Raw genomic sequence first — 62,818 nt, 5'->3', positions numbered from 1 at the left:
ATAAATGTCATCCCAACATATACTATTGTATGTTTTGATACAGTTAAACATGCTCCGTAACTGGTTGCACTATAAAGACTGATATTGAATATATCTCAATATATGTAGTGGGGTGTGTATGATTAAGATAGTATTTTTCCTTCCTACATAATAGAAATATATCACAGGCCACTTGATTGAGTGAAACTAGAAATACATGGCCATGCTCGAATAAGTTGATATGTGATATCACAAATTATTCATTAATTATGGTCTACTCTATATATCAAGAAACAATATATGGGCTATACAAGTGTGACTATTCTAAGACTTGTGCCTATTCTAGATATAAAGGACAAAATGATGTAATGCATAAAAGAATTAATCACGAAGATGATATGTCGAATCATAATTTCTTGTAACTTAGTTGACAATGATATATTGCTAGATATCACTCATTGTATGTAATATTAGAATTGTTCTAATAATTACTACTATCGTTACAAGAACCTACAGGGTCACACCCTAGGATTGAAATGAGAAAAGATGTACAATTTGTTGTATGTTACTAAAATACATCTAGAGTTAATATATGTATATTTGATATACATATGATTTTAATTATATCAAATATAGTAAGTAAACATTAAAATAATGTAATTTTGATTTCAACTCTTTTAATTGATATTTAATTTGGAATAATTAAATAATATTTTAAATAAACATTAAAGATTGTAATTCAAATTATAAGTCTTTAATGTATATTTAATTTGAATTAATTAAATAAGAAATTTATTAATTTGAAATAAATTAAAAACCCTAAGGGTTAGGGTAACTGATATATTTAAGTGAAGTAAGGTCTAGCAGCCGACTACTTCAGTCGTTTTTCTCAAAACCAATTTTGGGAAAAGAAAATTTTGCTCTCAATCGGGTGAAATAAGTAGAGGCCGAGACGTGTTTTTGTGGAGGCTTACGGTTCGAACCGTTCGTGATCGCCACTTCTCTCTGTTATCTTGGTTGTTTTTTAAAGAACCCATTGTAAGCATTCACATCATTTCCTCCCGATTTCGATTTTACGTACTAAGATCGCTGGTGAGACCATCGAGTTTTATTTCCGTTACGCCGTGGGGTGCACTGTTGGTCCCAATAGTGGTATCAGAGCCACTTTTACGATCCAAATTTTGGTTAAATTCTTGATTGATGTATGAGATGCATGTTCTCGTTTTATCATTTTCGGCAAATTTGAATTATATCATTATTCGAATCGATAACCAAAACTATTAATATGTTAATCTATTTTTAAATCTATTTGTTGCTGCAAGGATTTTACGAAATCCATTTGTCAATTGTTGACATGATGATATGTGGGAGTGCGATAGTAGATCGTGTTTGGTAGTGAAACAATGGTTGTTCCAATGCAGAAAACCTTCAGGATTAAAAATCCAAAAAGCGCGATTATGTTGATAAGTGTTATCAAATCATGATGTTTTTCTATATAAATAGAAGTACTATTTGTCAAAAAATCTCATATTAATATTTTAACAAAGGCGTAACAACGTGTATATTTATATATATATGATATGTTTGTTTTGCACGGTGTTTGACATGAATGGTTATAGCCCTTGTTCAAGTTACAATGGTTTAATTTGAAATACGGTCTGCGAGCCGTGCCTCTCTATATCTCAGTTGTATTATCTTCTCATCTTACTCCCTCGTATGTAAAACAAGTTTCTTTTAAAATTGTAATCCTATAAAGATTCACAAGGAGCAGAAGAATGGAGAGAAGATACCTAGAGAGTAGTATTAGGCTTTAGGGTTTTTTTGGTTCTCTCATTGGCTTGGGATGGACCACCTTAGTCATTGTTTTTGGGCGATACCCATTGTATCTTATTTATTGCTATATATGTTATGTATGCAATACATCAAATGATAAAATAAGAATAAATATTGATGAGATCAATAAGGGCCTAATATTGAAACAAACAATGATGATATAATTACGCAAATTCCTCTTTATAATCTAAGTTAACTTAACCGTCCAATAATTACCCTCATTAAGGCTTTGATCGATATTGTGTGGGCTTTACCAAAGCATTGGCACATAAATCTATCTTTTTTAAACGCAAAGAATAAGCAAGTGATATTCACCGGTTGAGATATTGATAATAACTTAGTTAGGTTATTCTAATAGGATTAGAAACCTAGAGGTTAAATATTTGGATAAGTCATAAGATGACTTGAACAAGAGTTGTTCACCAAAAGGAGGAGTTACATGAGATGTAACTAGTAAAGTGTTACTTACCTAAATAATCACTATCCTAAAAGAAAAATCAAAGCTAATTTAGGAAGATGATTTAGGAAATTGATGTATTATGGATCCTCACCCAGTAGAAAAATTTTCGTTGAATTTTTCCGAAATTAAAACATACAAAGTTTTTCAATTTTGAATAAAATATTGGGAGTAATTTGTAAATAAAGAGCTATTTATAAATTTGAATTCGATAAATTTACTTACCTTAATATTTCTATTATTATAGATTTAATGGCAAACAACATGACTGGTTTTGTAATTTGAGAATTGTTCTCAAACAGGAAATGAAGGAATATGTCATTGAAGAACCTGTTCCTGATGAACCGGTAGCTAATGCTTCAAGAGCTGACAAAGAAAAATTCAAGAAACATATGGATGATATGTTAGATGTTGGATGTCTAATGCTTGCCACCATGACTCATGAGCTTCAGAAGCAACGTGAGGACATGGTTGTAATGAGATGATTCAAAATCTCAAAGAAATATATAAACTGAAAGCACATCAAGAAAAAATATGAGACCTCTAAAGCTCTATTTCAATGCAAAATGGCAGAGGTAACTCCTGCAGGAGCTCATGTCACCAAGATGATGGGTTACATCCAAATATTGGAAAAGTTGAGATTTATTTCAACATGAATGAAATTAAAAGAATTTGCCACAGTTATTTCGTATGTTATGAACTGTTGAAAGTAACTTGAAAATGGTTGGACTTAAGCCCATTCTGATAGTCCACAAGGACAAAGGAAAGGGAAATAAAAAGGTAGCGGAAAAGTCTAAGGGCAATGGTAAGGCCCAACCGAAATAAAAAAATGCATTGAAACCCAAAGTGGGAATTAGCAAGGGAGGAAAATATTTCCATTGCGATAAGACTGAACACTGGAAGAGAAACTGCCATGTTTACCTTGAAGAGGTCACGAAGGCAAAAGAAAATAGAACGTTTGTTTCAAGCATTTATATTATTGATGTTAATTTGTCAACATCTACTTCTTGGGTATTAGATATCGGTTGTGGTTCTCATATTTGTACTTCTGTACAGGGGACTGCAAAAGAGAAGGAATATGGCTAAAAGAGACGTACAACTATAAGTGGGAAATGGAACAAGAGTTTCTTTATTAGCTATAGGGACATATGTTTTATCTTTTCCTAGTGAACTTGATTTAAATTTAGAGGATTGTTATTTTGTGCCTAGTTTGACTAAGAACATTATTTCTATTTCTTGTTTAGACAAGATTGGTTTTGAGATTATTATTAAGAATAATTGTTGTTCTTTTTATCTCGATAATGTTTTCATGGTTCAGTACAATTGGTTAATGGTCTCTATATTTTGGATAAAGAAAACACCATTTATAACATATATACTAAGAGATCAAAAACAAATGACTCGAATCAAACTTATCTTTGGCATTGTCGTTTAGGCCATATAAGTGAGAAACGCATATCAAAACTCCATAAAGATGGATTCTAAGATTCATTTGTTTTCAAACAATATGATGTATGCGAATCTTGCTTGTTGGAAAAAATTACTAAAGCTCCTTTTAATAGTTAAGGTGAGCGAGCAAGCGATTTATTGGGGTTAATGCATAGTGATGTATGTGGACTAATGAATACACGAGCCAAAGGTGGATTCCATTACTTCATTACTTTCACCAATTACTTCAGTCGGTATGGGTATATATTTAGCTTATGCGCCATAAATCTGAAGCCCTTGAAAAGTTTAAGGAATTTAAAGATGAAGTACTAAATCAATTAGGTAAGAGTATTAAGGCACTTCGATCAGATCAAGGTGGAGAATACATAAGCATAGAGTTTGATGAACTCCTGAAATAATGTGAGATTGTCTTACTGCTTACACCACCTGGTACAACACAGTGGAATGAAGTTTCTGAAAGAAGGAATCAAACACTGTTAAACATGGTTCGATCTATGATGAGTCATAGTGATCTTCCGACTTCTTTTTTAGGACATAAATTGAAACAACCACTTTCACACTAAATCGTGTTCTATCTAAATCGGTTCAAAATACACCATACGAGATATGGACTGGGAAGCATCATAGTATGTATTTTATGAAGATTTAGGGTTGTGAGGCTTATATAAAACATCAAATGACTACAAAGCTCGAACCTAAATCTCATAAGTATATATTTTTTGGATATCTTAAAGAAACTAAGGGATACTATTTCTTAAATCCTAACGAGAACAAAGTGTTTGTTGCTCTAACAGAAGTTTTTATCAAAAGAGTATTTCTTTCAAAGAAAGGGAAGGGTAGAAATATTGAACTTGGAGAAGTTCAAGAACAACAGATCAATGAACATGAATTTGAGCATGTTTCACAAGTTGTTGAGCAACATTCAACAAATTTAGAAACACAACCACTGCGCAGATCCACAAGAGAACGCCGTGCACCTGAGAGATTTAGATTTCTCGTTACTACATATGAAGATGTTCTTCTTATGGATCAAGATGAGCCCAGGACTTATCAAGAGGAAATGTCTAGCCCAGACTCTGAGAAATGGCTTGAAGCCATAAGATATGAGATGGATTCCATGTCAGTAAACCAAGTATGGACTTTGGTTGAACCACCTAAAGGGGTCAAACCTATAGGGTGTAAATGGGTTTTTAAGAAGAAAACTGACATGAATGGTAATGTACAAATATACAAAGGGCGATTAGTCGCTAAAGGTTTTTGACAAGTTCATGGTGTAGACTATGACGAAACATTCTTCCCTGTAGCTATGTTTAAATCCATCCAGATCTTGCTTGTAATAGTTGCATTTCATGATTATGAAATCAGGCAAATGGATTTTAAAGCCGCTTTTCTTAATGGAAAACACGAAGAGGATGTGTATATGACACAACCAGAAGGTTTTATCATTCCAGTAAATGCTTGAAAGGTTTGTAAGCTATAGAGGTCTATTTATGGACTAAATCAAGCTTCTCGAAGCTAGAATCTTCGTTTCAATGATGCAATCAAAAAGTTTGGTTTTATCAGAAATGAAGATGAGCATTATGTTTATAAGAAGGCTATTAAGAGCACTGTTTCTTTCCTAGTCTTGTGTGTAGACGACATACTCATCATAGGAAATGATGTACCTACTTTACAGTTTGTTAAGACTTGGTTAGGTAGTTGTTTTTCTATGAAATATTTGGGTGAGGCAGCGTATATCTTAGGAGTTAAAATCTATAGAGATAGATCAAAACGACTTCTAGGTATGAGTCAAAGTACATATATAGATAAAGTGCTGAAAAGGTTCAGTATGGAAGAATCCAAGAAAGTATTTTTTTCCTATGAGACATGGCTTTTCTCTTTCGAATGAAATGTTTCCTTCAACTCCACAAGAAAGAGAATGGATGAATAAGATTCCATATGCTTTGGCTATTGGTTTTATCATGTATGCCATGATATGTACTCGACCAAATGTATCGTATGCTTTAAGCATGACGAGTCAGTATTAAGAAAACCCTAGTGAAAATCACTAGCACTAAAAGAAAAATACCCTTTAATGACGCGTATTGCGCGTCATCTATGGGTTCGGATGACACACAAATGCCTGTCGTTCAAGCCACCGACATGAATTTTTTATGACTCGCAATTGTGTGTCATAAATCTATGACGCGTATTTATGACGCGCATGTATGACTTACATTGCGCGTCATTGAAGCCCCCGTCATAAATTAAGATGACACACATTTGTGCGACATAAATTTTGGACACACATGTATGATTTACATTGTCTGTCATTGAAGCCCCCGTCATAAAATAAGATGACACCCATTTGTGCATCATAAATTTATGACATGCATGTATGACTTACATTGCGCGTCATTGAAGCCCTCGTCATAAATCTACTTGACATACATTTGTGTGTCATAAATTTATGACACACATATATGACTTACATTGAGTGTCATAGAAGTACACATCATTTAAAAAGACGACAAACGTTCGTGTGTTGTAATTGTATTTCGGAAATTATATATATATATATATATAGGTATATATATATATAATATATATATATATATATATATATATATATATATATATATATATTGTAGATTGACAAATAATCAAACTAAATCACATTGAATGCCTCATAATACTAAATCTATGTACCATATTATATATAAGCAATCCATTTGCATACAATATATTCACATTAAGTTATCAAAAATATTGTATTAATCATATGTCGATACAAAATATCAAGGCATAATAAAGTTTGCCACATAAGATACCCATTCTTTGCGAATATCATCAATGTCATCATCCGTATATTCTTATTTCCCATCGCCAACCTAAGTAAAAAATATGAAATAAGTATATAATTTATACTTATTTAAAGTGAAGTATATAATGAACTATTAAAGAGTACTAAAATGACCAATTTTACATATGCATTCTTTTAAGCATAATAACATTATGCAAAGTCATAAAATCAATAGCATTATAAAAAATTCGAACTTTGTTCACAACAATATCATCACAAACAATAACCACAAGAGAGTCCCTGTTACGTCTATAGTACTTGACAAAATCAAATTTTGGATTTTAAGTGCTAGTACGTGTCAAATGCTTTCACAACTCCACCGAACATTTCAAATTGTTCCTTTAGACATTTATTCATATATCGACAAATAGAATCGATTGCCACATGCTTAAAACATGTAATTATATTCAAGAATTCACTCATTACTTACAACAGAATCTATCAATATATAGAAGCAAATAACAAGAAGTTTACCATTAATGTAGCTACCAAGTCAAGGCCCTTCTCCTTTGCAAATGTGCAAGCAGAATCCTTAGCTATGGTTTTAGAGACTACATAACATAGATGAATTAAAAAAAAAGACATTCAGAAATAATACCCTTTTATTATAAAAGAAACAGTTTGATATTCTAAAATATTAAGTTGTTGCATGAACAAATTGTATAGTGCACAAACAAGACAATAACTAGCCAGTTCATGCAACCAGCAAAAGAAGTTATGAAAAGTGTGATCAATATCCTTAATATGATAAAAGTGCATGATGGTCACTAATTAGCTGCTAAAATAAGATACCAAGAAAAATATCGGAACACTACCAGGAATGTGCTGAAGTCAGTCCATAATAAATAAGTTAATAGAAAGACCAATGTAAATTGACATTCATACATTTACGTCCCGATACATTTGGGTTTCTTTGACTGAACATGAGAAGGTTTCATCCTTCCTTTTTCATCAACTTTACCAGAGAAACTAATGGGGCAAATATCTTCTTCCTTAGAACTGGAATCTGTGCCAGTGGCCTCATTATTGTTATTTGGAATCCTTGTGTCAGTGTTCTTGTGACTTGAAACCGAACTATCTTTATCACTACATGAGCTATTACTATTCTGACTCTCGACCATATTTTTCCTATTACCACGACCACTGGTAACATGCTTATCCAAGCAGCAGTTCTTCGAAAGGAAGCTAAATGATGGACGATACTTATGAACATATGGCTGCAAATAAGGGTGCTTGAAAAGCTCTGATGCCTAATCAAGGTGAAAACTCAAAATGTTACATTGACGTCATGCATGTGGAGAATCCTTGGAATTGAGCAAAAAGAAACTTACACTTGGTCGATGCTCTGGATTCTTTCTTAGCATGCCCTTGATAACTGCCTTCCTGTTTGTGTAAAATTAAATAAATTAACAATAATGTAGCAAGGACTTGATTACTTGACAAAATATATAGCACTAATCATGCTTAGTGTTACTGCCAAAATACAGATCACCAAGTCCCTTGGGAATTTAAACGAAACTTCACTATTTTTGCCTTATTAAGCGAGAAGAAATAAATTTTCATGGAACCAATTTAAAAATTCCTACATTTATAAGAAATAATCTGATCAAGAAATCTGTACATTGTTGAAACCTAATACATAAAGGAATAATTAAAGCAAATGAGGAAACAAGGGTAGAAAAGCATAGTATGAGCATGAAAAATCATAGAGAATACTTGGTTATCATGAGAACATACAATAAGAGTGAGCTCTAAAGTTAATATTGAGACTTACAATGATGGAGAGTAGCAAGAAGGCAAAGGGCTCATAGAGGAACGATTTATATTGTTTATCAACCCTGCCATGTCCTAGAACAAGAAGTTTAACAAAAATTAATGGAATTAAATTTGTATAATTTACACAGATAGTGGAGGCATACAAATGGTAATTTATAGAAAACCTCTCAAAGGACAAGACATCACACTAGATGAGGACAACATTAACTACTTTGAAAGAATTATTTTAAAGAGTGGAGTGCAGAATTCATGGAAACTGTTATGAACCTAGCAAAGGTTGCTACATATTATTCTCAATTCAGATAACCAAAAGATAGAAAGTTCCATTATATTTGGCAATGGAATAAATTCCATAATGAGAAAAAAGGAAGGGAATAAAAAAGAATTTTAAATTCCCTTTTAATAAAACATCAAATGAAATTCGTCCTATTTGTCAGAAAGAGAAACTGTGTAAACTCATTACAGAATAAAAGAAGCAGATTCAACAAAAACATTTGTGAGAACTCTTACAAAAGCTTTAAAAGCAGGGCGACGAGAAGCCATCTCATACATACAACACCCTGTTCAACAAGAAGAAATTCAGCTGATATATATATACATGTATGTAAGTCAAACACTCGAGAAAAGACATACCCAGAGACCAGATATCAGACTTGAAACTATAAGGAATATCTGCAAGCAGTTCAGGACACATGTAATTGGGAGTTCCAACCACCTGAGGCACGTACAAAACCACTATTATCTAGCACTAGAACTAAAAATAATTAGCACATTCTAATATAAGAATAAATACAAAAATAGAACAATGATATCAAAAGGTAAATAAGTATTGTTCATTGTTAATATAAGGGATTGAGAATACCGAGTTTTAGACTAGTGGTTGTTCTCATACTCATTGCATTGGAGGCTCATGGTGCAGTTTCAACTCCCTCCTCCACACTTCCTTTGTCCAAAAGTGTTTATGTTATATACGCTATTTCTTTGGATATTTATGATCAATACAACATGAGTGACAGTTAATTTACAGCACTCCAGTATTTAATCCTTGCACAAATTCTGGGCCCTTTTATGATTAATTATTAATACATCTCTCCTATCACCCAATTTAACACACTTCGACTAACTACCCAGAAGTCGCATACATGCATATATTTTCAGTTCATAAGTAATGATGCCATACCAAAATATACTAAGGTAACAACAAATAATTCTTTTTTGCTTAGTTCTTTCCTTAAAAATGATTAAGTGATTATTTATGTTAATCTACTTGGTATTGTTATAAATTTTACTCGACAATTAGTTACAGTTTGGTCTCGGTCAATAAAATTAAAATTAGAACCAAGTTTAACTGTAAGCTTGGCACACACTAGGCGTGTTCATTTTAATAAATCATATTATTTTTCCAGAAAATGTAACTATGCTAGATTGTGACAGCCAATCTGGAAGACTAGAATATGTTATTAATTACAGAATGTGAGTAATATGCTACCATGCAAGAATTGTTGCAATAAAAGTAAAGGGAAATTGAGGCATCTGCCAACAGAACACAAAACTGCATTTCGAGTTTTACAGCATAAGCTACTAAGCTTATTATACCAAACTGTAGGAAGATAAGGAAAAGAAATGCTAAAAGAATGACCCAAAAAAATTATTTTCAATTTTAGATATTGTTGAAAAAAGACTAAAAGGAAAATGTATGTCTAAAAATCATTTCATTACAATGTACATACCGAGGAAGCCAAATCATATGCCTTTAGAGTTTTAGCAAGCCCAAAATCCCCTAAACCAATACAGACAAGAAAGGAATTTAGGGTAACAATACCAGAATAGCCAATTAGGTAGGATATTTGACATAACTTAATAGGAAACATAGATAAATACCAATGTAAATTGACATTCGTACCTTTATGTCCCGATGTAGAACAAAATTTGAATGCAGATATTCAACTGCCAGAAGTAGCTGCCCGAACCACTTGCAGAGCTTCTGCACAATGTTCATAACCAGCAGAATTAACTGTAAGTCGTAACCACCTCTTCTCTTCCATAATTAGGTGAGGACCATGGAAGCAAAAACCCCAACGAGGAACCTTTTACCGTGCCACACAATTCTAAGAAGAAACTAACTTGTAAAATCAATAGGAATAGAGATATAAGATTACCTCCTCCGGGAAATAGATCCCGTTTGATTTTTTCATCAATTCATCCCTGTTAAAAAAAGTTAAACAGGAAAATAATAAAATACTACAAATTTTGCAGGATGTCTAAAAACAAAAAACTCCGAATCAAACTTCTACATACAAACGTGGAAACTCACATATCTCCACCTTCGCAGTATCCAGTAACAATGCAAACATAGCAACCCTACATTACAATTTCAAAACACAAAATCAACATAAAAAAAACGAAGGAGTCACAGACTCAACAATCTACAAAGTGAAGCCAGATTTTGATTCGATAATCCTAGCAAAAAACAGTAGTCTAGTATCTTACTTTCTCAACCCAGGCTTCCTTAAATTGAATAACGTAAGGGTGTTGGATTCGCGAAATAAGTGACATCTACATACCACAAAAATGAAACTAGATCGTAAATTGGAATATTAAACTCGCATTCCTTTAAGGCGAAAATAGATTAATTTGTTTAGATGAAAGTAACAACTAACTTCTTGATGCGCAGAACTCCTACAGCGCTCGTTTTCCGTTCCAATATGATTTTCTTCAAAACATACCTATTTGTTTTAAGAAAAATAGTCAAAAAATCAAATTACACATTAATTAAAATCAGAAATTGAAAAAAAAGTACATGTTCTTTTCAATTTTATGATAAACGAGAATGACAGCGCCAAAAGCTCCACGGCCAATCCGTTCCAGATCACGTAATGATACATTCTCGACTCCATTGCTATTAACTCTTTACTGGATATCCTTTTCTTTTTTTCTTGCTTTTTCTTCAGAAAATCAAAACAAAAGGAGCAGCGAAGAATTGTTTTGAAAAATCGTTTTCGTTTTTAGACGTTTTGTTTTTTCTCATAATTGGGAGTAGAAAAGGGGGAAAATTACCTGAGTAGAGTTACGGGAAGCGAAAGGCGAGAGAGGCTGCAATCTTGAGAGATCTCAAATTCACAGGAATATAACATAATAATTCCTAGGACCAGAAACCCAAATTGAATGGTGGAATAGAGAACGAGGAATACATGTGGAAGAAGCGGCGTGAACTGATAATTATCGACAGGAAGAAGCGAGAAATGATGAAAATAATGGGGGGGAGAAATTAGAAAACGACTCCTAAAGATGACACACAATTAAAACTATACTCCGTGTTTTTGTAAATTTTTTGAATTATGACTATTAAATATGGCACACATTATTGTAAGTCATAAATCGTTCAGATTTTAAAAAACATGACATTTTTTTTATGACACACATGTTTTGCAAGTCATAAATTAGTGTGTGTCATCGTTCGTGTGCCATTAAAGGTATATTTTCTTGTAGTGTAGGTTGCGGTTAAAAATATCCTAAGTACTTAAGAATAACTAAGTATAAATTTCTTGTCTATGAAGGGGAGGAAAAACTTAATGTAATAGGTTATACTGATGTTAGCTTCAAAACTGACAAGGATGAATCACAATCACAATTGGGCTTTGTGTTTTGTCTTAATGGAGGCGCTGTGAGCTGGAGAAGTTTAAAGAAAAACATAGTAGTTGATTCTACAACAGAGGCTGAATACATTGCACCCAGTGAAGTATCAAAAGAGGTTGTTTGGATCAAGAAGTTCATATTTGAAATAGGGGTTGTTCCAAGCATATCAGATACTATAGAACCCCATATCTCATCAACAATCCAAACACATTTTTAGGCGCTTTCCTCTCATTCAAGAGATCATAGTTCGTGGAGATGTTGAAATATGTAGAGTACACACGGATAAAAACATTGTTGACCCCTTAACGAAGCCTCTTACACATGAGAGGCATGATCGTCACACTGAGTCACTCGATATTAGAAATGTGAGTAATTCGTCATAGTGCTAGTGGGATATTATTAGAATATGGCCAAAGACCAATCATATGATTATTGTAATAATACATTTATTTATCGATTTTATTAAATAAAGGCATTGCCACTATTATTTTAAGTTATATGTATGTGTTTAACATAAACTAAAAGATAATAAAGTCCATATAATAACATTATTAAAAGATCTATAGTCAAGTATTATTATAGGCATGGACAATAATAATACACTTAAGACTAACATGTTATTGATTGATGACAAGGAGTTGTCATTGACATAGAGATGTCAGAATTGATACGTAATAATATTTTTAGAGAACAATGTATTGGATTTACCCATCATGACCATATTCTTGGATTATTATGTAAAGGTCATAACATTACTCATGGTGATGACTATATGTATGATCCTCAGACTTGAGATAAGTCTCATCCCAACATATATTGTTGTATGTTTTGATACAGTTAAACATCCGTAACTGGTTGCACTATAAAGACTGATATTGAATATATCTCAATATATGTAGTGCACCCGTGAAGGATCTCGCCAATCAGCTTCCTTGCACCTTACGAGTTTTCTTCCCGATGACTCACACATATATCAAACTCCTTGGTCTATGTTTCAGGACGGGTCTGATGGGGAGCCCATAAACTAACGCCCTGAGCATGCCGATTCTGAAGCATGCCGAGACAACGCATGTTAGGTTTCATGATCGAAGCGACGATATCTCGGCAGGCGTATTAAAGGCCCGTGCTTAGGTCGCCACCACGATCCGCATCAATCCACACCCTAAGCCAATCAGTGGATCGACTGTAGCCATTCTACATCCAACCAGGGCGTATCGTCAGCCCCCATATGCTTTTCTTTCAATAATTTCAGGCACTCTTTAACTCTCTTTTCAAATTCCTTTATATATTTCCCTCACGGTACTTGTTCATTATCAGTCTCTTGCCCGTATTTAGCCTTGGATGAAAATTACCGCCCTATTAGGGCTGCATTCCGAAACAACTCAACTCGTAAACAAGTGTCACAGGGTTTGGGCACGACGAGGCTCTCACCCTTTACGAAGCCCCTTTTCAGGGGACTTGGGCACAGTCCATCACTGAGGACGCTTCTCCAGACTACAATTCGTATGCCGATGGTGACCGATTATCAAGCTAGGCTATTCCTAGCTCGCTCATCATTACTTAGGGAATCCTTTTAAGTTTATTTTTGTCTGTTTATTGATATGCTTAAATTCAATAGGTAATCCTGCCTGACCTTGGGTCGCGATACGAGCACCGTAAGTACGATTCCAATAGGTTCAAAGAGTCCAAATTAATGAGCACATATGACTCATAATGAGGTTGCTCAAGGCATTACCACCGATCATCGTTGCATCGTGATGCTGTGTACTTAGGTTAACTTTGAGCGATTTGCCCACAAGAGGCCAATTTACGCCCTTACCTCCACCGATACCCTATAGTTCGAGTTAAGATGGGGCAACAATGCATGACACCCAGGAAGACATGCCCTCGGGCTAATGGCTTGGGGCATAATTCAAAGAATCGATGGTTCACGGGATTCTGTAATTCACACTAAGTATTGCATTTTGCTACATTATTCATTGATGCGAGAGTCGAGATATCTGTTGCTGAGAGTCTTTTTGTTTTTTCACGACAAAACAGTCGTATGTATGCCGCACGCTGATAAGATGCATATTAGACATATATTCTATGATATTTTCATCATATTTGAATAACTAAAATTTCTTAAATCATGGATTTTGATTATATTTCATATTTTGTGGATTAAGTTGAAGATTTGGATTAAACAAGTTCAAAATCTAATGATTAGCATGATCTTCAAAAATCCCAAAGTTAAGGAGGAAAAATCAGAATTCAAGAAGTTGGTAAGACCAGAAGAGGGTTTTGTATAAGGCAAGGGCACAACTTATTCAGCCTAAGCTATCATAGTAAAAGTCTTCAGTTAAGGCATGGGTGCGCCTTACCAGTTTGTATAACCCTAAATTAGGGTTATATATTTACAAGGGAAAGGAGTTTAATGAGGTCTGGAAGACTATTTTAAATTATTATTATACTTAGAAAAGGACTAGGGTATTTAAAACCTCTATTTTTGGGGGATTTTCTTTGGGGAAAACTTCTTTATCTAGAATAGGGAAATCCTTATAAAAGGTGAGCTAGGGCTTTCATAGGAGGCATGAAGTTTTCATTAAGTTTTCTTTAGGATTATTTTACAGACTTCATCTTTATTTTCTTTTGGTTTTCTTTCAATTATGAGTAGCTAAATACTTTTGTTCCAACTGAAGGATAATTGAAGTTTTGGTTCTTCAAGGATTGTGAGATCTAAATAATTTTCATTGTTCTTTTACTTCTTTGCTATTTATATATCTTCTCTTTTTATTAATAATTATTGTATTGATTGATTGTGCAAAGGGCTCGTTGTTCAATTATCAGGTTGATAAATTGCCATTTAGAACTTTAAATCAGTAATTGTTTAAATGTTCTAATATTAGTGGTAAAGTAACATAGTTGATTTTGATTATGTTATTAGGGTATATAACCTACTCTAAATGAATTGACCTTGTGTATTTGTTGGATAGAATTGGTGGTCCCTATAGTATTTAATGTTGTTGGTGGATTAAATCTTAAGAGCTTGTCTAGGGTTGTTCATTAATAAGGGAAATAATCAAAGAGCTTCTCTTGATTATCAAGAAAATAAGGAGAGACAGGTTGTTAGACATTCTCAATTACCATAACTAATTTAGTGAAAAGTAGAAGATTTTATCATTTCATCTATGATCAGTTCTCTGAACCAATTCTGAAATTATACCTTTAGTTGGATATTTTCTTAATATTAATCTCTCTAAATTTTTGGTTTATTTTTAAATGCTTTTTCTTTTTGATTTTTTCTCGATTTTAAAACCCCTTTTATTTTCATTAATTTTCATTAAATTAAGTCTACTCAATCCCTGTGGATTCGACCTGCTTATCACTACTACAATTTTATATTTCGAAAAGAAAATATTATTATTTGTTGGATTTGACACCCACCAAATTTTTGGTGCCGGTGTCGGGGATTGGTGTCATTTAGACGTATTTTGTTGCCCCGTTCTTCTCATACAGGTGAACTCTAATATAATCCTGAGATCGAGAAGACCGCTCGCAGGTTAAGAAAAGAAACTAACTTGCGCAACAGACAAGCTTCTTCTTCTTCATCCCCTGAATCGAAATCTGCACTCAACTTGGGTGATTCATCCAGTGATTCTGAAATAGAGGGAACAATGGCCAACGAATAAATAACTCTAAGAGAATTGGCTGCACCAAATGAGAATCAACAACCGCTCTTCATTGACTACCCAACTTTGGAGGTAGCTTTTGAATTAAACTCTGGTTTGATTCATTTGTAGCATTATTTTCATGGACTTGAGAATGAAGATACTCATAAGCATTTGAAGGAATTCCATGTGGAATGTTCAAGTATGAGAGCGCAAGGAGTAACTGAAGAGCAGATAAAACTTCGTGCTTTTCCATTCTCGCTAACTAATAGAGCTAAAGATTGGCTCTTCTATTTACCCCCTTGTTCTGTAACTACTTGGGCCGAGATGGTAAGGATGTTTCTTGATAAAATTTTACCTGCTTCAAGAGCCGCTGGCATTCGAAGAGAGACATGTGGAATAAAATAAAAAGATATTGAAATCATTCATTAGTATTTGGAAAAATTCAAACGACTTCGTGTCAACTGCCCTCAACATGGTATTTCTGAGAAACTTCTTATCCAATATTTCTATGAGGGACTTCTACCCATGGAGAGGAAGATGATGGATGTAGCTAGTGGAGGTGACATAGTGAATAAGACTCCTCGCGATGCTAGGGAATTCATCTCCATCATGGCCTCTAGTTCATAACAATTTGGCTTTAAGCAAGACACATCATCAAGAAGGGTGAATGAGGTAGGTTCTTCCTGTATTGAACATCAATTATCGAATCTCACCTCCCTTGTTCAACAACTAGTAGTAGGAAAAATGCAGCAAGTGAAAGCTTGTGGGATATGTGTTGCGATCGGTTACCCAACTGACTCGTGCCCTACACTTCAAGATGATTCTCATGAGTATGCCAATGCAGTTGGAAGGTTTCCTGATCCTCCATAAAAGAAGTGTGATCCTTACTTAAATAACTATAATCCAGGATGAAGGGATCATCTTAACCTGAGCTGTGGACCAAGACCATCGCAATTCTAGCGTTTTCCACCTTAGCAGTCTTCTTCAAAGCCAGGTATATCCCTAGAAGAAATTCTCAAATCACTTTCAACTAATACACAATAATTTCAATAAGAGACAAGAACAAGCATACAAAATTTGAAGAATCAAATGAGTCAATTGGCATGCTCCGTGAGTCGATTAGAATCCCAAGGTAAGCTACCTTCACAAACCATTGTTAATCCAAAACAAAATGTTAATGCAATCACATAGAGAAGTGGGAATTAGTTGAAGAAACCTAGTCCATTGGCACCTGGGAGAGCCTTAGAGGAAGAAAATGAAAAGGAAGTTGTTACTTCCAAGACTCAGAAAGACCAACCTAAAGGACTCAAAACAAAAAATGAAGGAATTTGTCATAAAACCTCTTTTTCCCGCTAGATTTGTTAAGTCCAAGAAAGAAGTAGAAGAGAAAGAAATTCTTGAGTCATTTCGCAAGATCGAGGTAAATATTCCTTTACTTGATGCAATTAAACAAGTACCTCGATATGCTAAAGTTCTTAAAGAATTGTGCACCAACAAGAGAAAGCTCAAGGGTAATGAAAAGGTAAGTATGGGGAGAATGTTTCAGCTGTCCTCTAGAAAAAACTACCCCCAAGTGCAAAGATCAAGGTATGTTTACTATCCCTTGTAAACTTGGTAATGTTAGGATTGAGAGAGCAATGTTATATCTAGGAGCCTCAATAAATATCATGCCTCTTTCTATTTACTCATCTCTGAATGCAGGTCCTTTGAAAGAAATAGGAGTGATTATTCAACTTGCTGATAGATCTAATGTATATCCTGAGGGAGTTTTAGAGGATGTTTTGGTGCAAGTTAATGGATTGATTTTTCCTCCAGATTTTTATGTGCTTGATATGAAAGAAAATGATTCTTCTAAATCAACATCAATTTTGTTAGGAAGGCCATTTTTGAAAATAGTTAGGACAAAAATTGATGTAAATGATGGTACACTTACCATGGAATTGATAGTGAAATTATTAAATTCAATATTTATGATGCCATGAGATATTCTAGTGATGTGTCCTCTGTTTTTGTCATGGATGTTATTGACCCTCTAGCAAAGGAAACTTTTGATCAAAATGATGATGACAAGTTGAAAGATACACTCAACATGAATTTCACTTCTGAAGGATTGTAGGGAATTATGAAAAAGTCTGTGTTAGATCTTGATTTACAAGATACAATCCAAGAACTAGAATCACTCAAACCCATGAGGTATGATGTATCTTTTATTTAGTTACCTTTTTCTCACACCAAGCTTCTTCCTTCTCTTTTGCAGGCATCAAAGTTAGATGAGTCAGATGTACAAAGGAAATTAAAACTGAAAGAGCTAGAGGAAATTTGTAATGACACTTATGAAAGCTCGATAATCTACAAGGGAAAGACCAAAACCTTCCATGATCATATGATTTCCAGTAAAAATGTCTCTATTGTTGAAATAAAAAGTTTGGATACAGGTCAAATATTTAAGGTCAATGATCACCATTTAAAACCTTTTTATGAAGGTTCTCAGTGCATAATGTTGGTAAAATCATTTTGGAGTACCCAACTTAGGATGATTGAGAAGTTACAACATCTAGCCAAAGACGTTAATGAAAGGCGCTCTTGGGAGACAACCCAATTTTTCATTTTCCTTTTCAATTTCTATTTTCGCTTTTTTTATTTTTATTTTATTTTTACTTTTTTCTTGATTTTTTGGAGTACAATTAATATTGTTTACTTCTTTAGGTTTGAAGATGAATTTTTGTAACCCGTGGGCAGGCCTTACAAAAGTAGAATTATTCATAAAGTCTCTCACTATCCAAAACATGTTTTTGTATAAGACGTGCCCACGTCTAAACTCAACACCACTTCTGGTTTAGGAAGCAAGATTCAAAGAAACTTTTTAAAATATAAATGTTCCTTATCTTTTCTTTATTTTCTCTGCTCTTTAGAAGAATGTGCGCCACTAACCGTCCTCCCCGCTCCACTCGACCCACGCCTCCGCTTAGTCCGAGAACCAACCCAGCTGACGAACAACAGCTTCGCCCCCATCTCGTGACAGATATCATGGTTGATGCTCAACATTTTCAGGGGAGTTTTCTACTCTTATTCTTTTATGGTTTTTGAGTATATAGTTTTGATACATTGAGAACAATGTATGGATTAAGTGTGGGGGAGAGTGTTTCATATATGGTTTTTCTTTGAACATAATTTTGCGCTTCAATTTTTGGAAAAAAACAAGTGTGCTTTAGTTCTTGTTTGTGATTTTTCTCTTCAAAATTCTAGATTCTTTCGATGTTTGTCCTTACATGATTCAGATTGTTTTGAATTATCAAATTAAGTTGAAGTATAATAGGGGATTAGCTTGAGTAGTTGAATTCTTATTTGCTACACACTGGTTGGTTACTCTTGATGACTGATTGAATGAAAAATGTGTGGGATTTGATACATGTTTACCCTTTTTTGTGAGATTTTGGGCCAATGAGCACTCACATGCTCCATTTCTTAATTGAGTGATTGCCATACATAGTTAATTTTTCTAGAACTTGCTTTGGTATACATGTCGAAGACCACATTTTAAAATTGGATGCATCAAGAACGATAAGGGAATTTAGGTGAAACCACTTTTAGCTTTTGTAAAGAGCCTACCCTAATTATCATCCTTAGAAAGCCAATTTTGAGGCTGAGCCTTTTTGTTTGAAATTAACCATGGTACAAGCAAATATCAAATCCTTTTTTATTAATTTCCCCTCTTTTGAACCTTGAATTGGAGGATTGTATGAGCTTCTTCACATGAGAATTCAAATTATCTTGAGAATATCGGAAGATGTTGGAATATAATGTTCGAGTTGCAATCTCTTTCATTTAAAAAAAGAATAAAAGGAATAAAAAAAGAAGCAAAATTGTGCAAAGGAAAGGGAAAAAGAGAGATTGTGCAATAAAAAAATGTTATGTGGCTTGAAGAGAACATTTTAGATGGAGTTCCATGCGGATAAGTTTGTATGACTCATTCGATAAAATAGCTCAATTTCATTTCCTACCAAACCTCACCTAAGCCCTATTACACCTTGTTTAAGACCCTTAGGTTTTTATGCATTCAATTCATTGATTAGTGGTGGGGATGTGATTAGTTAGCAAGCTTATGGTAAAAATCTTTCTATGTTAAGAGTTTATTGACACCCTAAACACTTCGAGCGTATTTAGTGAATCCAATGTGAGGTTATTAGATCCCACTGCATTTTGATTTTGAAAATATTGATGGAGTGATTATTCACGTATGTTGGTTTATGAAAAAATTTCTACGAATTGTTCGTTCCTTACTTGTGTCTAGATTTGAATCTTTAAGGCATGACAATTTTGATTGTGGAAGGATGAGCAAAGGAAGAAGAAGGATTGATGTCGAGAAGAGTTATTTGAATGCTTGAGGACAAGCATTGTTTAAGTGTGGGGGAATTTGATAAGATGCATATTAGACATATATTCTATGATAGTTTCCTCATTTTTGAATAACTAAAATTACTTAAATCATGGATTTTGATTAAATTTTGTATTTTGTTGATTAGGTTGAAGATTTGGATTAAACAAGTTCAAAATCTAATGATTAGCATGATCTTCACAAAATCCCCAAATTAAGGAGGAAATCAGAATTCAAGAAATTGGTAAGACTAGAAGAGGTTTTCATATAAGGCGTGGGCACGACTTATTTATCATGAGCTATCGTAGAAGAAGTCTTCAGTTAAGACGTGGGCTCTCCTTACCAGTTTGTACAACCCTAAATTAGGGTTACGAATTTATAAGGGAAAGTAATTTATTGACGGTTAGAAGATTCTTTTGAATTATTATTATACTTAGAAATGGACGAGGGTATTCAAAACCCCTATTTTTTTTGGGATTTTCTTTGGAGGAAACTTCCTTATCTAGAACAGGGAAATCCTTATAAAAGGGGAGCTAGGGCTTTCATAGGAGGCATGAAGATTTCATCAAGTTTTCATTAAGTTTTCTTAGGATTATTTTACAGATTCATCTTTATTTACTTTTGGTTTTCTTTCAATTATGAGTAGTTAAATACTTTTGTTCCAACTAAAAGATAATTGAAGTTTTGGTTTTTCAAGGATTGTGAGATCTAAATAAATTTCATTGTTCTTTTACTTCTTTGCTATTTATATATCTTCTATTTTTATTAAGAATTATTGTCTTGATTGATTGTGCAAAAGGCCCATTGTTCAATTATCAGGTTGATAAATTGCCATTTAGAACTTTAAATACGTAATTGTTTAAACGTTCTAATATTAGTGGTAAAGTAGTTGATTTTGATTATGTTATGAAGGTATATAACCTACTCTAAATGAGTTGAGCTTGTGTATTCATTGTCTAGAATTGGTGGTCCCTCTAGTGGTTAATGTTATTGGTGGATTAAATCATAAGAGCTTGTCTAGGGTTGTTCATTAACAAGGGAAATAATCAAAGAGCTTATCTTGATTATCAATAAACTAAGGATAAACATGTTGTTAGAGCTTCTCAGTAACCATAACTAATTTAGTAAAAAGTAGAAGATTTTATCATTGCATATGATCAATTCTCTGAGCCAATTCTGAAATTATACATTTAGTTGGTTATTTTCGGTTAATTTTTAAATATTTTTTCTTTTTTTCTCAATTTTAAAACCCCTTTTATTTACTTTAATTTTCATTAAAACAAGTCTACCGAAACCCTGTGGATTTGACCTTTCTTATCACTACTAAATTTTATATTTCTAAAAGCAAGTATTTCTAAATTTTATATTTCATTAAAACACGACTGCCTTTACATTCCAATTCCTTGGTGTGATTTACGCCGGGGGTTGTTCCTTTTACCTCGGAGACACCGGGTCATGCCACCCAACAGCCCGAAGTTCATGCCGGAGCAAGCGATCCTAATGCTCTGAGACGTGGAGGGGTCGAGGGTAAATGACACAAGCACGCCCCCCTCCAGGTGTTGTTAGATAAAGTGTTTGTGTGTCGTTCGGCTAGGCAGGTTTCGAAAATGATCCTTACACAGGTTCACCTATAAAAACCTTTTTGTAACTTCTCTTTCCTCTAAATTATAGGGATTAGTGTACTTCTCACAACGTCACGGGTAGCGAACCGCATACATCGCTGCGATCTGAACACTTCACCGGATCATTCAATTGGTAGGACCGACGGGCGATGTGTACAAAGGGTAACACGTAGTCAACGCGAGCTGATGAGTCGCACTTACTAGGAACTCCTCATTATTGCAATGATCTATCCACTTCATAATGAAATTTCAAATATTTCCCAGGCCTGTCGGCCAAGGAAATAGATTCGTTCAATACATCAGTGTATTGCGCGTGCGGCCCAAAACATCTAAGGGCATCACAGACCTGTTATTACCTAAACTTCCTTGGCCTAAGCGGCTATAGTCCCTCTAAGAAGCTAGCCATGGAGAATCACCTGCGTGTAGCTAGTTAGCAGGCTGACGTCTCGTTCCTTAACGGAATTAACTAGACAAATCGCTCCACTAACTAAGAACGACCATGGACTACCACCAATAGAATCAAGAAATAACTCTCAGTCTGTCAATCCTTGCTATGTATGGACCTAGTAAACTTCCCTCTCTTGAGTCAAATTAAGCCACAGGCTTCAATCCTGGTAGTGCCCTTACGTTAATTATTTTAAGTTTCATCCTTACGACCATACTCCCCCCGGAACCCAAAGAATTTGTTTTTTCATAAGGTACCAACAGAGTCCTAAAAGCAACATCCACAGATCCCTAGTTGGCATCGTTTATGGTTGAGACTAGGACGATATCTGATCGTCATCGTGCCCTAACTTTCGTTCTTGATTAATGAAAACATCCTTAGCAAATGCTTTCGCAAATCCTCTGACTATGAAGTACGAATGCCCCTGACTGTCCCTGAAGACCAACACAGTAGGATCAAAATCCTATCATGATATCCCTTGCTATTGTATACAAGCGTAGGCCTACTTTGAGCACTCTAATTTCTTCAAAGTAACAACACCGGAGGAGTCACCCGTCCAATTAAGGGCAGGAGCGCATCGCTGGCAGTAGGACGAGCAGAGTGATGCTCACCGTGAAGCAGACTGTCCGACCCACCCTAGGTACAACTACGAGCTTTTTAACTGCAACAACTTAAATATTTGCTATTGGAGCTAGAATTACCATGGCTGTTGGCACCAGACTTGCCTTCTAATGGATCCACATAAGGGGTTTAAATTTTACTCATTTTAATTACCAGACTCGTAGAGACCAGTATTGTTATTTATTGACACTACCTCCCCGTGTTAGGATTGAGTAATTTGCGCGCCTACATCCTTCATTGGATGTGGTAGTCGTTTCTTAGGCTGTCTCTCTATAATGGAACCCTAATTCTTCATCAACCATCACCACCATAGTAGGCCACTATCCTACCATCGAAAGTTGATAGGGAAGAACTTTGAATGATGTATCACCGACACAAAGGTCATGCACTCCGTCGAGTTATCATGAATCATCAGAGCAATGGGCAAAGCCCGAGTCGACCTTCTATATAATAAATGCATCTGTTTCAGATGTCGGGGATTATTGCACGTATTAGCTCTAGAATTACTACAGTTATCTGAGTAAAAAATTCCATCAAATAAACTATAACTGATTTAATGAGCCATTCGTAGTTTCACAACCTAAATTAGTTCATACTTACACATCCATGGCTTAATCTTTGAGATAAGCATGACTACTGGAAGGATCCACTAGGTAGCATTCCTTCTTGACGTTGGGACCGTGTCCTCAATCCAATGCCTGGGCAGAGTATGAGGCTATAACAGGACACAAGCATCGTTCATGTCGAGGAACAAAAATACGTAGGGCCGAGTGGCCCTACGCTCATAAATTGTTCCACATCCTAAAGAACGATTGAGCACCGATGCACCGACGGGGTTGAGTATTCATAAAATGCACACACCGAACACCGAGAACGACATAAGTTCACCATGTAGGAACAAGTTCACATGATTGAATAGGGATCGCAAGACATCCGAAATTCCATCAATTTAGGTACACAACACAAGATCCCAATCACACCCCTTGGTTTGAAGACTGTAAGGGGAGATATTGAAGAGGAGTGCGGTCGCCAGTTCGATGGATGTATCACGACACCTTCTGAAACACACAACCATATCACCACTCACATGCCCATTGCATAAGAGTAATAGCATCCATGCTCACCAGTCCACAACACACACAACCAGTGACTTGGCTGAGGAGTGGATGAAACAATGAACAAGGGCACACTATAACCGCTTGACACGGAAACTAACAGAGGTGAGTATAACCACCAATTTCCCATCACATACAAAATCAATAGCGACAAGATTTTTTGGTTCAAATATTTTACAACCTTTTTGCGAAGCTTTTTTTTTGTGTGGCCTTTATTTAGTTTAGGGGAAAGGGTTGGCCTTTTTTCCTGGGGTGGAGAAGGGTTTTTTAAAGGGGTTTTTTGAGTTTGAGAGGAGGGAAAGTTTTGCCTACTGCTTTGGTGAGGGGTGGGCTTGCAGCATAACTCGCTCGGGGCTTTAATCTAGTCTGATACGTACCCCTAGATGTCTTATCTCGCTCCCCCATTACGTCGTTGCCATAAAATGACTTGGTATTGGGTGACAAATGTCTTAGAAAGTAACACATAACAAATAGAGCACGCGGACTAGACTAAATCAATGAGCGGTTGCCAAGTTTGGTCGGATATAGAAAGAAAATGACCAATGCACAGGTGGGTGCTACACCAGTCCGAGTTGATACCTCACCTAAAATAATGGGAAGAGGTTCATAAGTATCAGGTGCACCGACCATCTACATGATCACGTCGTTCCGACAACCATGTCTGAATGTCCCCACCGATGACGGGTGCTAACCTGTACTAGCACTAGTCGTTGCCTCAACCCCGTGGGGTACCAAGGCCTGCACCCCCTGGTGTGGGAGTGGGTGCCAAGCCACTACCCACTAAAGAGCTAAAAAAACTTAGGCAAAATACTACTAGTAGACATTGAAATGTCTGAAACGAGGACACTTCCTCCATCTCCCTTCTTGTGGCCACCCAATGGCCTGTTTCATAGCCATGACGTGCATGGCTCCCGCATCAAAGTACGTACCCCCAAGTATTGTTCGTTGGTTTTACTCTTCGTCGAAGCCATCCAGTGAAGTCCCATTCGGTGCATTAGCGTATTCAGAATTCCCCATTTCCATGGGGGAAGGGAGAGTCATTTTCCATCGTCATAGCCTTATCTCGGTTGGAGACTACAACTAATGTATGTTGTTTCCTACTATTCATCGAGGCCATCCATCAATTTAAACTCTCGGGACACTAATGCTTTTCGAATTCTCTATTTCTACGGGGGAGGGGAGGGGTGTTTTCCATTATTTGGGCCTTATCGGAGCTCTGATTATGTTTAGTTGAAGCATTATCTGAGCACCACCGGGAGCCTTGACGATGGTGGGGGGCTCTAGTGGCCAGTATGGGGCCGTAGGTAGCGTCAGGTCATGTTATGGCCGTAATCCCAGGGGACCCTGTTGGGGCCTCAAGAACCATCCCCCCTAAAGAGTTAAAAAAGCTTAGGTAAAATACAACTAGTAGACATTGTAATGTCTGAAATACAGAAACTTCCTTCCCAATGCACTTGGGGGCTGTGCGATCTGCCCGACACTGTGTGAGGGTCCCACACCCAACACTCAATTATGTGTGGCACTCCCCAACTAATAGCCTGGGGTTGCCGATGGTTACCGAGGCACCCGTCGGGGGTTGCCGATTGTGACCGAGGCTCTCGAAGCCAACGTTCGGTTCTGTGCGTCACTCCCGCACCAATGGCCTGGGGTTGCCGATGGTTTTCGAGGCAATCATCGAGGGTTTCTGATGGTGACTACAGCTCCTGCATCTATTACTCGGTTATGTGCTGCACTCCAACACCAATGGCGTGGGGTTACTGATGGTTGTTGAGGCACCCGTCGGGGGTTAGCGATGGTGACTGAGGCTCACACACAAATAATCAACTTTGTGTAGTACTCCCGCACCAATGGCTTGGGGTAGCCGATGTTACCGAGGCACTAATTGAAGTTTGTTGATGGTGACCGAGACACCCGTCTGGGATACCAGATGTTGGCAAGACAACAGCCTGCTCCTGCAGATAGTGACCGAGGCCAGCTGCCTGGGATTACCGATGGTGACCAAGGCTCACACACACGGGGGCCTCATAGTGACCAACTGTTGCCTACCAAAGGGCGTGCTTACTGCCCAATGCTGTGCGAGTCTACAGGATCCATGGGCATGCTTCCTGCCCGATGTTGTGCGAACCTACCGTACCAACATGCTTAGAACTGTCGATGGGATTTTCGTCAAGTATCGTGATAAAATTTTCCTAAGTCATGTAACTTTTAGATGTAGAAGATTAAAGTAAATGTGCTATTGGATTAGAACCCTTGTTCCTTAGGAATGATAGAGGGTCTCATTCCCTCTCGTCAAACCCTTCGATTTCCACAATTTATATGAACGATGGGGGAGGGACGAATCGAAGCGACAAAGGAATAAATCTCAGTGGATCGTGGTAGCAAGGCCACTCTACCACTTACAATACCGTGGCATTTTTAAGTTGTCTCTAAAGGATTCTACCTGCTGCTCGGTAGAAATTATGTTCCAGGGAGGCACGCGTGACTTGTTTGACGTGCGTGATGCAGACACAACACATACCCATAGGGGTATGGGGCCCCTACTGTGGGTCGGCAATCAGGTGATGGGCTCATGCGTCGCTTCTAGCCCAGATTCTGACTTAGAAGCATTATATCATAATCTAACGCACGGTAGCTTCACGCCATTGGCTTTTGAACCAAGCACAATTACCAATTAAGTGAATCAATGATTCCTCTCGTACTAGGTTGAATTACTATTATGATGCGACCATCGGTAGGGTAAAACTAACCTGTCTCATGACAGTCTAAACCCAGCTCACGTTCCCTATTGGTGGGTAAAAAATCCAACATTTGGTGAATTTTGCTTCACAATGATAGGAAGATCCGACATCGAATGACCAAAAAAACGTCGCTATAAATGCTTCGCTGCCACAAGCCATTTACCACCAAGCTTGCATAACTCAGAATGAGGTTGCTCAAGGCATTACCACCGATCATCGAGGTATCGTGACACCGTGTACTCAATTTTAGGCTAACCGTTAGCGGTTTGTGCATGGGAGGCCAATTTTTGCCAACACCTCGACCGATACCCTATGGTTTGGGTTAGGATGGGGGCAACAATACATGATAAAATTTTCCTAAGTCATTGAACTTATTGATGGTAGAATAGTAAAGTATATGGTATTGGATTAGAACCCTCGTGCCTTGGGAACAATGAGAGTCCCTGTTCCCTCTCGTCAAACCCTGGATTTCAATAACTTTTTAATAAGGATATGAATGATGGGGGAAGGATGAATCAAAGTGACAAAGGGTTAAATCTTAGTGGATCGTGGCAGCAAGGCCACTCTGCCACTTACAATACCCCATCGCATATTTAAGTCACATACAAAGGATTCTACCTACCGCTCGGTTTAAATTACGTTCCAGGGAGGCACGCGCAACTTGTCTGATACGCGTTCTGAACCCATGACACATGCCTTTGGGGAATGGAGCCCCTACTACGGGTCGACAATTGAGAGAAGGCACATGCGTCACTTCTAGCCCAGATTCTAACTTAGAGGTGTTCATCATAATCCATCGCACGGTTCCTCTCGTACTAGGTTGAATTACTATTATGACACGACCATCAGTAGGGTAAAACTAATCTCTCTCACGATGGTCTAAACCCAGCTTACGTTCCCTATTGGTGGGTGAAAAATCCAACATTTGGTGAATTCTTCTTCACAATGATAGGAAGATCCGACATCGAATGACCAAAAAACAACGTCGCTATAAATGCTTGGCTACCACAAGCCAGTTATCCCTATGGTAACTTTTCTGAAACCTCTAGCTTCATATTCTAAAGGTCTAAAGGATTGATAGGCCAATCTTTCACGGTTTGTATTTGTACTAGAAATCAGAATCAAATGAGATTCTACCCTTTTCTTCCACACGAGATTTCTGTTCTAGTTGAGCTCATATTAGGAAACCTACGTTATCTTTTAACAGATGTCTCGCTCCAACAAAACTCCCCACCTGAAAATATCTTCGGCCCAAATCAACCGAAGAAAGTCGGCCTTGGGTCTAAAAAGAGGGGGCAGAAATCACATTGCATAAGCTTCAGTAGGGACCATCACAATGTTTTGATTTAATTAAGCAGTCGAATTCCCCTTGTCCGTACCAATTCTGAGTCGACTGTTCATCGCCCAGGGAAGGCCCCTGATGGTGTCGTTCCCAGTCCGTCCCCCGACAGGCACACGGTGGCCCACTCTCGCCGCGGGAGCAGCTCGAGGAATTCACCGACAGTCGACGGGTTCAGGACTGGGACCCCTGTGTCCAACCCTCAAAGCCAATCCTTTTCAAAGGTTACAGATCCATTTTGCCGACTTTCCTTGCCTACATTGTTCCATCGACCAGAGGTTGTTCACCTTAGAGACCTGATGCAGTTACAACCCGACACGGATGACACTCAGTCCTCAGGATTTTCAAGGGTTGTCGGGGGGTAACGGACACCATGCGACGTTCAATGCTCTTCTGGCCGTTGGAATCTACCTTCGACTGAGCCATTTCCACGGTGGGCAGGCTGTTAAACAGAAAATATAACTATTCCCGAGGCCCCTACCATCGTGTATGGACTCCCTAATGTTATCGTCAGCTGCAACGTCCCGGTTTAGGAATTTTAAACATATTCACTTTTAAAGCTCGCACAGAAAGCGCTATCGGGCGGGCTTCCCCCTTCTTTCAGGATCGACTAACCCATGTACAAGTGTTGTTCACATGGAACCTTTCCCCTCTTCGGCCTTCAAAGTTCTCATTTGAATATTTACTACTACCACCAAGATCTGCACCAACGATCACTCTGCCCGGGCTCACTCCCCTATTTTTACATCTACCATCCTGCCCTTCTTCTTATCGAGGCTTAGCCCTTGCCCCAACGGTCAAGTATAGGTCATACGCTTAAGCGCCATCTATTTTTCGGGCTAGTTGATTCAGCAGGTGAATTGTTACACACTCCTTAGTGGATTTTGACTTCCACGACCACCTTAATACTGGCTTAATCAACCAACACCCTTTGTGTGTTCCAAGATAGCTCGTAGTTGGGCACCGTAACACGGCTTCCATTTCATCCCAGATTGCCAATTCTGCTTACAAAGAATGGCCCACTTGGAGTTATTGATTTCATGGCATGGCTCAATGATCACTTGTGAATGTATATGCTAGGGCAACCTAATCTGTTCATGTATACACAATAGATGCAAGTAATATAGTAGTGAGTGAGTATCGTATCCATAGGGATTGGATTAAAAATATCTTTTCACCACAACTAGAACTAATTTCACAAATTAATCCTACTAAGTATTAAAGCTAAGAACTAATATTAAGGAGCTAAGAATAATGATTCAATGATTTCAGAAAAGTGTGGTTGAGACAAAGAAAATATGCAGACAGATAAAACAAAACAAAACAAGTATTGGATTAAATATAATGCAAACAACCTCACATATTCACACGTGTCAAAGAGAACTGATGTTAAACCATAGTCTCGACAACAATTATTTTAAGCTCATAATGAATTATCATGACTCACTAAACTACCCGACAGGATTACTAGGTATTCTTAGACTATTGCTATGGAAATACCTCTCGGCGTAAACTATAGGCATTGTCTTAACCTACTATAGCCTCTATCCCTTTTAGTCATTTGAAACCCACTCCTTATCTCTAAGGTAGACAAGTTAGAACTTCACCTCCCTGATTCATTCCTTTGCTCACGTTAATCTCTCATAATTCTCTCGAGTTTAAGAATTACTTTCTAGACAAAAGGATATCTCTCGATGCTCATACAATGCTCATACATGTTTTACCAAAACCCTAAGCAATATCTCGATGCTCTTACAATGTTAAGGCAAAATATTTAAACTATGAGCAAAACAATCATAAGCAAACATAATTCATCATTCATAAACATAAAATATTGTTCAAGCAAAACAAAGTTTAACACCAAGTAAAACATTCTTGTGGTATCAAAGATCATCCAAGATTAAATCGTTTAATACAACCCCAAATAAAATAAGAGTTTAAGAACAAAGGAAGAACGACTCCCAAAACCAGGGGCTCTGTCGCAACAATCCTGATCAGCACCACACCTACCTTGGTGATCACCCTCTCTCAAGGCCTGATCATCGCTCTGCTATCGTCTGGCTATGGAGCAGACCAAGGAAGACTAGGGGGTAGACGGAGGGAAAGCACTATAGTTGCTTGCTCATGCCTAAGGTAAAGCTCTTCTTTATTCTTTCTTGCCCTCTATTTTTACGGCTGGTAATTATAAGGAGTATCTCCTAGGGCTTTGCATGCTTTTGGAGTTTCCTTAATTAGCCGTTATAAATTTCCTAAACTTAAAACGAAAAGGAGGCTGGCTTGCACGTGAAGCAGGTCATCCAGCTGGCATGTGACATAGGCGGTTTCGCCACCTTTTCTTCAGACTTCTTCAGATAAAACTTGCCTCGATGAGATAAATTGCTCCTCACGTTCTCATCTACTCAATTGGCCTTTGCAACTTTTCATTGTCACGACTGAAATGTTCTTCCTCTGTAGAATTCCTACATAAATACAACTCAAATAACCCCTTCTCCTCAGCAGCATCAGTTAAGCCAAATAAATCTTGCCTATGCAAATCTTATCCACTGCAACCTATATGTAACAAAAATATTGCGCATTCTTTGTTTAGATGAGAAATAACTTAAGTGAAAAGACTAGAATTGAAGTCCTTTTACAGAGTTATCACACCCCCAAACTTAAGTTATTGCTTGTCCTCAAGCAATGAATAATAGCTAGAAGAAAATCAAAATTGTCATGGCAAAGCAGTATCAAGAACATCATCAGGTTTGAGATTTCAGCCGTCAGCAAAAATATGTGGCCTCAACATGTTCGACAGTCATATTTGTCAAGTCCCTTCCCTAGTCAGGATCCTTTGTTATTGTGTGTACGTGATTGTAACTAGTCTATGCATAGAGGTAATTAGAAAACTTAAAGTAAGCATTTCTAGGTTGTCAAGGCAAAAAATTATTCATCAGGCTTAGTTTATACTTCTAGTTATTTATCAACTTTTATTATCTTTATTCACATTTTTTTATATAAGGGAGTCAGCACATCACAACTACCGTTCCACACTCTAGGTGAAAGGGATCACATCTTCCACCCCCAAGCTAGTCGGGCAGAGTCATCCTATGACTACTTTCATTCACTCATATGCCTTGGCTACTCTTAATTTATTTTGGAGTTTTTATTATTCATGCCTTTGCACAGAGGAGTGTCCCTTTGTATTTTTTGAGTTTTCAAGTTTTTAAACACTAGAGAGTTTTTACCTTACCCTTAGAATATTTTTGAAGCCTCGGCAATTAGAAAGTTCTATCCTAAAAATTTTATAGATTACCTAGAGCAAAGACAGCCTACAATCGTGTTTATAAGTTTCAAAAGATCAAACCTAGGGTTGGTTCTTTTCTTCAGACAGACTTTATAATAATTCTGGCCTAGGCAATAAAATTTTGCATTCATCATTGGGCATCCCTAATTCAGTCCTAACAATAATCCTAACCTGATTATGTCATGACAACCAAAATTTTCAACCAATTAACATCAATTACTATTTAACAAAGCATGGCATAATGGACAACACCTCCCCCAAACTTGACGGATGCATTATCCTCAATGCATGAAAAGTACACTAAATGTTGTTATATGCAAGTGTGAAAATAAAAAAAAAAAACTACAAAAACTTACTATGGTGGTGTGGCTTAACTGGACGCCCTCGTGCGGTGTCGTTTGGGAGGGGAAGGGCTCTCGGATCCCGAGTCTACTGCTTCTACCTTAGAAGGAGATATTGAAGTATACGCCCCATCGTTCTATTGTATCACTTCTTGCTGGTCGAAGCCCGGGATGGAGTGGACTGCTCGGTCGCGGGAGTGGGTTGTGCTGGAATTGGTGGTGGACTAGGAGTTGTTGTTGGGGCTGGTGGTGTTGATCGAACTGGGGATGGAATAGGATCCTGCTCAGGCTGCTTCGGTGTTGGCGTGAAATCTTTATCAGTAAAAAGTAGGGTGGAGTATCACTGCTACTTTCGGTGGTGGAGAAGGATCATGAATTGAGGAACTCCTCGGGTCATCGTGGCTTTCTTCTAGTACGGGTGGGACATGGGTTGCCAATGGTGGCACATCGATGGGCACCTCTGGTGGAACATTTGGAGGGACATAAGATATCGAGGCATGGAATGTGTTGCCACCCGTATTGTAGTTGAGGATGACATTGGGGAAGGTTGGCAGTCTGATCATTGTGGTTGGGAGCATCTCCTTGATGAAGGCATTGAGTTGCATGTCCCTTGCCTTGGTGTATTCAAAGTAAATTTTCATGTGGTTTCCAGGTGCCCGATCTTTTCACGTATGTGCATGACCACAGCGGCTATTCTAGCCTCGGCAATTGATTTTGCTCCTCGTTCTAGACCCTTCTTTGGGTCGTTATCATTGAAACTCATCAACTCGGGGAACTTTTTCTTTGTAATACCCTCATTCGGTTTAATGAAGTCTTTGAATGTTCCTCAGAAACCTTTTTGTTTCTACACAGCGCAGTTATAAAGTTTGGGAACAGTAGGTTACCACGGTTCTTCTTGGAACAGTCATGGATCTACCCAAAGATGATTTCACCCACATCGATTGTCCTACCATATATGATCGAGTGCAACAGCATCAGCCGCTTGATGAGGACAGTGGTGTTGTGGGACATTGGCATCAACTTGCCTTAAAAAAATGGTTCCACAGTTTCACGTGTGGTTTGAGGGCTTGGCGATCTACTCACTTTCTTGTGGGGGCATTCCCTTCGAACTTGGCCACCCAAAACATAAATCCTGTAGAACTCCATTGTATGTTTATTGATCTGCCTCGGCCATAAATCTCTTGTGCTGGTCATCCACTTTCCCTAACTTAAAGTATTTGTTAAGTGCAGAAGGGAAAAGCGAATGAGTTTTCCTCAAACATATACCGTGTGGTTGGAGGTGTCCACGAGGTGTGCATAGAACTCCCTTACCATTGATGGTGTTATGGAGTTAGGATTATGAGCAAACTTCTCCCAGTTATGCTTCTTTATGACGTCCATCACCTAAGGGCCAAACTGCTCTTTTCTCTCAGCTAGAAAAATGAATCCATCTTCCAAATAAACTTAGAGTTGCTGAATGGTTTTGAAGCGTGCCTCTGCTTTGGTTATTTCAAAATGTTCAAACTTTGTCTGGGAGCTAGGGCCGACTCGATCTTACCATTTTTCTTGGTTGATTTTAGTGGTGGTGATGGGGAGGTATTTTGAGAGAAAGAAAATAAATTTTCTGGTTTGTAAAGAAAGAAGGAAACATGAAGAAGAAGAAGAAGAGTGGGTAGTTTTTCTTGGAAAGTGATGGTGGTTTCGGTGCATTTTGGTCTTTACACGGTGGAGAAAAGATTTCTCATTAAATGAGAAATATTTGATAAGATATAAAGGGGAATAAAGGATTTCTTTCCCTCTTTATTATGCCGCCAAAACACGTACCCTAGGGCTTCTTCTTTTTTCTTCATGCATGCTTCAACTCCCCATGCTGCCACGTGTTCCTTGCTTGCCTACTATATGAAAGAAGAAAATAATAAAATAAAAAGGATTAAAGTATAAAATAACTTAACTTATTTATGTACAGAATTCAGATTTTCGTTGCCTAGACAACTAATATTTTCTAAATTAAAAAGAGCAAACTCTTGGGCATTATGTGCCAACGATGTCGGTTTGTCGCGCATGAATGGGGCTCCTTTATACTCCTTGAGTCTCTGCCCGTTCACTTTGAAGATGGAACCATCGTTTTGGTTTTGAGTTTCAATTGCTCCATTGTCATGGACTTGGTGTACAATGAATGGTCCTGACCATCGTGATTTTAACTTTCTTGTGAATAACTTAAGGCGTGAATTATAAAGTAGTACTTGTTGTCCAGAATAAAATTTCCTCGACAATATTTTTGTATCATGCCATCGTTTTGTTTTCTCCTTGTAAAGGTTGGCATTCTCTATGCATGTGCTCTAAATTCATCCATCTTGTTCAGTTCTAATAGTCTTCTTTCTCCAGCAAGTTGAGCATCCATGTTTATCTTTTTGATGGCCCAAAGCTTTGTCTTCGATTTCAACCGGTAGATGACATTCCTTTCCATAGACTAGCTTTAATGGGGACATTCCCAACGGTGTCTTGAATGCTGTGCGATAAGCCCATAGTGCTTCATCTAGCTTCGGTGACCAATATTTTCGACTTGGGTTGACCACTTTTTCTAGGATATGTTTGATTTCTCGGTTAGACATTGGCTTATCCATTCATATGAGGGTGATACGCCATAGTAATTCTATGTCGTACTCCATATCTTTTCAGTGCCTTGGCAATCAATTTATTAGCAAAATGTGTCCTAATGAGAGCTCGTGGTGTTCCAAAGCGGGTGAATATATTTTTGTGCAAAAACTTTAACACCGTCTTCGAATCGTTCTTAGGTGTTGCAATGGCTTCAACCCATTTTCATACGTAATCCACTGCCAAGAGAATGTACATATTTCTGAATGATGTTGGAAAAGGTCCCATGAAATCTATGCCCCATACGTCGAAAAGTTCGATCTCCAGAATGTTTTACCATGGCATCTCATGTCGTTTTGAGATATTTCCTGTACGATGACATCTATCACATGACTTGTAGAATTCATGTACGTCTTTGAACAGGGTTGGCCAATAAAATCCCGACTGAAGCACTTTTACTGTTGTTCTTATCCCACCAAAATGCCCTCCATATGGTGATGAGTGGCATTGGAGTAGGATATCTTGCTGCTCTTCTTCTGGAATGCACCTTCGGATTATTTGGTCTCCGCACTGCTTGAATAGAAATGGTTTGTCCCAGTAGTAATGTCGCACATCATCTCAAATTTCGTTTGCCCTGGCTAGATAAATCAAAAGGAACAATACCACTAACAAGAAAATTAACAATGTCAGCATACCACAGTGCAGCCGTGACAAATAATATTTTCTCATCAGGGAAATCCTCTTTAATATTTGTGATGTCAGGATAATCAAGTTTGTTATCTAGCCTAGACAAATGGTCTGCCACTTGATTTTATGTACATTTTCTATCCTTGATCTCTAAATCAAATTCTTACAGTAATAATATCCACCGAATTAGTCTAGGCTTTGTATCTTTTTTATTAATCAATATTTAATAGCTGAGTGATCTGTGTGCACAATTACCTTAGTGCCTATTAGTTATGGTCTAAACTTATCGAATGCAAATACTATTGCTAAGAGTTCATTTTTAGTGGTTGTATAGTTCACTTGAGCATCATTAAGTGTTCGGCTTGCATAGTAGATAACATGAATAATTTTACTTTTTCGTTGCCCTAGCACTGCTCTGACTGTATAGTCACTAGCATCACATATAAGCTCAAATGGTTAGTTCTAGTCTGGTGGGATAACTATTGGCGCTGCTGAAAGCTTTTTCTTCAAATCTGTGAAGGCGTTCAAACAATCATTAGTAAACTCAAATGGATGATTTTTTGAAGCAAAAGACATAAGGGTTTAGAGATTTAAGAAAAGTCTTTTATGAACCGCCTATAGAATCCTGCATGTCTAAGGAAACTGCGTACAACTCGCACATTAGTAGGTGGGGGAAGATTTATAATTGCATCCACCTTGGCTTTGTCACTTCGATGGCATGGCATGAAATTTATGTCCCAACACTATTCCTTCAGTTACCATAAAATGGCATTTTTCCCAATTCAGTACTAGGTTGGCTTCTTCACAATGTTTCAACACCTTGGATAAATTGTTGAGGCATCGGTCAAAGTCATTACACGAAATAGAGAAGCTGTCCATAAATATATCCATGCACTCTTCCACCATATCTGAAAAGATTTCCATCATACATCGTTATAATGTAGCTGGAGCGTTACACAGTCCAAACGGCATTCGCCTAAATGCATAGGTACCATACGGGTATGTGAACGTTGTTTTCTCTTGGTCTTTGGGTGCTATGGAAATTTGGTTATACCCCGAATATCCATCGAGAAAGTAATAAAATACCTTTCCCGCTAATCTATCCAACATTTGATCAATGAAAGGGAGTGAAAATGATCCTTCTTTGTGGCTTTGTTGAGCTTCATATAATCCATGCATATGCGTCAGCCCGTGACTGTTCTCGTGGTGAGTAACTTATCATGCTTGCTTTTAACCACAGTTACACCACTTTTCTTTGGCAAGCATTGGACTGGGCTAACCCATGAACTATCAGATATAGGATAAATCACTCCCGCATCCAACCATTTTATTATTTCCTTCATGACTACCTTCTTCATGATCGGGTTGAGCCGTCATTGGGGTTCCACCGAGGTATTGTGGCTATCTTCAAGATTGATTTTGTGCATGCATATGGTTGAACTGATTCCTTTCAAGTCTGGCATCGTCCATCCTATAGCTTTTTTGTGCTATGACAAAACATTTAACAAACTCTTCTCCTGTTCGGAGGTTAGGTTGACAGAGATTATCATTGGAAAAGTTTCATCAACTCCTAGATAAACATATTTTAAATGTGATGGTAAAGTCTTAAGCTCCAATTTCGGTGCATGTTGTGAAGATGACTTTTGAGATTTAACTTCACCATTTCTAAAGGTTCGAATTTCATACCTGACCTATGAAGAAATCTCAATTGGTCATTTGTCTTTCCTTCGCATCTTGCCTTGGTATCGCTTTCAGGGTGTTTAGTGTGCTGATTTTCGTTATCGTGGCCATGATTGTTAGAACCGTCTTCTGAAAATATTTTTCAAGGCCAAAGTTTTTTGCTTCATGTATTTCGGTTGTAGGTTCATGGTACAAATTAATGTACTCATTAAGCCTTAGGGATTCATCTCGTCCCAAGATTTCCTTTTCTTCAATCTTATTAATACATTGCCATTCTTCTGGATCGTCTGCGTATTTCATAAAGTTGAATACATTGATTGTGACACTTTGCTAGCCAACTCTCATGGTGAATTCTCCCTTTTCACTGTTATTAGGATTCTGCTATGGCTAGAAATGGGCGTCCCAGAATGATTGGTACATTTTCATCAGCTTCGCAATCCAGAATGAGAAAATCCACTGGAAAGACAAATTTATCTGCATTTACTATGACATTTTCAATTCTGCTCTTGGTCGCACATAAGACCGATCAGCAAATTGTAGAATGACTGAGGTGGGATGGGCGTGATACCCGTCTAGTTTCATGAATATCGATTTTTGTATCAAGTTTACACTTGATCCCAAGTCAATGAGAGCTCGTCCGATGAAATCATTACCAATGGAATATGGTATTACAAAGCTGTCAAGGTCTTTTTGCTTTGGTGGAAGTTTGCTCACTGCCGAGCAGATTTCTATTGTCGTGGCGACACGTTCACCTTTTTTTCTTTGTAACAATTTCCTTCAGATACTTGGCATAGGAAGACATTTGCTCGATGGCGTTGAGTAGGGACACATTGATACACAACTGGTCCAGAACATCAACGAATTTCTTGAACTGGATGTTATCATCATGTTTCTTCAACCAGTTTAGGGAACGGTGATGGAGGTCTCACATCGACTACTGATGGTGTAGGAAATCGTTAGCCTTGATCATGAATTTCTTGTTATCTAGTTTATGCTTTTCTGAGCCTTCACTTCTTTCCTTCTCTTCATGCGCTTTTCTTGTTTAGTATTCTCATATTCCTCATCTGGTTGTGTTACGCCTTGGCAGAATTGTTTAGCTGTTCTCCCCCAAACTTGTCATCTTGATCAACTTGTTTTCCACTCCTTAGCGTAAGTACATTGCATTTCTCCTTCCCATGATGCTTAGTGACTTCAGTATCACTTGGGAGATTTCTGTGTGGGTGAGAATGTAATACTGTGGTAATCTGTCCCACTTGATTCTCCAATTCTCTAAGAGATGAACTATGGCTTTGTAAAAGTGTTGCCTGCCTTTGTAACAAATATCCTTGATTTTTGATTGTTGCAGAATATTCGTGCATCAAGGTTTTTATAGACGCCATGAAATATTTTGTGGAGGCCAAGAATTCCTGCAAGGATAATTCCAAGGAGTTAGTATTGGAATGAGTTTAGAGGAATAAGCTATACTTTTGTTGTTCTACCAGAGCTTCTGATGTTGATTCTGAATATGTTGATGGTCAGAATTATTTTACTGTGGCCTATAATTTGTGGCTTGATTGTTGCTATTCCCTTGATTATTCCACGAAAAATTTGGGTGTTATCTCCAACCAGGGTTCTACGTGTTTGAATAGGGATTATTGTTGTTCCAATTGTAGTTGCCCCAAAATTAGTTTACTCATGGTTTTTAGGATATTCACTCTCATGATGCTTGCCTTGACAGAATAGGCACACATTATTGGTCGCCTTGACTTCTCTTACCTCATTAGGACGTTGCAAATTTTTCAACATATTTGTTATGGTAGAAAGTTGGGGTGCTACCGAATATTTGCTTTCTAATTCATATGCTCCAAAGGTTTTTTTTTCGGTTCCCAATCTTGCACTTGGAAATTGATAGTCATTATTTGCTATCCTGTCGAGGATGTTAAAAGCTTCCTTGGGTGATTTGTCTAGTAGGGTGCCATTTGCTGAGGCATCTAACATCATTCGAGTTGGTGTGTTGACTCCATTGTAAAACATCTCCACTTGCATCTAATCATGAAATCCATGATTAACACATTTGCGAAGTAAGCTTTTATACCTATCCCAAAATTCATACATTGAGTCATCATCGCCTTGGCGAAAACTCGCAATGTCGTTTCGAAGTTGTGTATTCATATTGGACTGATTATATCGAAGTAGGAAACTCTTGCATAAATCTGCCCATGACTCTATTGATCCGGAAGGAACTCCGCTGAGCCAAGCTCTTTCTCTATCACGTAAGGAGTAAGGAAAAAGTTTCAGTTTGAGCACATCTTCATGTACTCCTTGTTGTCTAAATGAATCACATACTTCAAGGAAAGCACGCACATGTTGTCTAGCGTCTTCATTGGGTGTACCACCAAATTGGCCGATAGAGTTAAGCATATTAAACATCACCGGTTTGAGTTCAAAATAAGTGGCTTGTATCTTAGGTGCCACTATGCCAGGATTGAGGTCATCGAGAATTGGGTTCAAATGATCTCGTATCGCTCTTGGTCTTGCAACTTGATCTCCTAAATCTCCCATGTCGTTTTGCATTTGATTCAATTGATCTCTGGTTCTTTGGGCACGCAACCTTTATCTAACGATTGCTTAACTTCGGGGTCGAATGGTTCCAAAGGCTTACCAGCAGATCTCAAGGTCATGCAATAATAAAAACCTATAAAAAAATAATAAACTATGTTAGACTAAATAATTATAAAGTGACACAAAGAACTTGTTATGGCTGGAAATTTCGTCAGTTGTAAATCCCCGGCAACGGCGCCAAAAACTTGATCGCTTGTGAATGTATATGCTAAGGCAAGCTAATCTATGCAAGTATACACAATCGATGCAAGTAATATAGTAGTGAGTGAGTATCGTCTCCATAGGGATTGAATTAGAAATAGCTTTTCACCACAACTAGAACTAATGCCACAAATTAATCCTACTAAGTATTAAAGCTAAGAACTAATATTAAGGAGCTAAGAATAATGATTCAATGTTTTCAGACAAGTGTATTCGAGACAAAGAAAATATGCAGACAGATAAAACAAAACAAAACAAGTATTGGATTAAATATATGCAAACAACCTCACATATTCAGATGCAGAGCACTGATGCTAAACCATTATCTCGGTAACAATATTTTAAACCCATAATGAATTAATATGACTCACCAAACTGCTCGACATGATTACTAGGTATTCTTAGACGGTTGTTGTGGCAATACCTCTAGGCGTTAACTATAGACGTTATCTTAACCTAGTCTAGCCTTTATCCCTTTTAGTCGTTTGAAACTCAATCCTTATCTCTAAGGTAGATAAGTTAGAACTTCACCATCCCGGATTCATTCTTTTGGTCACATTGATCTCTCTTTATTCTCTAGAATTCAAGAATCACTTTCTAGACAAATGGCTATCTCTCGATGCTCTTACAATGTTAAGGAAAAATATTAAAACTATGAGCAAAATAATCATAAGCAAACATAATTCATCATTCATAAACATAAAATATTGTTCAGACAAAACAAAGTTTAACACCAAGTAAAGCATTCACGGTGTTATCAAAGATCATCCATGATTAAATAGTTTAATACAACCCCAAATAAAATAAGAGTTTAAGAACAAAGGAAGAACGGCTCCTAAAACCGGGGCTCTGTCGAGATAATCCTGATCAGCACCATGCCTGCCTTGGTGATCACCCTCTCTTGAGGCCTAATTACCGTTCTGCTATCGTCTGGCTATAGAGGACACCAAGGAAGACTGGGGGTAGACAGAGGGAAAGCACTACATTTTCTCACTCATGCCTAAGGTAAAGCTCTTCTTTCTCTTCCTTGCCTCTCTTTTTACGGATACAACTGGTAATTATAAGGAGAATCTCCTAGGGCTTTGCATACTTTTGAGTTTCTTTAATTAGCCGTTTTAATTTCACAAACTTAAAAAGGAAAGGCGACTAGTGGTTATCAGGATATTCAAGGCTTGCTTGCACGTGAAGCAGGTCATCCAGTTGGCATGTGACATAGGCGGTCTAACCACCTTTGCTTCAGACTTCTTCAGATAATCTTGCCTCGGTGAGATAAATTTGATCCTCGAGTTCTCATCTGCTCCATTAGCCTTTGCAACTTTTCATTGTCACGACTGAAATGTTCTTCCTCTGTAGAATTCATGAACAAACACAACTCAAACATCCCCTTCTCCGCAGCAACATCAGTGAAGCTAAATAAATCTTGCCTAGGCAAAACTTATCCACCACAACCTATACGTAACTAAATGCAACTAAAAATGCAGTGCATACTTTGTTTAGACGAGAAATAACTTAAGTGAAAAGACTAGAATTTAAGTCTTTTTACGAAGTTATCACTAAACGAAGCATCTGTGTCATCCTACCTATTTAAAATTTGAGAATAGTCAAGGGCATTGCGCCCCCGATGCCTCTAATCATTGGATTTACCTGATAGAACTTTCTAAGGGATCCAACCATCCTAAGGGAAACTTCGGAGGGAACCAGCTACTAGATGGTTCATTAGTCTTTTGCCCCTATACCAAGTCAGACGAACAATTTACACGTCTGATCGCTTGTAAATTATATGTTAAGGCAAACAATTATGTACAAGTATACACAATCGAATCAAGTAATATAGGGTAAGTGAGTATCGTCTCCTCAGGGATTGGTCAAAAGTTTTTAATCTCCACGCAACCACAACTAGTTGTCACAAGCTAATTCCTACTATCTTGTCAACCTGTAAAAAACTATTATTAATAAAACAAGAAACATATAACGTATGATTGCATAAAAGTTTGGTCGAGACAAAATAAATTTGTAAACTATCGAAATAAAATTAAACAAAGACAAACGTTGATTTAAATATGATTCAAACAACCTCGCATATTAAGACCTACAATAGAGCACTCGTATTAATCTTTTGTGTTGTCAAACAATGATTTTAGGTCTAGAATAAATTATTATGACATGCATAAGCTTCCCGACAGGACTGCAAAGTATTCTTAGACGGTTGTTATGCAATACTACTCAACGTTAACTATAACTCTTGGTTTGTCAGAAAGTTGTTGTAGCAATACCTCTTAGCGTAAACTATAGTCATTGTCTATCCTACTTAAGCGTCCATCCCTTTTAGTCGATTGAAACCAACTCATTATCTCTAAGGTAGACAAGTTAGAACATCACCATCTTGGATTCATTCCAGTGTTCATGTAGATCTATCTTAATTCTCTCAAATCTAAGAATCACTATCTAGACAAAAGCAATCTCTCGACGCTCTTACATTGCAAAGACATGTTTTACCAAGACCCCAGGCAATCTCTCGAAGCTCTTACAATGTCAAAGTTAATATTCACACAATGAACAAAACAGTAATGAGCAAAATCATAATTCAACATTCATAAAGCAGAAATAATTGTCTAGGCAAAACAAAGATTAACACCAAGTAAGACAGTCATGGTGCTATCAAAATTCATCCAAGTATCATCGTTTAATACAACCCCAATTATGTAAAGAAATTAAGAACAAATGAAGAACAACTCCCAAAATCGGGTCTCTGTTGTGACAATTCTGATCAGTACCGTGCCTGCCTTGGTGATCAGCCTCTCTCGAGACCTGATCACCGCTCTGCTACAGTCTGGCTATGGAGGACACCAAGGAAGGTCGGTTGGTAACGGTGGGGAAGCACTGTAGCTGCTTGCTCACACTTTCAGTAAAGTTCTCTAACTTCCTTGCCTCCTTTCTTGGCGGCTACGGTTGGATATTTATAGAGGGGAATCTCCTAGGGTTTCACATGAGTGGAGATTCCTTAAATAACTTTTATTATTTTGTCCAAACTAAAAAGGAAAAGCGGCAGGCGACTGTCAGAATTTTGAGGGCTTGCTTGCACATGAAGGAAGTCATCCAGCTAGCTTGTGACATAGGCGATTTCGTCATATTCGCTTCAGACATTCCAGATAAACCTTGCCTTGGCGACATAAATCTGCTCCTCACATTCTTTAACTTCTCTATTCCATTGGCCCCTTACAAATTACGTTGTCACAACTGAAATGTTCTTCCTTCATAAATTTCCTACATATACACAATCAACACAAACCCTTTCTCCTCAGTAGCATCAATTAAACCAAATAAATCTTGCCGAAGTAAAACTTATCCACCACAAGCAAATAGAACCTAAATGCAACTAAAATGTTATGCATACTTTGTTTAGACGAGCAATAACTTAAGTGAAAAGACTAGAAATTGAGTATTTTTATGGAGTTATCACACCCCCAAACTTAAGTTATTACTTGTCCTCAAGCAATGTATAATAGCTAGAAGAAAATTAAAATTGTCATGGTAAAGCAGTGTTAAGAAAATCATATGGTTTGAGATTTCAGCCCTCAGCAAAATAAAAATTGGCCTCAACATGTTTGACGGTCATATCAGTTAAGTCCCTTCCCTAGTCAGGATTCCTTGCTATTGTGTGTGCGTGATTGTAATCAGCCTATGCATTAACGTAATTAGAAAACTTAACGTAAGTGCTTCTGGTTTGTCAAGGCATCAAATTATTTGTCAGGTTAAGTTATACTCCTAGTTATTTATCAACTTTTTTTGGAGTCAGCTCATCACACCTACCTTCCCACACTCTAGGTGAAAGGGAGCCTACCTTCCACCCCCAAGCTAGTCTGGTAGAGTCATCATGTGACTACTTTCATTCACTCGTATGCCTAGGCAACTCTCAATTTCTTATGGAGTTTTTTTGTTTATGCCCTTGCATAGAGGAGTGTCCCTTTTATTTTTCAAGTTTTAAACACAGGGAGTTCCACCTTAACCTTAAAATATTTTTGATGTCTCGGCAAGCAGTAAGGTCTTTCCTAAAAATTTACTGATTACCTTAAACAGAGGCAGCTTGCAATCGTGTTTGTAAACTTCAAAGAATCTAGCCTAGGGTTGGTTCTCTTTTTTAGACAGTATTAACAATAGTTCTGGCCTAGACAATCAAATTGTGCATTCATCATTGGGCATCCCTAATACAATCCAAACAATAAACTTAACATGCTTATGTCATGACAACCAAAATTTTCAACCAAATATTATCAATTGTTTTTTAACAAAATATGGTACAATACCTCCCCCAAACTTGAGGGATGCATTGTCCTCAATGCTTGCAAACTAACTACATGTATCTATATAGAAATACGAAAGAAAAGAAACTTAAAATGCGAGCTTACTGTGGTGGTGTTGCTTGATTGGACACCATTGTTCAGTGTTGTTTAGGAGGAGGGTACTCTCTGATCCTGAGTATACTGCTTCTATAGTCGACGATGATGGCTAAAGGACATGACTTGTCATTCGCTTGATGTGTCTCTTGGTACTCGGGCTCGTGCTGGAGTTTGTTGTTCTTCAGTAGGAGTAGTTTTTGCAAGAACTAGAGCTTGGATTTGAGTTGTTTTAGTGATTGGCGTTGCTTGTCGGACGGGTGACTGTACTGGAGCTTGCTCGGGTTGCGTCGGGGCTAGAATGAAATCTTCATCGATGAAGAAGTTGGAATCTCTTGAGTGCTTTCATAGGTTGAGAAGGAGGAGTTGAGGAACTCGTATGTGTCGCCATGGCCTTCCTCTGGTATAGACGAGACTTGGGCGGCCAGTGGTGGAACGTCTGTGGGTACTTCTAGGGGAACATTTGATGTCGAGGCGTGGAATGTGCTGCCACCAGTAGTGTGTTTCATAATGACGTTGGGGAAAGGTGACAGATTAGCAGTTCTGATCGGGAGTAACTCCTTGGAAAAGATGTTAAGTTGTGCATCCCGTGCCTTGACGTACTCAAAGAAGATCTCCATGTGATTCTTAAAGCACTCGATCTTCTCACGCATTTCTCGCGTGTATGTGACCAATACAGCCATTCTGGCTGTGGAAATAGATTTTGCTCCTCTCTCTAAACCTTCATGCGAGGCGATGTCATCGAAACTCATCAGTTATGGTACTTTCTTTTTGGTGATACCCTTCTTGGATTTGATGAAATCCTCAAAGGGCTCTTGGGGACCTTCTTTTTCATGTACAAGCAGTTATCAAGTTAGTAAATAAGAGATTACCCCAGTTTCTTTTGGCGCACTCATGGATTTGCTCGAAGATGAGTTCGCCAACATCAAGTTTTCTCCCGTATATTATCGAGTGTAAAAGGATCAGTCTTTTCACGAGCACGGTACTGTTATGGATGTTGGAATAAGTTTCCCCTGAGAAAATGATTCCACAATTTTACCACCGGTTTAAGAGCTCGGTGATCGACTCTCGTCTTTGTTGGAGTATTCCCTTGAACTTAGCCCACCCGAAACAAAGATCTTCGAGTACTCCGTCGTAGGTCTCTTGGTCTGCTTCAGGCAAAAATTGTTATGCTGCTCCTCCACTTTCCCCAACTTGAAGTATCTATTGAGTGATAAAGGGGAAAATCAAAGGAGCTTCCCTCGGACATACACAATGTGGTTGGATGGGTCTTCGAGATAGGCGTAGAACTCTTAACCATCGCTGGTACTACGACTTTGGGGTGGAGAGCAAATTTCTCCCAATTGTGCTTTCGAATCATATCCATAACCTCTGGTCCGAATGGCTCTTCGTCCTCTGGTGGAAAGACGAACTTGTCTTCCAAATACACTTGCCATTTTTGGAGGTTTTTTAAGCGTGCCTCAGCTTCGACTGTTAAAAATAGCTCAAAGCTTGGTGTTGGGGATGGGTTTTTCTTCGATCTGGTCATGATGTTTGTTTAGTGAAGTAAGTTTAGCAGCGGTGATGGGAGAAATTTGCTGAAAGAGAACAAATTTCTTGTTATAGAGTAGAGTGAGGCACGATAAAGAAGATGGAGTTGAGGGTGGTTTTTCTGTAAGGTTAATGGGTGGTTTCTTTAGGGCAATTCGGTCAAAACAAGAGGGGAAAATATATGGTATTAATTGTGTGATATTTGATTTGACGTAGCTAGGAAAAAGATATTTTCCTCTTTAATTCTGCCGCCAAAATTTTATTGCCCTAGGGTTTCTCTCCTTTCATGCATGAACTATCTCTTCATACTGCCACGTGTACTCTGCATGCCTACAATAAATAAAGAAAAACTAAAATAAAGTAAAATGGATAATGTGTGTATAAAATAACTTAATTTATTTATGTACAAAATTTAGATTTTTTGCCTAGGCAATGAATTTTTGTTCAAGTAAGTAAGGCAAACTCTTGGCCATCATGTGCCCTTGATGCCGGTTTGTCTCGCATGACTGGGGCTCCTTTGTATTCCTTTAGCCTCTACCCGTTCACCTTGAAAATTGAACCGCTGTCTCGGTTCTTGATTTCTATTACTCCATTGTTATGAACTTGATGTACGATGAACTGTCTTGACAATCGTGACTTTATCTTGCCTGGGAATAACTTGAGACACGAATTGTACAGCAGTACTTATTGTCCAGAATAAAATTGCCTAGGCAATATTTTTCTTTCATGCCATCATTTTGTTTTCTCTTTGTATAAACGTGCATTTTCATATGCGTCTACTCTGAATTCATCCATCTCGTTCAGTTCCAAGAGTCTTCTTTCTCCAACAAATTGAGCATCCATGTTTAAATTTTTGATGGTCCAGTAGGCTTTATGTTCAAGTTCCACAGGTAGATGGCATTTTTTACCGTAGACAAGTTTGAACGGGGACATTCCCAGCGGTGTCTTGAATGTTGTGTGATAAGCCCATACTTCTTCATCTAGCTTTGGCGAACAGTCTTTTCGACTTGGGTTGACTACCTTATCAAGGATCTGTTTGATTTCTCGGTTAGACACTTCGGCTTGTCCATTAGTCTGAGGGTGATACGCCATAGCGATCCTATGTCGCACTCCATATCTTTTCAATGCCTTGGCAATTAATTTGTTATCAAAATGTGTGGCTACATCACTAATGATATCTCGTGGTGTTCCAAATCGTGTGAATATCTTCTTGTGCAAAACTTTTAGCACCGTCTTGGAATCATTTTTAGGTGTTGCAATGGCTTCAACCCACTTGGATACATAATCCACTACCAAGAGGATGTATAAATCTCCAAAGGATGTGGGAAAGGGTTCCATGAAGTCTATTCCCCATACGTAGAAAAGTTCAACCTCCAGAATATTTTTCCATGGCATCTCATATCGTTTAGATATGTTTCCTATCCGTTGGCATCTATCACATGACTTGTAGAATTCATGCGCATCTTTGAACAAGGTTGGCCAATAGAATCCGGATTGAAGTACTTTCGTCGTTGTTCTCATTCCACCAAAGTGCCCTCCATATAGTGACGAGTGACATTGAAGTAAAATTTCTTTATTCTGTTCTTCTGGGACACATCTTCGAATTATTTGGTTTCCACATTGCTTGAATAGAAATAGTTCATCCCAGTAATAGTGTCTCACATCATGTCGAAACTTTTTGGACTTGGCTAGATAAATTAGGAGGAACAATACCACTAACAAGAAAGTTAACTATGTCAGCATACCACGGCACAGCCGTGACAAATAAAATTTTCTCATCAGGGAAATCCTCTTGAAATTGTTATGTCATGACAATCAGTTTTTTTATCTAGTCTAGACAAAATGGTTTGCTACTTGATTTTCTATACCCTTTTTATCCTTGATCTCTAAATTGAACTCTTGTAGTAATAATAACCATTGGATTAGCCTAGGATTTGCATCTTTTTTGTTGATCAATATTTAATGGTAGAATGGTCTGTATGGACAATTACCTTAGTGCCTATTAGATATGGCCTAAACTTATAGAATACAAATACTACTGCTCAAACTTTTTTTTCAGTGGTGGTATAGTTTACTTGTGCATCATTACGAGTACGGCTCGCATAGTAGATAACATGAAATATTCTACTTTCTATTGCCCTAGCACTGCTCCGACTGCGTAATCACTAGCATCGTACATGAGCTCGAAAGGTTCGTTCCAGTCAGGTGGGACAACAATTGGTGCTGCTGAGAGTATTTTCTTCAAATCTGTAGAGGCATTCAGACAATTATTAGAAAATTCAAATGGATGATTTTGTTGAAGTAAAAGACACAAGGGTTTAGAGATTTGAGAAAAATCTTTTATGAACCGCCTGTAGAAGCCTGCATATCAACGTAAATTGCGTACACCTCTCATGTTGGTGGGTGGGGGAAGGTTTACGATTACTTCCACCTTGGCTTTATCGACTTCAATACCTTGACATGAAATTTTGTGACCCGACACTATTCCCTCGGTTACCATAAAATGCCATTTCTCCCAATTTAGTATTAGGTTGGGTTCTTCACATCGTTTCAGTACTTTGGATAAATTGACAAGACATCGATTCAAATCGTCACCTGAGATGGAGAAATCATCCATAAATATTTCCATGCATTCTTCCACCATATCTGAAAACATTGTCACCATGCATCTTTGGAAGGTAGCTGGAGTGTTACACAGCCCAAACGACATTCGTCTAAATGTATAGGTACCATATGGGCATGTGAAAGTAGTCTTCTCTTGATCCTCCGGTGCTATTTCTATTTGATTATATCCTTAGTATCCATCGAGGAAATAATAAAATGCTTTTCCCGCTAACTTATCGAGCATTTGGTCAATAAAAGGTAGGGGAAAATGGTCTTTCTTTGCGGATTTATTAAGATTCCTATCATACATATGCGCCACAGTTCTAGTAATGAGGAGCTCGTCGTGTTCACTTTCAACCACGGTCACACCACCCTTCTTTGGTACACACTGGACAGGGTTGACCCATGAACTATCGGATATAGGGTAAATCACTCCCGCATCTAACCATTTTATGATTTCCTTAATGACTACCTTCTTCATGATCGGGTTGAGCCTTCTTTGAGGTTCTACCGAAGTACTATGACTATCTTCTAAATTGATCTTATGCTTGCATATGGTAGGGTTAATTCCCGTCAAGTCTGCCATTCTCCATCCGAGAGCCATTTTGTGCTATGACAAAACATTTAACAAACTATTATCTTGTTCGGTGGTAGATTGGCAGAGATTATTACTTGTAAAGTTTCATTACTTCCTAGGTATGCATACTTCAAATTTTATGGCAAGGTTTTAAGTTCCAAATTGTGTGCATGTTGTAAAGATGATTCTAGAGGATTAATTTTATCAAAATCTAAGGGTTCGAATTTCATACCAGATCTATTATGAAGGAGACTTGATTGTTCCTTTGACTTTCCTTCTTTTCTGCCTTTGTGTCATTTTCAGGGAACCCATTGCGTTCTTTATTCAGATTCTTGTTGTTAGGGCCATAATTCTCAGAATCATCTTCTGAAAATAATTCGCATGGGCAAAGGTTTTCTTGTTCGTGCACCATGGTTATAGGGTCGTGGCACAAAGCATTGTATTCGTCTAGATTTAGAGATTCATCGTGGCTAAGAATTACCGTTTATTCCTCTTCTATTGAGTCATTTCTCTAATACATTGGCATTTTTCTGAGTCGTTCACATATTTCATGGAGTTGAATACATTAATTATTATGCTTTGCTCTATTAATCGCATTGTGAATTCTCCCTTTTCACAATCTATTAGGATTCTTCGAGTTTCTAAAAGGGTTGTCCCAGGATGATAGGTGCATTTTCATCGGCTTCGCAGTCCAAGATGAGGAAATCAATTAGAAATACAAATTTTTCCACCTTTACTATGATGTCTTATATTCTTCCCTTAGGCCACATATAAGACCGATCAGCCAGCTATAGGATAATGTGGTTGGACAATCATGATATCCCTATAGTTTCAGAAATATAGACTTTGGTAACAAGTTTACACTCAATCTCAAATCAACAATAGCTCATCCTACAAAGTTGTTACCCATTGAACATGGTATTATAAAACTACCAGGGTCTTTTTATTTTGGTGAGAGTTTGCTTACTACAGAACAGATTTTTGTTGCAATGGCAACATGTTCTACTTTCCTCTTCTTTGTAATGATGTCTTTAAGAAACTTGGCATAGGAAGCCATTTGCTCGATGGCTTCAAGTAAAGGCACGTTGATATACAACTGGTCCAGAACATTAACAAATTTTTTTAACTGGATGTCATCATTATGTTTCTTCAATCGTTGAGGGAACGGTGGTGTAGGTCTCACATTTTCTACTAATGGTGCTAAGGAATCTCTAGCCTTGGCCATGAATTTCTCGTTATCTGGATGATGTTTTTCTCAGCCTTCATCCTTTTCCTTCTCTTTGGGTGATTCATCATGTTCCTCATTTTCAACTCGATCCTCTGGTTGTGTTATGCCATGGCGAGAATTGTTTAGCTTATCTCCCCAAAACTTGTCATTTTGGTTGACATGTGTTCCACTCCTTAGTGTAAGTACACTACATTGCTCCTTTCCGTGATGCTTAGTGATTTCAGTATCACCGGGGAGATTTCCTTGCGGGTGAGAATGTAATGCCGTAGCAATTTGGCCCACTTGATTCTTCAATGCTCTTAGAGATGAACTATGGCTTTGTAAAAGTGTAGCTTGGCTTTGTAAAAAAATTCCTTGGTTTTTAATTGTTGTAGAATGGTCTTGCATCAATGTCTTTGTTGAGGCCATAAAATCTTTTGTCGAGGCCATAAATTCATGCAATGACAACTCCAAGGAGTTAGTATTGGAATTAGTATTAGAGGAAGAAGCTATACCTTTAGTGTTTTGCTAGGGCAGCTGATATGATGATTATGAAAATGTTGATGATCTGAGTTACTTTGTTGTGGCCTGTTGTAGTTTGCTGCTTGATTATTATTATTTCCTTGATTGCCCCATGAAAAATTCAGATGTTGTCTCCAACCCAGATTGTACTTATTATGATCTTTGGGTCATCCTGATCCTCATTGGTTTTAATGTTGTAAATTCTAGAGACTCCCTGAGTCTCTTGTCATGACATTGATTTAGATTGTCCTCTGGATCTACCTCTACTTTATTCGATGCCGCCACTGGTCTCTTAGATGGCACTAAATTGTCCCTAAATTTCTTAGGATAGTTTCGGGCAAAGTGACCAGTCTCACCATACTAGAAACAAGCTCTACTGAGTAATTTGCATACTCAATGGTGTAATTTACCACATGTCTGACATGGAGTTCTCTCTCCAAATGCTCTAGCCGACCTAGCAGTAAAATACGAGATCGTTTAGTTTTCTGTGAAGCTGCAGCAGAACCATCTCTATCAGTATATCGGGAACTCGAGCCCTTTCCTCTATTAGCATGATGGGAAGTGGAATGTGTTCTAACGCATTTCCCTCTGCATACTCTGCTCCGCTGCTAGGGTCTCCTCTTGAGCTCTTTCAATAGCTTTGGCTTAGTTTATAACTTATTGCAAACTAGGAAGTTCAAAACTAACATCATCTCTTTCAACTTTAGCCTCAAACCTTCAATGAACCAATCATGTCGAGCCTTGTCATTGGGAACTACCTCAGTAGCAAAACGACTCAGTTTATTGTATTTCACCTCGTACTTATGTACGGCTCGATCACCTTATTTCAAATTAAGGAACTTCAGCAGTATCGCCCGTCTAAACTGCTCACCGATATACTTGGTCTTAAATTCCTCCAGGAAGAACTGTCAGGTCACTTGTTTCGGTGGTGAATACATCGTAGTATTTGACCGCCATACTCGAGTTAATCCCATAAGTAAATATACAGCTCCACCCAACTTTCAGAATCGGAATAGTTAAGTCTTTTAAGCATTACAATAACATCATTTAGCCATAAGTCAGGCTCCATAAGACCCTCATCCTCTTCTCCCTAGAACTCTAGAGCTCCCAAACTCTTCAACTCTTTTGGGATCAACATCCTCGGCGCTAGAGGAGTACGGGAGGTGGAGGAGGTTGAAATTAGATCAATATGGGGTTGAGAGCTTGCATAAAAGTTCTAAACTCAAGCATCGGCATCCTTTGATATGCAGACGCACTAGCAATTTCAGATGGAATTGGATGCTCACTATTAGCCTCGTAACCTTTACTACTAGTTGTTTCTCTAATTTCTTGTTCCCCCACTCTTCGCGAGTTCGAAGATTCCGACATCTAATAGGACATACATAATAATAACAATAAAGTTAGTAAGTAGTGTCATCAATCATATTCTAATGACACCATATCAGTAACCTTGACAGTCTTAATGACATGTAATCCCTTTTTCTAATTTCAAATAAAACTAGTTTCAGTCGAGAATCAAAAACCTATAGCTCTGATACCAATAAATGTAACACCCATTTTCCGTATATGTTTTTGTACACAAGTCATAAGTGTCACATGACTTTTAAAAGCATTCACTTTTTTGTAAAAACCAATAAATTTTGTTTCAAAAATAAAACAAAACATTTTAGTACAATAATAAAACATTCTTTAAAACAAATTATAAAAATTTGCAACTTTAATACATTACAAAGTGTTTTTTTAAGTTCATATACATGCCATCTAGTTACCAAAAAGAGTGTTTAAATGGGTAAAATATTTAGGTTGTAGAAGAGGGTTCGAAACCCCCTATGGTTGGTTTCAAAACCTTTTATCTAGAATGTAAATTTTTAGATAGGTTTCGAAACCTCTATAGTAGGTTTCAAAAACCATCTACCCATACCCTAAAAATTTATGCTAAGGTTTAGAAACCTCTACAGTAGGTTTCAGAACCTCTTCTTGATTTTGGCCAAATAGGCCTAAAAATTACATGGATGGTCGTGGACTTATAGTATGCTTTTAAATGGGATAATTTCTAATAAAATGATAAGTGAGAATGAAACAATGCTAATTACAAATATAAACGAGAAAAATTAGGTGACATAAAACTAGCCTTGTTTTGTAACACTCATTTTCCGTATACGTTTTTGTACACAAGTCATAGGTGTCACATGACTTTTAAAAACATTCACTTATTTGTAAAAACTATAAGATTTTGTTTCATAAATAAAACAAAACATTTTAGTACAATAATAAAACATTCTTTGAAACATATTATAAAAATTTGCAACTTTAATACATTACAAAGCGCTTTCTTAAGTTCAAATACAAGCCATCTAATTACCAAAAAGAGACATAATTATCCTACAGTTACTGATGAGTCAACCTTGAATTGATGATCTTAGTTGCACTCCTTACTCTGTTAGTCTTTGCTATTTCCTACATGTGAAATCAACACACGCTAAGTAGTTACTTAGTGAGGCATAATATTGTAAAGAAACTACAATTCATACATAAGTATATTGTGATTATCAAAATCTGAAATAATTCGTATACTTCATGAGATTTATTTTAAACCTTTTCAATTAAACCATGAATGACATATTTTATGTCGAAATGAATTGTTATACATTTAATTGTTGTTAGTGGCACCTTTCTGCGAAAATACACCGTTATGCATTTAATTTTCATTAGTGGCACCTTTCTGCCAAAATGCATTGTTATGCATTTAATTTTCATTAGTACCAACTTTCTGTCAAATGCACCGTTATCCATTTAATTTTCCTTATAGAGTATTTAATACTCTAAAACTTATTCATAATATCATTTCCATACACATTATAAAAATATATCAAATATGTAAAACATACATTAAAACAAAACATTAGAGGTTGACTCATTGAGAATCTTCCTCATCCAATATAATTATAATAAATGCACTCACTTGATATACCGCTGTAGTATGCTGTAATGACATCCAACTACTCGGCAACCTTATCCTTGCCCTTTTCTTGTTTGATTTGGGTGGTTGGTTATGATCTACTCAAGCATCCATTAAGTACACATACCATACCAATGTTAGTATACTCTCTATATTTATACTTTTAATAATACCAAAAGTACTATTCAAGGCTCAATAGTATCGGTACCCCTACCATTATATCTACTTCTATACTATGGTATCGATACTCCCCTTTAATATCGATACCATTTCTTCATTATGGAATCCATGGTCTCGATACCTTTCTCTTAGTATTGATACCCATAGCAGTATCGATACTAATTGCATCAGTATCGATATTGTTCATCATAATTCTTCAAATTTAAACCTATAGTTTTGGTATTGTTCTTCCAGTACTGATACCCCTACTTAAATTTTCCAGCTTAATTTTCATCAATTTTTATTTAATTCTCTTAATTTTACCTCAAACAATACCCTTAAACTTAACATCACTTAACGCAACTAACTTTCCTCCATTTAGCTTCGTATAACATCCAAATTCTCTAAAGAACAACTCAAACCAAGAATCATACAACTTTTCTAACATGTTTTTAATCACATCCAAGGCTTTTAATCTTTTATTTACTTCTTTGACAAGTAAAATATACTAGTAAACCTCAATAAAAACTCATATTTCAACATATCATTCAAAACCATAATTTCTTCAATCTCAAATAAATCATTCATCTCTTAGTTTTAATCCTATTTAACCCTTCCTTAAGCCTCTATAACACTCAAGGTTTGAAGAACAAACAAAAAATGAAAGGAAAAGCTAGCTAGATGAAGTCTTACCTTTGGCTATGAGGAGAGCACTATCACGGGGAAGAAGAAGATAAGATAACTTAGTGTATTTTTCAACTTCCCCTTTTATTTAATACCCTAATTTAAAAATAAATTTTAAATCCATTTCCCTCTAAAGGACCAAAATACCCCTTTCATTCTTCCATTCTTACTAATTGGTCTTAAACAAAATTTCTAAATCATTTTCTTATGCTTTACCATATATTCAATTTAATCCTCCAAATTTTTAAATCCTTTCAATATAGTCACTGACCTGATATTTGGGGTATTACATGTTTGATGCTCAGGAAACGATTCAGACACACGAGTTCCTTTAGAAAATATAGCATAGTCGAAAGTATGGATTCAGTACGAATATCATTAGGTAGTGCACAAGGCACTTTATACTGACTAGCTAGAGCGTAAGGTCCGACACTCGATAAGGGTGGGCTAGTCGAGGTATAGAGATTTCAGTCACTCATCCTTGGTAGACTAGATGGGGTGCGTGAGATCCGAGATATAGAAATTCCTCAGTTGCACCATGATGTCTGTCATAGTATAGAGAGTGAGTAAGCGTGTAATACCCCAAAATTTTAGATAATGACCAAAATACAAATTTTGAAAATTTATGGTCAAAGTAGAAAGTTGGGAAAAGTTTAAGGAATTAAGTGGTAAATTTAATGGTTTAATTCCATGTTTAATTTAAACCGTTGGATTAAGGTGACTGAATTGTAATTTTTGGAAATTCCAATGGAAAATCAGTAAATAAGATATTATTTGTTCATATTTGACTTATGGATGAAGATAAGGTTCAGGTGATATGATTTGAATGATGATAAGGATAAGTATCTAGGTTTCATGGTAATTACGAAGTTATATTAAGGGTATATTGGTATTTTCTCAAGTTAATGATTTAAATAATATTTTTAAAGGATGATAAACATGATATCAATGAAAAATATCATGCCAATGTTAATCTTCTCCAGAATATTCACATGATAAAGCTTTCAAGTAAGAAAAATATTTTATTTTCAATTTTTGAGCTAATTCCTTTGGAATTGGGATTATGTCCTGAAATAGGAAAGTGATCTATGCGAAAAACGCTATCATTTGGTACCAATATTGCTTTCTAATCTTGTTGGATTTCAAAGATCTCAAAATTTTCAGTTTGTGTTCATTTAAGGGATCATGAAATTGATGATTAATCTTGATGATTTAGAGGTTGTAGATTCATTTTCAAGCTATATTGATGGTTATAACATGTTCAATCTTCCTAGAATTAATTCTATAAAATTCGGCCAACTATTAAGTTGGAGAACTTTTTGTTCTGATGAGAATTGATAAGGGATTTGATTGTAGAGATGTAATAAGGTTGATTGAAAGTTGATTTCATGCTTGAATCGAATCAAAATCGAGAAAAATCATGGAAAACCTAGTTTTTGATCTTTAAACCATTAGGCTTTGGTCTTAAAATATGAGAAAATATTATATAAGGTCAGGAAATGATGTAGAAAGTATTTTACAGGCCTTAGAAAATTTTGGGACCATTTTGTAATTTTCACAAAGTTGAGGGACCAATTCGTAATTTTGGAAAAAGTTGGAATGGTTGTATAATTGTCTAATAGTTGATGTACTATGCTGGAAATTTCTGTTTTGGGATTGAAATGAGTGTTTATGCAAAATATGACTATTTTGGAAGTTTGAAAAGATTAGTGATTTAAGTACAACGTTTACATAGTTGGGTACTTAAATGTAATTATGCTTTTGTAAAAGGATTTGAATGGTAATAATTTCAATGCTGGAATTTTTTATATTAAGAACCTAAGTGATAAAATGGTGAATGACCATTTTAAGTAAATTGGAAAAGTTGGTTCTAATGTTAAAAAGGAATCATTAAGTGTTGAGTATTTTGATAGAAAATGAGTTTCAAGTATATTATGGAGTTATTTTGAGATATGTTTATGTTAGTAAAAAACTAACATATGTATCAGAATTTGTGATTTATACAGATTGTGATTGATTTGCGATTGAAGCAAGTCAAATATAAAAAGGTTTATTGTGGAACATAGTGAGGCACATATATTAGATATATAAAGTGTCAAGTTGAGTGCAATACATGGATGTTTTATACTTCATCAGGAAGACTTGCGATAAGTCTACCTTGTTTATATCAGCATGATATTATGTCATATTTTTTATAAATTGACATGATATTGATATGTCATAGTATGAAATTATAATGCATTGATCATGGAAAATGTGATATTTTACCATGAATGTTTTTGGGTATGAATTGCCCAATGTTAAATTATGCTATTATGTCATTTTTATAAATTGACATGACATTGATAATGAATGATATTTTACCATGAATGTTTTTTGGTATGTAATGCCCTATGTTAAATATATGGTATATGATACCATGGATGAATGAAATAGACTATATGCCCAAGTAAGTCATTGAGGGACATGGTATAGTTGGCTTGCCATAGAGTCCAGCAGCAGGCTGCATATTCGGGAATACACTAAAGGATACCTAGTGTATATGGTGGGCACGACCTTATGTGTCATATTCGGGACTGTACTTTAGGATACCTAGTACAGATGGTGGACACGACCTTATGTGTCATACTCGGGATTGCACTTCGGTGTATATATTTGACTCGTGTACCCAGGGTCCTCAGGGTGTTATATTGGGTTATTGTCTATGGTTTATGGTTTATTGGTTAATAAACAGTAACCATGCAAATAAGCTTACGAGCTTATGGATTAAATGGTAAATATATTGATAAGAAATTTTATATTATGTTGATCATGGTAAAATGTTGGATATGCATGTAACATGATCTTATGGCATTTGTTTTTTACATTGAAAATCATGCATGAATTGTATTGCACTGTTTATTATTTTAAATTGCCTCACTAAGTTTATACTTAGCATGTGATGATTTTTTACGCGTAGGTAAAAAGACAAGAATAGAGTAAAGAGTACAAGGAACTCCGAGCATCCAGAAATACACTACAATATCAGTAAGACATCCTATGATGGAATTTTGACTTTGTTAATGTCATGTAATTATTAATGTCTTAATTGCTCTGTTAAATTATTTTTGCAACTAGTTTGTAATGGTTTAACTAAACTGCTTTACTCTGATTCAATATGGATAGCATAAATCCATATTAATATATTTTAAATAGTATGTGATAAATGGATATGATATGATATGATATTTTTATAATATCAGTTACCATTCCTATAAATAAATTTTAAATCACTTCTGAAATGGAAATGGTTTTAGAAAATCAGGTGACATCTATAATCTGTATATGTATAATTATAAGGGTTATGGGTGTTACATTTATTGGCATCAGAGCTACAGGATTAGCCGATTCTAGGACTAAATCGAGGTTGTTTTGAGTTAAAAAGTGTATACATGCCACTAGGATGTCAAAAATTACTTATAATTATATATATACTGTGATGATGCTTATTGGGAGTAAAGTTGCTCTTTACTAATGTAAGATGATTTTTGTAACACCCATAACCCGTATAATTATACCTATACAAATTATAGATGTCGCCCGAATTTCTAAAACCATTTTCATTTCAAAATCGATTTAAGATTTATTTCCTTAAAATGGTAATTGATATTATAAAAATATCATATATAATTTATATTTCGTTATAAACAAATTTAATTCAAAAGATTTTTTTTATTTTTTTATGAATAGTGAACAGTGCCTGTGAATAGTGAATAGTGGGGTATCAATTCCCCTGTAGCAGGGAATCGGTTCCCCTATAGCAGGGAATGGGTTCCCCTTTAACATACTAGAAAATTTTTAACAAACATGGTTATTGTTCATTACTCTTCACTGCTACAGTAACTTCCGAAAATTTCATATAAAACTCATAAAAATTAACCTTTCATCACTATCAAGTTAACAATTTGTTTCCAAATTAATTCAACAAAAAAAATTTAACATTATCAAATTACATGCCACTATCTAAATTAAATTCATCATAAGATGTCTTACTGATATGAAAATACCCTCGATGCTTGATGTCACTTTGAACTCTTTATTTCACTACTTGCTTTTTACCTACGAGTGAAAATCAACACACGCTAAATATAAACTTAGTGAGGCAATTAAAAATAGTAAACAGTGCAATACAATTCATGCATGAATTTCAATGTCAATAACAAATGCCATAAAATCATGTTACCAACATATCCAATATTTTTCCATGATCAAAATAATATAAAATTTCTTACCATTTATCCCATAAGCTTGTAAGCTTATTTTACCAATATACTTACCATTATTCCATAAGCATAAGCTTATTTTACCAATATACTAACCATTTATTCCATAAGCTCGTAAGCTTATTTTACCAATATACTTGCCATTTAATCCATAAGCTGTAAAACCTACACTAAGCTTACGCCATAGTGCTAATCTGAACAATACACATAGGGTCGTGGCCACTACCTACACTAAGCTTACGCTATAATTCTAATTCGGACATGATACATAAGGTCGTATCCACCTTTCCCGCACTTAGTGCCCTTACACACTATAGTGATATTATAAACATGCAGCTGCTATACTCTATGGCATGCCAACTATACCCTGTCCCTCAATGACTTACTTGGGCATATAGTCTATTTTATTAGATTCATCTATGGCAAAGTATATTATCAATATTTAACATTGGGCAGTTCATAGCCAAAATAACATTCATGGTAAAAATCATATATGTTCATGATAATATCATATGCAAAAATCAGAGATCAATGCATTTTATTTTCAACCTTTGACATATTTAGAATATATCAAATATATGATAAATGACATAAATATCATGTCAACATAAACAAGGTCGACTTATCACAAGTCTTCCTGATGATGTATAAAACATCCATGTTTAATTTCATGCATATATTGCACTCACCTTGACACTTTATATCTTTCAAAATATGTGCCTCACTATTGTCCACAATAAACCCTTTTTATACTTGACTTGCTTCAATCGCAAATCAATCATAATCTGTATAAATCACAAATTCATAGTGATACATATGTTAGTATTGTACTAACATAAACATATCTCAAAATAACTCAATAATCATACTCGAACTATTCACCACCAAATACTTTAACACTTAATAATTCTTTTTAATATTGGAACCAACTTTTCCAATTTACACAAAATGGTCTCTTACCATTTAAATTAAATTCCAAGAATCCAAAAATATATTCAACATTTAAACATTACTCTTCATCTTCTAATCCCTTTCCACTTAAATTCTAAAATTTCCATATTCAACAATTCACACTACCTTTAAAGAATCAGTATTCTGTATTGATATACACACTGTAATTCATTTCCATTTCTTTGGTTAAAAACTAGACTCGAATACGAATCTATCCATATAAATAAATCCTTCTCCAAGAATCCAAAAATATATTCAACATTAAACATTACTCTTCATTCTAATCCCTTTCCACTTAAATTCTAAAATTTCCATATTCAAACAATTCACACTACCTTTAAAGAATCAGTATTCTGTATTGATATACACACTGTAATTCATTTCCATTTCTTTGGTTAAAAACCTAACTCGAATACGAATCTATCCATATAAATAAATCCTTCTAATTCATTTTGTACAATTTATGGTGAATTTTCAATGGTGATCAACAGAATCTGTTTTGTGCAGAATTCTGCTGCCCGATTTTATGACCTTTCATCGGTTAAAAATTCATATCTTTTTGTATACACCTTATAATTGATCCCTGTTTGTTTTAAACAAAACTAGATCAAAATAAAAACACAAATATATAAAAAATAACCTCCAAATTATTTTTATATAATTTTTGGTGAATTTTCTAACCCAGTGCTAATTTCAAAATATAAACTGTTTCATCCTTAGGTTCTTCATCATTTCTTACAACCAATTCTTTAAAATCACTTAACTCTTCATAACCCATAAAAAAAGAAATCAACATCCCCTTCATCAACTCAAGATGAAATTGAATATAAACCCTATTGATATTCATGTCAAAACGTAGCGAATTGAACGTAGAACATTTTTCCTAACTACACTGAGTCTAATTCTCAAGAAATAGCTTCAAAATTCAAACTAAAAATGTTTACCTTTCTTGCTTGAAAGTGCCGGCCCTTGGAGGAAGAAGAAGCTGGAAATGCTCATCCATGATTGATATTTAATGATAAATAAATCTATCACATGGCAATATATATTATAATGATATTTTTTATTCCATTCAATTTTTGCCCTTAATGAATCTTCCTATTCACCATAAAACCAAGTCACCTGATCCATATCTTATTACAAAGTCAAATATGAATTAATTTGACTTTTATTTCTGAAATTCCGTTGAATTTTCAAAATTTGCGTTTTAGTTACTAAATTCCACTGTTTCGATTAAATCTGAAAAAATTTACATCTCCAAGCCAAATTTCTCTAATCCAAAATATTAAAATAATATTTCCAATCATTTTATAACATCCTTCAAATTTTTGTAAAATTCCAATTCTATATGAATTACTGCTTCCTTACCGGCTTTAACCCTTTCTAATTTTTCTTTACTAAAATTCCAAATCCAAAAAATATGATTTCTAGAAAACCCCACTCTCAAGAGTAAACTATCTTTTAATGGAATAAAATTTCTTTTTAGAAAATGATCACTTAATTCCTCAAACTTTTCCCAATTTTCTACTTTGACCATCAAACTTTCAAAATTTTCATTTTGGTCATTATCCAAATTTTTGGGGTATTACAATTTTGACTATGTTTAGATGTCGGAAACTAAAGAAAAAGGTAAGAAAGTCGAAAATGTTGAAAAGAAAGTCGAGATTGAAGTCGCCAAAAAGGAACCTAAGACGACTGATGTAACACGCCTTAAAAGGGTGAGTGATGTTAGGGATTTTTCTCCATATTGTGGAAGAAATGCCCCAACTTTCAACGAAGTTTCTGAATTGGAAGAATCAATTAAAAATTTTGAACGACTTACAAGAAAAGTCAAAACGGATGAGGATCCAGAGGAGATTTCTGAATCTAGTGATAATTTTGAGCTTCCTCCAGGTAAGCTTAAATAAGTAAGAAATATTTAAGCTAAGCATTAAATTGTTTAAAATATTGTTGATTTGAGTAAGAGGAAATAAATAACCGATAATAAGTAGTCGCTAAAAGTTTACAGAAAATTGAGTTATTATTGAATCAAATGAATTATTATTTAAATTGAGATTGATTCTCAAAAAACTTGAAAATATTCAAGTTTGTAGTGAGAAAAAAATAGTAAAATTGCCTGATAGTGTGATTTTAGCATTAATTGTTATGAAGTTATTGCTATAAATTTATCAAGTTTTCTTATTGAACGACGTGGACATTTAGACTTTCATTTGAGATGGAAAATGTTTCAACTGTTTAAAAATATTATCTTTGGATATGGAAAAAGTTATACAGATTTCCTTAAGAATGAAATAAGGAATTCCAAAGATGAAATATTCAATTCTACTTGATATCAAGTGTTATTATGGCGGAAGACCTATGGGTCATGATACAAGTGTTAGTCAGGCAAATAGTAAATGTCCGATAAAGATTCAGTAGTTTATGTTACTGGTGAATCTTATGGATTATCATTAACGAGTTTTAGATCATTTTGATCATGAGTTGGTTGTCTCTGCATTAAGGTTGGGTTAATAGTCGCAAGAAGCGATTAATTTAGAAAAATATGGAGAAATTAAAATATTTTAATGATTGATGAAAAAGTGAAATCATAAATAATGTGATATCAACAATGGTTATGATTAAGATGATGTAAAAAGGATGCATAGTTTTTTCTAGCTAAGGTGATAAATACTCAAGTATCTGAAGTAAGATCATATGATATTTCCATAACTTGGGAATTTTCATATGTCTTTTTAGATTTATTATTTGGATTACCTCCAGATTGAGAGGTGGAATTCAATATTAATGGTTATCAAGGCATTAATCTGTATCTTTGGGTTCGTATCGAATGGTTGCAATTGAGCTAAAAGAATAAAGAACCAATTGCAAGAGCTACAAAATCGAGGATTATTTAGACCGAGTATTTTACTTGGGGTGAACCGGTATTGTTTATAAAAAAAATGGATATATGCGATTATGCATAGATTATTGATAGTTAAACAATGTAACTATCAAGAACAAGTATCATCTTCCGAGGATTGATGACTTGTTTGATTAGTTTAAGGAAGATGTTCTAAAGATAGCTTTTAGAAAACGGTATGAATACTACGAGTTCGTAGTAATGCCGTTTCGTTTGACAAATGTTCTAGCAGCATTCATAGACTTGATGAATCAAGTATTTTAATTTTACTTGGATTAATTGGAGGTGGTTTGTATTGATGACATTCGGGTATACTCGAATAAAAAGATAGAGCATGATGCTTATCTTTGTATTGTACTTGAAAATAATTAAGGATAAAAAGTTATATGTCAAACTGTCAAAGTGTGAGTTTTAGCTATCAGAAGTTGATTTTCTTAGCCATGTTGTCTCGAAAAATGACATAAGAGCATATATATATATATATATAAAAACAGAAAAGAAGAAAACAAAAAGAAAAAAGAAAATAAAAAGAAAAAAAATAAGAGATGATTAAAAAATATATATTTCACTGGTGGAAAAATAAATATGCGAGACTAAAGAATTTGAAGTCAACTCTGATGAGTGTTTATTTTATAAAGAATAATTTGTATTCCTCATGATGATGAGTTGAAGAAAGATATTCTTTTTGAAGCACATTATAGTCCACTAAATATGCATCCAGGTGGAAACAAAATGTATCAAGATGTAAAAAGTCATTTTGGAGGCCAAGTATGAAAAGAAACATTATTGAGTTGTTGCTACATGTTTGACATGTCAACAAGTA

At 36.2% G+C, this 62,818-nt stretch overlaps 2 pseudogenes; both read right to left on the bottom strand.

Annotated features, from left to right (window-relative positions):
- Positions 1–7,447: 7,447 nt before the first annotated feature.
- Positions 7,448–11,233, bottom strand: LOC120215659 (annotated as a pseudogene).
- Positions 11,234–13,837: 2,604 nt separating this feature from the next.
- Positions 13,838–13,987, bottom strand: LOC120215683 (annotated as a pseudogene).
- Positions 13,988–62,818: the final 48,831 nt, after the last annotated feature.

This window comes from Hibiscus syriacus, unplaced genomic scaffold, assembly GCF_006381635.1.
Source record: "Hibiscus syriacus cultivar Baekdansim isolate YM2019G1 unplaced genomic scaffold, ASM638163v2 tig00110151_pilon, whole genome shotgun sequence".
Lineage (NCBI taxonomy): Eukaryota > Viridiplantae > Streptophyta > Magnoliopsida > Malvales > Malvaceae > Hibiscus > Hibiscus syriacus.
This window is presented reverse-complemented; position numbering and strand designations above follow the sequence as displayed.